Source organism: Sminthopsis crassicaudata, chromosome 2 (assembly GCF_048593235.1).
Source record: "Sminthopsis crassicaudata isolate SCR6 chromosome 2, ASM4859323v1, whole genome shotgun sequence".
Classification (NCBI taxonomy): Eukaryota; Metazoa; Chordata; class Mammalia; order Dasyuromorphia; family Dasyuridae; genus Sminthopsis; species Sminthopsis crassicaudata.
The window spans coordinates 462,824,920-462,897,008 of record NC_133618.1 but is presented as its reverse complement, the minus strand read 5'-3'; the positions used below and the strand labels follow the sequence as shown (position 1 = coordinate 462,897,008).

The 72,089-nt window shown below is 34.4% G+C and overlaps 1 protein-coding gene across 3 annotated transcripts; it reads left to right on the top strand.

Moving 5' to 3' along the window:
- The first annotated feature begins 31,640 nt into the window (after positions 1-31,640).
- On the top strand, positions 31,641-47,695 carry LOC141557391 (N-acetyllactosaminide alpha-1,3-galactosyltransferase-like). Of its 3 annotated transcripts, none has more exons than XM_074292954.1 (5): positions 31,641-31,956; positions 34,288-34,376; positions 38,691-38,756; positions 42,980-43,117; positions 46,777-47,695. In XM_074292954.1, exons 2-5 carry the CDS (start codon positions 34,297-34,299, stop codon positions 47,456-47,458), a joined length of 966 nt encoding a protein of 321 aa, XP_074149055.1. In that variant the 5' UTR covers positions 31,641-31,956; positions 34,288-34,296; the 3' UTR covers positions 47,459-47,695. The 3 variants fall into 3 exon arrangements, with proteins under 3 accessions (XP_074149055.1, XP_074149056.1, XP_074149057.1); XM_074292955.1 differs by lacking the exon at positions 31,641-31,956 and adding an exon at positions 33,529-33,725; XM_074292956.1 differs by lacking the exon at positions 31,641-31,956 and adding an exon at positions 35,472-35,594 and having other exon boundaries at positions 34,291-34,376.
- The last annotated feature ends 24,394 nt before the right edge of the window (positions 47,696-72,089 follow it).

The following is a 72,089-nucleotide window of genomic DNA, read 5'->3' as shown; positions in this document are numbered from 1 at the left end:
TTTTAATTTTTTATTTTATTTTATAATTATAACATTTTTTGACAGTACATATGCATGGGTAATTTTTTACAACATTATCCCTTGCACTTACTTCTATTCAGATTTTTTCCCTTTCTCCCCCAACCCCCTCCCCCAGATGGCAAGCAGTCTTATATATGTTAAATATATTACAGTATAATTTAGATACAATATATGTGTGTAGAACCGAATTTTTTGTTGCACAGGAAGAATTGGATTCAGAAGGTAAAAATAACAGTTTACATTCATTTCCCAGTCCTTTTCTGGATGTAGCTGGTTCTGTCCATCATTAATCAATTGGAATTGGATTAGCTCTTCTCTATGTTGAAGAAATCCACTTCCATCAGCATACATCCTCGTACAGTATCATTGTTGAAGTGTATAATGATCTTCTGGTTCTGCTCGTTTCACTCAGCATCAGTTGATGTAAGTCTCTCCAAGCCTCTCTGTATTTCTCCTGTTGGTCATTTCTTATAGAACAGTAATATTCCATAACATTCATATACCATAGTTTACCCAACCATTCTCCAATTGATGGACATCCATTCATCTTCCAGCTTCTAGCCACTATGAAAAGGGCTGCCACAAACATTTTGGCACATACAGGACCCTTTCCCTTCTCTAGTAGTTCCTTGGGGTATAAGCCCAGTAGTAGTATGGCTGGGTCAAAGGGTATGCACATTTTGATAACTTTTTGGGCATAATTCCAGATTGCTCTCCAGAATGGTTGGATTCTTTCACAACTCCACCAACAATGCATCAGTGTCCCAGTTTTCCCACAGCCCCTCCAACATTCATCGTTATTTGTTCCTGTCATTTTAGCCAATCTGACAGGTGTGTAATGATACCTCAGAGTTGTCTTAATTTGCATTTCTCTGATCAATAGTGATTTGGAACACTCTTTCATATGAGTGGAAATAGTTTTAATTTCATCATCTGAAAATTGTCTGTTCATATCCTTTGACCATTTATCAATTGGAGAATGGCTTGATTTCTTATAAATTAAAGTCAATTCTCTGTATATTTTGGAGATGAGGCCTTTATCAGAACCTTTAACTGTAAAAATTTTTTCCCAATTTGTTACTTCCCTTCTAATCTTGTTTGCATTAGTTTTGTTTGTGCAGAAACTTTTTAATTTGGTGTAATCAAAATGTTCTATTTTGTGATCAATAATGGTCTCTAGTTCTCCCTTGGACACAAACTCCTTCCTCCTCCACAAGTCTGAGAGGTAAACCATCCCATGTTCCTCCAATTTATTTATGATTTCGTTCTTTATGCCTAAATCTTGGACCCATTTTGATCTAATCTTAGTATGTGGTGTTAAATGTGGGTCCATGCCTAGTTTCTGCCATACTAATTTCCAGTTTTCCCAGCAGTTTTTGTCAAATAATGAATTCTTATCCCAAAATTGGGGATCTTTGGGTTTGTCAAAGATTAGATTGCTATTTTTATTCACTATCTTGTCCTGTGAACCTAACCTATGCCACTGATCAACTAGTCTATTTCTTAGCCAATACCAAATGGTTTTGGTGACTGTTGCTTTATAATATAGCTTTAAATCAGGTACACTTAGACCACCTTCCTCTGACTTTTTTTTCATTAGTTCCCTTGCAATTCTCGGCCTTTTATTCTTCCATATGAATTTTGTTGTTATTTTTTCTAGGTCATTAAAATAGTTTCTTGGGAGTCTGATTGGTATAGCACTAAATAAATAGATTAGTTTGGGGAGTATTGTCATCTTTATTATATTCGCTCGGCCTATCCAAGAACATTGAATGTCTTTCCAGGTTGTTTTTTTTTTAAGCTCAAATAATATAAAGAATATGAAATACTTTGAAAACTTTAAAGAAACATATGCATTATAGTCATGGTTGTTGTTATTGTTATCGCCTTCTTGCCCATTTCTGTCTTCAACGAGATTTCATAGCAATCTACTGTTTGGCTCTCAAGCAGTATATAGGGCTAGTTTTCTCATCTTTTGGGATTCATAAAGTGACAATATTATCACTTATTAATACTTCTTGCACTTAGAATGTCCCAAGCCTATCTTAAATTTTTTTCTGCTTTATACCTGTGCTCCAAAACTTGATCTTCTAATCAGAGAGGTTGTTCAGTTGTTGTAGGAATGATTCTTTCTGGATTCAAACAAATCTTTCACTCTCATTGGCTCATGGTGACTCTGTAGCTCTTGATCTCTTTCTTTCTCCAGTATTCTGAGTTGATATATTAACATTAACACCACTTCCTAAGTCTTTCAGATTTTTAGAGTCATTTCTATTTGTCGTTCTGTCTTTTTTTTTTTTAACTTGAGAGATCAACTTTTCTTCTCCTAACTCTTCACATACTCTTCATATTGGTCCATAGTATTACTAAAAGCTTTGTCTATCTTAAATTACCCCTGTCCTTCCTTCTTTCCTTTCCTCCTTTCCTCTCACCATTCCTCCTTTCTTTCTTCCCTCTCTCCCTCTCTGTCCCTCCCACTAAGGAGACAGCAAGCACAATGGAAAAAACATTAATTCTATTATCAGATGACTGCTGTTAGATCCTTCCTCTGAAACTTTGACTTTGGGCGTGTTCCTTTACTTTCCTGAAGTTCAGTTTCCTCATCTGTAGGATGAGGATTTGGCCAAATGGCTTCTGAGGTTCTTCCAAGCTCTGGATATATGAGCTATGAGTAAATATGTTTTTTTCTGAACAAATTTGTTAAGCTGATGTTGAATAAACAGAAGAAAAACTTGATGCCCTAGATAACAGATTGTTAAGCACACCTTTGCTGTTTCTCACTAAGATAGAATAACTTGGCAAGAACATGGGGCTGGCTCAGCACAACCTTTCACTACCAATAAAATATGGCTCAAAGAATTTATTGTACATGGACTTCAGTAGTACAATCTTGTTAATATCTTACTGATAATATCTGTGAATATAAAATTGCCTATTTGTTATTTATGTCCAAGGTATGGATATAAAACCTTGAAGAAACTGATCAAACTGCTGATAAGTGTTTTATGGGGAACCAGAAGTTATATTTTATATCATGCCAGATAGATTCATGAAGATTTCTCCAATTGTGTTAGGTAGATCCTGTTTGAATATTCAAAGTCTTTGAAATCACCAGGAGGATGAGGTGGGATGATAACATGCGAGGGATAAAAATTATTAGGGAATATATTGTAAATCATATCCAGGATGCAGTTGACTTTCTTTTTTGCATGAATGTAGATCAAATATTTAAGAATGAATTTTGATTGGAAACTATGGGTGAGTTGGTTGTATAGTTCCAGGTTAAATAGTATTCATAAAATTTTAAAGATTTTAATCATGAGAGGCAACCTTATTCAGCAGCATACCTCTCTTTAACTAGAGGGATTTCTATTACATTATTGCAATTAGGGGGGGCACATTGCTGCAAGTACTAAAACTCACCCAGGAATGCAAGTGGACTTCAGAACACTTAAGAACAAAGAGAATGAAATTGAAATTGAGGGGCATGATGAGAGTTACATAAACATTTCTTTTTTAAACAAACTTAAGTAAAATCTTATCACCATAATACCACTGGAACTACAACAGTGGGAGACAATTCACATGCTAAATTAATCAAGATGAGTTGGCAGTCACACAACAATAACATGATTAAGAATAATCCTTGATTTATGATTGTACCATTAAATCTAACCATTTCCTAAGGAAAGAAACAATTAAGAATTTTTAAAATAAAAAACCTAGTCAAAAAAAAAAGTCTTCTTAAATAGTATATGCACACATTCTTTTTGCTCTCTGAAATAGCAAACTTTCTAACATGGATAAAGTGGGATAACAAATAAATCTATGGTAACTGAATGTAAATGCACATTAACTTTATGTCTAAAGAATACAAACCAATTTAATCAACAGTTGTTAATCACTGAGAAACACATTTGCAAAAGAAAGGCAGTTGTACTATACAGAAAGAGACATAACTGTCAGACTAAGTCAGTGTGGAAACAAGTTTTCCTTAATTGTTCTTCTAAAAGAGGATTATGTAGGAAATGGATTTATGTGGAGAATTATTGAGAAGTGAAAAAGATAGTTTGATTTTTTTAAAAGCATTACTGAGATTTTTTGAAGGCTAATACAAATAAAAATAATTTAATGAAGACAGAGATCATGGTTTGATTTCCTACAATTGTTTAAAGTACAACCCTAGGTTTATATAACTTTGTCTTATGTCAGATGAATGCTTAGTTTGTATATGATGTGACATCATCTAAGTTTATAATGGTTACTTATCTGTTCATGGCTGATGGATTGTAATTATTTGAGGACCTAGAATCTCAGAGTTGAAAGAGGTCATAAATATTAGAACATAAAAATCTTTTTTTATTTCTAATTCTTTATGATGCTATTGGTAGTACCATATGGGAGTCAAACAGGGATTTTGGGAGATGGTGGTGGTAAAGGAACAAAGTTCTGGTCCAGAAGGATTTGAAGGTGAATTCTGTCAAACATTTAAAGAGCAATTAATGGATACTAACACTAATTCTCAACAATAATTCTAATACCTTAACCAAGAAAATAAAACAAAGAAAAAGAACTATAGGCCAGTAGCTAAAATAATTGACTCTTTTTAGTACTCAATGTTGAAAACCTATTTAGTGAGAAACAATTAGACTTCTAAGTGAATATTTAATTTTTTCTATTCATTTCAGGTTTTCTCTATCCTGTACTTATAAGAGTAATATTCCTTTCCTTTTTAGTGGTTATTTTCAACATTTTGATTAAATTTTTTCCACTCAATAAGTATGTTTTTTTTTTTTACTTCTCCCATAAAAAAGAAATTCTTATAACAAATACAATAAAGCAAAATCAATTTCCACCTTTGCTGATTTTCTTAAAATTATGTCTCAGTCTGTACCCTGTGTACATGAATTCTCTGCCAAGAGTGAGTAGCATATTTCATCATTGGTCTCTGGAATTATAGTTGGTTGTTCCATTGATCAGAATTCTTAAATTTTTCCAAAGTTATTTATCTCTACCATGCTGTTGTTAGTGTGCAAATTATTTTTCTGATGGTTCAGTTCATTTTTCTTTGCATCAGTTTATATCAGTTTATACAACTTCCTAGTTTTTCTGAAACAATCCCTCCATAATTACTTATGATATGAAAGTATTTAATTTTCTTCAAATTTCAGACTTTTTGGAATTATTCTCCAATTAATGGATACTTCTTTGGCTTCTAGTTCTTAAGCAATGCCAAAAGAGCTCATGTAAATATTTTTGTGAACATGTCCTTTTCTTCTTTGATTTTTTAGGGTATTATACACAGCTGAGTAACTTTCAGGATATAATTTCAAATTGCTTTCAATTTGCCTGTGCCAATTCATAGTTCAACTAAGTGCATTAATGTGCTTATTTTCCTGTATCTTTTCACTTTGTCACTTTCCTTTTGTATTTGATATAGTTTTATCCTTATAAAATCCTGAATAATGAGGCTTTGTGGTAAGTGATCTATGTATTTTAAGAAAGCAGAGATTAGAAGCAAGAAAACTGGTTATAGAGCTATAATTAGATCAGTTAAGAGGAGATGAGGGCCCTAGGATGGTAGAAGTGAAAGAAAAGAAAGAATGCTAGAAATATTAATAGAATAATATAAAAGACAATGTAACTAGATTTAGGGCAGAGAATAGTTGGGGAAATGAGAAAAGGCAATTGGGATAAGTAAAGGGAGTAATCCAGAATAATTTCAAGGGTTCAAGTCTAAATTATTGAGAGAATGACAGTACTCTGGATAGAAATAGGAATATCAGGAGGAGGAGTTATCTTTAGGACAAAAGATACTCAAGTGGCAGACTTGTTTCTAACTGTATGACTCTGGGCAGGATACCTCATTTCTCTGGGCCTTAGTTCTCTAATCTATATGTAAGGGTGGGAAGAAGAAGAGTTTTGGTTTTCTCACTTCCCTCCTTTCTTCACTTACCTCTTTTCTCTTTCATTTTTTCTCAGTCTACTATCTCAATAAGTTAGAAGAGAGCCATATCACTGTATGAGTAAAAATTGGCCATACTGTTGCAAAAATTTAAAAATTTAAGTCTTTGGTAGTTTGGTTAAGATGGAGAGAAAACCAGAAGTCAAGGAAAAACTTAGATGTTCTCCTCTTGGGTATAGAAGAGGAGATTTTTTTTCTCTACTCCCCATGTTAGTCATATCTTCTAGAAAGAGAAGCATTTGATCATAAGGTGATACCTTACCCAGCATTTAACCAATTCCAAAAAGTTTGGAGCACAGTGAAGAAAGGAAAAATGCTTACTTCAGATAGATACAGATACAGTCCTTTGAGATAGGAAGCAGCTGCCAGGAGAAGGAATTCTTGTAGCAGGGAAAAAAAAACAAAAAAACAAAAAAAACAACAACCCAGTGACAAAAGGCTGGAGAGATAATAAACCCTAGCAATAAGAAGTTGCAGCACTCTGAAAGGAAAGGATATGAATATCCTGCATTTCCAAAATTGTGAATTCTCTTGGCCACATATATGCCGCCTATCACTCTACTCCAAGCTTGTGAACATTTTTCCCATTGACAGTGTGTATTTGTGGAAGTATACCCCAGGTTTATTGTGGAAAGCAGGGAAAGGGATGTAGTTACTGTTGTTACTGGGTCATTTTTTTTGTCATGCCCTTGCTTTGAATTAGTTGTGTATAATCCCTGTCTCAAGGCCCATTAGTATGGGACTCTCTCCTTACTGGTCCCAGTAAGAGATGAACCCTCTATTATTGCATGACAGGAAGGTAGAGCCTGTTGAAAGGCAGCTTCAGTTCTCAGCCGTTCTCCCTTTGGGAGTCACCATTTGGATGCTCTTGGCTTCCATCTTTAAGAGAGATGGAAGAGGCTAACCTCATTTCAGATTGCTACGGGAAAAGCCTGGGAAGACACAAGAGTAGTGTCCAGTCTCCATCATGTCCTTATTTCCAGCTGCTATTCTAAAGACTTTGGGGGATTTCCTTTTGGGTGAGATCCAGGACCCTCTCCTTTGATGAGCTGAGCTACCCTATTCCCAATAGGAGATCTCATTCATTTTGTTTTCTGCATTGTCTGGTATACTCTTATGTATACCTTCGATGGTTTCTGTTTTGCTAAGATTTGGGTAAATAGATTTTTTTGTTATCCACTATGTGGGCTCATTGTGGTACTTGATGGGAAAGAGGCCATCTTAGCTATAGAGCTTGGAGTCTAGTTTTTCCCTTCAAAATGACAAAACAAACAAAAGTTGGCTGGAAATCCATCATATCCCCTAGATTGACAATATTTAGGAGAACAGCTAGATATACTTCTAGTCCAATACTCTCTCTTCCTAAAGGTGGCTTCTAGACTCAATCTCTTACTTCACCTCCTGGAAGAAATGAGTCTGCCTTAAAGAAGGGATGTGGAGAGGAAGTTAGAGATGGCTATTCTGTCTCCCTTTGAAGTACACACAAAGGCAGGCTTCTTACAATACGTGGAACCTTGCAATATAAGTGGGGTCCACACTCCCACTCCTTCCTTAAATGTGTTTATTGCTTATGAGAAATGCACCAATGGGAGCTATAATATTAGCTGTTATCACTACAGACTATATCTTGAACACAAGATAGATGTTCTTCTTTCATGGAATGCAACATAAATACAAGTTGGGTGTAGTATTCCTTGAGAGATTCCATGCAAAAATAGGGGATGGTAAACCAGGTGATTTGTAAAGTCCCTTCTAGCTCTATTACTTTAGAATTAAAAAATAGAAGGGTGAAGCCTGGAAAGATTTACCCAAACTGGTGCTAAATGAAGTGAGCAGAACCAAGAGAACACTATACATAGCAACAACAAGATTATGTGATGATCAGTTCTAATGGATGTGGCTCTTTTCAACAATGAGGTAATTCAAGTCAATAGTTTTGTGATGGAGAAAGCCATCTGCACCCAGAGAGAGGCTATGGGGACTGAGTGTAGATCACAGTATAGTATTTTCACCTGTATGTTGTTGTTTGCTTGTTTTTTTAAGCTAGTTTTTTCTTTCACATTTTGATCTGATTTTTCTTGCACAGCATGATAAATATGTTTGTATTTAGGAAATTTGAACCTATATTGAATTGCTTATTGTCTATGGGAAGGGTGGAGGGAAAGGAGGGAGAAAAAATTTGGAACACAAAGTTTTGCAAAAGTGAATGTTGAAAACTATCTTTGCATGTATTTGGAAAAATAAAAAGTTATTATTAAAAAAAAGAAAAAAAAAGGTGATATCATTTATGGTTTGAATGGCTAATTTCTAGACACTAAAAGGGGATCAATATCTGCTACCTCTTCCACAACATTCATTAACAAATGCTTTTCAAGTCAATGACAATGTGGTTTAGTCTACAGCCACATTGGAAATGAGAAGATATTCTAGCACATCACTTAGGTATCCTAGCACAAGCAAAGAACAGAAGTTCCTGCTGGTCTCCTAAAGTGCTTTCAGAGGAGAACATGGGCATTTTGTCCAAGTTAATTGTCAACGTAGTCATGTAAACATTGATAGCTACAGATATCGGAAGATAGCAATTATTCACCACAATATCTTAATCCTTCCATTTTTCAAGTCTTGAAACTATGCTGTTAATGTGTATCTTTGATGTGTTACTAGTTTCCCCATTCCAAGACAATAGATCTTAAAGCTGTAATGAGCTAAGATAGGGACAAACAAATTAAGGATTAGAATCCTTGGTTTTTATATTTTACTCAATATCTTGAGCTAGGATCTCTAATATTCCCCTATCTTTACATAATGAAAATGAGTTCATAATGCAGATAGTTACAATCTATACTAATGATCTCTAAGTTTTTTGGTTGTGAATCTTCAATGAATAAAATATTGCAATCATGTACCTAAATATATATATATATATATATATATATATATATATATATATATATATATATATATATCAATTTACATATATAAATATTGATGAAAAAGGATGAGATGACAATGAAATAAATGTTTTAAGTACTTCATCTTATTAATGGTACAAAATCCGTTTTCCTCTTAGTAGAATCATTCATATTCCTAGTGAGAATAATATGATTTAAAATGCTTCATAATATTTGAAAATTTTGGTGTTTTGTATAATTCAGGTTTGTTTTTTTTTTTTGGTTTTTTTTTCAGTAAGAGGGCAACTCTTTATGACTCCTTTTGGGTTTTTTTTGGGGGGAGGGGGGGCAAAGATACTAAATTTCCTATGCCATTTCCTCTCTGATTCATTTTATAGAGGAGAAAAATTGAGGCAAACAGGGTTAAGTGACTTGTCCAGAGTCATATAGCAAATGTCTGAGGCCAGATTTGAACTCAGGAAGAGTAGTTTTTCTGTCTCCATGCCCAGCACTTTATTGACTGTACCACCTAGATGTCTAATACTTTGTGATACAATGATGCAAAGTTCTGGTTCTAAGTTGTTTTTAACTGTTTTAACTGTTCTAGCTTGGTTTTAACAGCTATAATTGCTTTAAAAAAAAAAGATACCTCAAGATAAGTCCACTCGATTGAAAGAAGCCAATCATTTGCTGTACTTACTAAATCACAACATCCCTTTTTCAATGCCATCTGTCAATTAGACAAAGATTTTTATTGGAATTTTATAATTCAGTTTGTTCTTTTCTGCTGCAACTCCTCTGTTCTAACAAATTAATCAAAAAGAATTGTGTTTTTAACAAATTGATTTAAATCCACCGAAACTCTTCATTTAGAAGATTTTTAAACAAGTTAAAAGTTTTCATTTCCAAATTTTTTAAGTGACCATAAAAGAGAATGTTTTGTTTAGTTTTTTTTTTTTTTTTTTAAATAAATGACATTAATCTTGGAAACAAGAGCCTATCTACGTATGGGCCTCGCTCTCTTTCCCCTATCATTCCTTTCTTTTCTCTTGTCTCTGCCTGTCTGTTTGTCTCTCTCTCTCTCCCTTCAAATCTCCCTCAGGGAGGCAGCACTATCATTGGATGAGCAAAAATATTTTGCTACTTATGATGGCTTTATACTATCATTAGTTAATGTCTTAAATAAGGATGTGCTGGAGTGCTAAATTTCCAGTGTGAACATTTATATCTAAGAAATTAGCCAATGTTTCAAATCAGGGCTTGATTTATCATTTTGACTATTACATAGATGAAAAATGGTTAAAAAAAAAAAAAGGTTACTAAGGCAAACTACTTAAAAGTTTTTCAGAAGCACATTTACTTTGGTAGGAGAACCAATTGTTAAACATTTACCAACATACCTCTGTTCTCAAGTCATAGCATAAACTTAGGGGGAAGGTCATTGTTAACAAGGGTAGCCCAGCAAAAAGACAGGCCAGAATAAATCCATATCTTAAATAATTTTGATCATTTCAATTTTTAATTTTGTCCAGATTCTTGCCATCTCTGAGTAGACCATCACTGCTTTTACCTTATAATGTTACTTATGAAGAATTTCTACTGGAAACATGAATAGAGTAAATATGCTGCCATCTCTGATAACAATTATAATTGCATCAAGGAGGTTAGGGTTGGTTAAGAAGTACTATAAATCTATTTTTAAAAACCTTGCAGGAAGCTTTCTAAACTTAACAAGACTCTCTTTATGCAAACTATTCCATTGGAAGTACAGTTCTCCCTTCCACATTGGGGGTGGGGAGTAGAAGTAGGAAGTGTTGTGGATGCAGTGCACCTGCAATATGGAAAATTCATGTAAAATTTTCTGATCCTCCCTTTGTAACAGACAAGAAGTCTGAATTATTATGGTATATTAAAAGATAAAGTAGATTAATATTATACAATACTACACAGATATTTTATGCATTTTTGAATATCTAAACTTTTTCTGTGTCACTTGCTGGTCTTTGCATGTTATCTATAGCTTCTGCAAAACTCTCCCAAAATTCATTTCCATTTAATTTTTTATGCTGACCAATGATATATAGAAACCATGATGGGGAAAGATGTTAAGCAGTAAAGAAAAAGACCAGGAAAACTGTAAAATTATCAGTTAATGGATCTGCTAAGAGGCCAGGGTCCTACATCCTTATGAGGATTCTTGCCTTTATTTTGTATCCTTGCTTAAATAAACCTTAGCATTTGACGGCAAAAACCCAAGTCACCTCTTTACTCAGCATTCCAAAAAGAACCCAGCACAATTGATGGCAGTTGTAGGACACTGAGATAATAATAACTGGGTTTGGGAAAGGGAAATAAACCAAAAGTGAAGGATTCCCAGTATCCACATGTCTAATCACAAGTCCTAAGATGACCTATAATTTAATTCATTAGGTAGAAAAAATCAATAAAGGTTAATAAATTATATTACACATTGTGTATTTATAATATGCTATATTTATAGTCTGTCTATAGTCTGCATACACCTATAGCCTGTATACATATAGTCTAGTATGTTATATTATGAATGTTGTATTTATAATAAAAGGTAAATATGCAATATAAAAATTTTATGGCAGTATCGAAATTAAAATGAGACCTTGGAAATGAAACAAGAAGTGATAAATTCCTTCCTCTCTCCATATGGAACTAGCAGGTACATTCTGAAGAGGCACAGAAGGAAATGGAAAAACTGCAAGCAGCAAATCCAAACCATTTGCAAAGAACCTTAGAGAAAAAAATAAATTTGCCTCTCTGAAAAGTCTGTTTAAAATAGAAAGTCTTTCGGCGCCAAATGTGCAAAGAAGCTAGAACTTAACAAACCTCCCTGTGACATTACTTGTCTCCCATCTCAGAAAAGAGAATTTGAAGACTTGGTGCATATATATACAGACAGAGAGAGAGAGAGAGAGAGAGAGAGAGAGAGAGAGAGAGAGAGAGAGAGAGAGAGAGAGAGAGAGAGATTCCCCTTCCCTCCCCCAAAAAAGGTTCATTTTGCATTGAATCTGTTTGGCAATTTAAATAGATAAGTGAATGTCAGCCATTTTTCTTGTCTTTGCATATATGACTACATAAAATGCATTTTTCAGTTTCTAATGACAGTAAATTTTAAAAGAAGCTGCAGTTATCTGTGATAAAACATCTCCAAACTATCTGATTGGAACTAGACTTTGAGTTCAAAAGAATTTTTCTTGGTAAGATGGCTCAAAAAAACCAACAAAAACTAGAAAAATACAATGAGTAAAAGACTCTCTTCCCTTTTTCTCCCAACATTTGTTGCATTAGAGAGACAGAAATGAACAGAGAAACAGAATTTATGATGAATTTGATAGGGTTTAGTGAAAATTATTTTAATGAGGATAAGATTTCATAGTAAAGTTTCTTCAGAGAGTTAATGATGACCTTCACTATGGATTATGAAATAGGTAATTTAGATTTTAAGGCATTTAGATATTTCAGCACGCATTTTCTTGAGTATGCTCTTTCCTTTTATCTCTGAGCACTACAAGCCACTATTATCATAAGAATAGAGACTATAATAGAGGGTAAGAATGCTCTTATATTTGATAATAGCTTTACTTATCTTGTAATGGACATGCAATTGTGTCTGGAATGCATTTTCTTTAATGAAGGCTAAGTTCTAGAATAGAATAGATATTATACATACATACAGATAGATAGATATGTGTGTATGTGTACATGTTTATATATATAATACAAAATATAACATAGGAAAGATATATACATATGTTATCTACTATATTTTATTTCACAGAAGATGTAGGTGTAGATTTTTGTAGCTGCGGAAATTATTCCATTTTCTTTAATTCTGATTGAACTAGTCTATATTTTAATGAAGATTATTTTTTCTGTAAAATTGCTCTCCTTTTAAAAAAAGGATCAGTGATATTATAAATTGTTACCAAAGTTAAATGACCCTGAATTTATGAAACATTTGATGTATGTATTTTTAAATTATATTTCAGCGTACCAGTAAAGATGGTAGAACAACAAAAAGTAGTATATCCTAGGTCTCTCACATCCAAGAAAACTGAGGAAGAATACTAAACCAAGTAGTGAATGAGAATCCAAGAATAAACCCCAATGGGTAAAGTTTCCAACCCATGATTGTGAATCCAGCTTATAGGTAAGTAAGCAGGAGTGTTCCTACAGGTTGGCACTCTGACCCTGCAAAATAGGATCAGTGGTTTACAAACCAGGGTTGCGTCTGCAGCTCTGTCACTCTGTCCCCACTGGTGGAGTAATTGGTGGATTCAGCTCTCATAGGCAAAAGAGGTAGGCCTGTCTATAGCTTTGTGCCTATGACTGCAGAGTAGGTTCTTATACTCACTTGGGGCATAGTTACCAGGGCAGGGCTTGTGGGCAAGGCCAACAGCTCTGCACTCTGATGCCAGAACAGGTCTATGGATTTAGTCCAAAAGTGAGTGACCAAGGCATAAGACTGCTTTGTATTGCCCAGACCAAACCAGGGTCCAGAGTTTGCAAAACAAACCAGAAGGGAATTAATTGAAACATTAAAACATAGTTCAAATCATTCCTAGGGTTACTAAAAAGCTTCCTAATTTGAGCCACTCTCTGTGACATTTGAAGTAACAGAGCATTCAATACCTGGAGAATGTAGTCACTGAAGCCTAGATAATAGAGATCAGGACTATACAAAGGTATAGTATCCCTCTAAAAATGCAGAGAGTTTGGCCCTAATACAAAATCTTCATCTATACAGGAAGTAAGACTGAAAAAATGAGTTTAAAAATTTATTGATGATGAAGCTCAATTATGGAAGCAAGATGCCTAAGACACAGCTCCAGGAAAGGAATAAAACTTGAAAATATTTATAAGTAAAATTTCAAAGGAAAATAGTTTGCTATAACATCAAATAAAATTCTTGGGGAAAATGGAACAAGAAATTTTTTTAAAGAAGGATTTTAAATAGTATGATAAATGAATAAAAGATCAAGAGGGAAGAACTGGAAAAGAAATGAGATACCTGGAGGAAACAGAAGAAAAATCAGTAGCTCAGAACAAGAAGAATACAGCCTTGACCAAATAGCAGACTCCTGATAATTAGGATGCATTTAACAAAAGTTAATGACTCTAAAAGACAAATAAATATATTTAAACAGTCAAACAACTGAGAAAATAGAAGGTATCTTATTAAAACAACAACAACAACAACAACGATTGAATGGCAAGTAAATCAAGAAGAGATAATCAAAAAATCACTTTATTTCTAGAACACAAGGACCTCCAAAAGAGCCTGGATTTTAGATTTCAAGAAACCATGAATGAAAACTGCTCAAATCTAATAGAACCACAGAGCAAAGTGAAAATAGAAAGAAACCACTATTCCTCTCTTGAAAGAAATCCCCAAATTAACACTCTTGGAAACAACATAGCCAAAATTCAAATCCAGGCAACATGGCCAAAGTTTCCAGGTCAAAGAAAAAAAAAAATTCCACAATAACCAAAAAGAATTTAAGTACTAAGGAGCTGCAGTCAAGATCACACAAGATTTGGCCACTGTCATTATAAAGGAATAGTATTTAGAATATGACATTTCAAAAGGCAAAAGATACAGACCTACAATAAAAAATAGTTTACCCAGCAAAATCATATATAATCTTCTTGGGGGAGGAGAGAGGACTTGGGAATGGACCTTTAATGAAAGGTGACCTATATTGGTTGTATTAACTTCTAAAGAGCAGCTGCAGTCTTGCTTTTGTGTCCCCAATGCTTACCACAGTGCTTTGCACATAAAGTATAAAAGCACATAATAAATACCTTTTCTTCATTGTTAGTCTTCTTAAAACACAATTATAAATCAAATTTCTAATACCTTTTAATATTGTTCTTCTTAACATTAATGTGATCATTGCATAAATTATTCTCTAGACTCTGTTTCAACTGATTTAATCTAGCATATGCCTTATACACACATAGCTATTTCTAAATTGTTTTATCCCTGTAGAATACAGACTTCTTGAGAGCAGAGACCATGTTTTTGCCTTTTTTTGTATCTTCAGCACTTGACATAGTGCCTAGCACATAGTAAACACTTATATGTTTGTTCACTGATTTTTCTTTCCAAGTTTTCCCAAATTCTTCATTTTTTTTTTTTTTTTTTTGAGGCTGGGGTTAAGTGACTTGCCCAGGGTCACACAACTAGGAAGTGTTAAGTGTCTGAGACCAGATTTGAACTCAGGTTCTCCTGAATTCAGGGCTAGTGCAAATTCTTCATATTCATCATTTTTTACTATGTCCTATTCATTTTCATAAATTCTCCACAAAGCATCCATACAATGAAACATTCCTCTGGTTCTTTTTTAGTTTGTGGATACAATTGTAGTACTTGGGCCAAACTTATCTTTCATTCTTATTAAATGACTAGTCCATCTCCTTTCTGAGTCCGGCATATCTTTGATGACCTCGGCCACTATGCTACATCCAGAACTAAAGTTAAGAATTTCTGCATTAAGTACAACAGCCTTATAGCTGATTCTGGAGCATATAGCACAAGCTGTGCCTTCAGTTGAGAGATGGAAAAAAACACTGCTCCATGCACAGGGAGACAGGGACTCAATTATACCATGGGGAAGAATAGGAGATTGATAGAGTAAGGGAAGAGCCATCCTACTGTTTTTTTTTTCCTAATTTAACTAATTATTCTTACCCAGTGATGCTAAATTCTATTCCTTCTGCATTACCAAGCATTGCAATAGCTGCCATCAGCCTTTTTTATTTGGCTACTTGGGACAAAGTCCCAATCCTGCATCCTAGTTACAACTTTGGTTGCATTCCAGGACTTAGAGGTGAAAGAGATTTTAGAGATCATCTAGTCTATCCTTTTTTTCTTGGTTTATCTAATGTCTTAGTTATCTCTTAGTTTCCTAAGTTAATTATATTTCAGCCCATTCTGGTATACAGATTCCCCTACAAGATCTTGGATAATTGGTCATTCCATTGGAGATTTTCAGTAAAGAGAAGCCCATTATTTTCTAAATTTCAGTCCATTCTACTGGTATACCACTCTAATTGTAAAGAAGTTTCTATCAAACTGACATCGACCTCTGTAACTTTCACCTATTGCCATCAACTTAGCCCAAGCAGAAAAATTCTAAATTCTCTTCCATATGTGAGCCATTGAATTGTATCTAGGCAGCAATTATGTGTCCTTTATCCTCCCACCAAGTCTTCTCCTTGATAGGTATGCCTAAGGTCATGAAGACAGGAAAAAGCAGAAGAAAAATCTGAATCCCTGGGCTTCTAACTCCAAATCCATTGTTCTTTCCATTACACACCACATGTACAAAATGTTTGTGGCAGCCCTTTTTGTGGCAAGAAACTAGAAACTGAGTAGCTGTCCATCAGGTAGAGACTGGCTGAATAAATTATGGTATTTGAATGTTATGGAATACTATTGTTCTATAAGAAATGATCAGCAGGATGATTTCAGAAAGACTTACATGAACTGATGCTGACTGAAGTGACTGGAACCAAGAGAACATTGTACACAGCAATAAAATCAATTCTGATGGATATGACTCTTTTTAACACTGAAGTGATCCAGACTAGTTCCAATAATCTTGTGATAAAAGGAACCATCTGCACCTAGAAAGAGGACTATGGGGAGTAAGTGTGGATCACAACACAATATTTTCACTTTTGTTATTGTTTGCTTGCATTTTGTTTTCTCATTTTTTGCCTTTTTTATCTGATTTTTTTCTTGTGCAGCATGATAATTGTAAATATATATATGTGTGTGTGTGTATATATATATATATAAAGAATTGCACATGTTTAACATATATTGGATTACTTGCTGTCTAGGGGAAGGGATAAAAGGAAGGAAGGGAGAAAAAAAATTTTGGAACACAAGGATTTGCAAGAGTTAATGTTGAAAATTATCTATGCATGTGTTTTGAAAATAAAAAGCTTTTTAGAAATTTTTTTTAAAGATCTAGAGTCAAGAAGACTGAGTTCTAGGTGGAGTTCCAAGGGTGAGGAGGGAAACTGGAGGTAAGGAAACATAACTTGGTGTGAGGTAGAAAAGAGTTTGAGATTTTTACCAGATATTTAGTTATCCTCTAGAGATTGAGAAATGAAGTTTCAGTTCATTGACACATAGCTTGACTCAAATCTGATTGCCCACATCTTAAGTCTTTTCCTAGAAGCAGCTTGTGCTTTCTGTCCTTGGCTGTACCTAATATATCTGCATGCTGCCTGACAGAGACCTCTACACCTCCCATTGACTCAATCCTCTCATCAAGTTTTGCATCTATACTTCTCAGCACTTTTGTCTAAAATAAAGTACAAGACATGCACAAAGAAGTGCCTATTTCAAAGCCAAACAAAAACTTCAGATGTTCTAGAGGCTGCTCAATTTTTATTCTTTTATTCTTTCTGTATCTTTCTTCCCCTTTCCTGACTACATTCACTAGGATCTTGGCCTTTTACAAACCCTATGGCAACTGACCCAGACAAATTTTTTGGATTTGGCCTGCTCTCCAAAATTGGATCTTGCTTCCAGTGCCCAAGGTGAGGATGGCCTTTCTCTCTGCTTGGGGTTTTCCTAAATACTGTCATGTGTCAATACTACTCTAGGCTGGACAATAATATTGATTTGGCAGCTAAGATAATTAGACCAGATATGCTAATTTCACACTTTTCCCTGCTCAGGTATCTCGTATGTAGAAAAAAATTTCCTAAATATTTCGTCAATTTTTAAAGTAATTGTCAACTTTTAAAGTAGAGTAAATAATGGTCAGTTGTTGATATATGCTAGAATAAGATCATATTAAAGGCCTTTATTCCAACAGGACTAAAAACATATGTCTGTATTCTATCTGTAATGGCTTTTCTCCCCCTTTTGCTTATTTTTAAGAATCAGCATAAGGTAATGGAAAGAAGACTAGTTCTGGAGCAATAAAACCTAGATTTGAATCTCATTTCTGTTCCTTAGGCAAATGACACCACATTCTGAGCCCCAGTCTGCCCACTCATAAAAGAAGATAACAATATATTCATTAAGATGCCTCAGGAGCTTGTTTCCAGCATAAAACAAGATAATGAACTTAAAATACTTTGTAAAACTTAAGAATCTTACACAAGCTCCCTTTATTCCTGTATTCGCTAGTGTTTTATTAGGAATAGGTGCTGTATTTTGTCAAGCTTTTTCTTCATATATTGAGATTATCATATGATTTCTGTTGGATTTGTTATTGATATGGTCGATTATGTAATAGTTTTCCTGGTATTGAACCAGCCCTGCATTCCTGTTATAAATCTAACTTGATCATAGTATATTATCCTGCTAATAAGTTGCTGTAGTCTCTGCTAATTTTTTATTTACCATTTTTGCATTAATGTTCATTAGGGAGATTGGGCTGTAATTTTCTTTCTCTGTTTTTGACTCTTCCTGGTTTGGTTATCAGTACATATTTGTGTCATAGAAGAAATTTATCAATACTCCTTCGTTACCTATTTTTCCAAATAGTACTGGAATTAATTGTTTTTTAAATGTTTGATAGAATTCACTTGTGAAACCACCTGGTCCTGGAGATTTTTCCTTAGGGAGTTCATTAATGACTTCTTCAATTTATTTTTCTAAAATGGCACTACCAAAATAATTTATTTCTTCTGTTAACTTGTGCAATTTATATTTTTGTAAACTTACATCCATTTTGGTTAGATTATCAGACTTGCTGCCATACAGTGGGGCAAGATAACTTGAAGAGCTACTCAAGATAATATCTGATTGAACAGAGTTTTGCTTAAGGATTTTATAAGCCACACTCTTGATGTTTCCACCAAATCTCACCTTACCATTGGGTTTTAGTCCTAGGACAAATGGTGCCATCCCACTAGAAAGGCTCTTAATATTATAGAAGCCTCTTTCATTGATGTTACTTTTCTAAAACATTTAGGCATATTATCTATTTATTTAATGTTTTCCCTAGTTACATTCAAAACAAAAAATAAGTTATATTTGTTTCTAAAATTTTTGAGTTCTAAGTTTTCTCCCTAACTCCATCCACAATTAGAAACCACTTGTGAAGTTATACTAAGCATTTTCATAAAAGTCAAGTTGTAAAAAAAAAAATGTTGATCTCCACTCTAATGAAAGCAAAAGAAATATTAGGTTAAAAAAAGAGAGAGATAGAGAAAGAGAAACTTCTTCAGTCTATGTTCAGATACAGTCAGTTCCTTCTCTGGATATGGATAGGATTTTTCATCATAAGTCCTTCATAGCAGTTATGATGATTGTACTGCTGAGAATAGCAAACAGCATTCACAGCTGGTCATCCTGGAACATTGCTATTACTTTGTTTACAACACATTTCACTTTGCTTGAGTTAATGGAGGATTTTTGGATTTTTTTTCTTTCTGAGAGCATTCTGCTTATCATTTTCCATTGAATAATAATATTTTGGGAGCAGAGCCAAGATGGCAGAGAGGAGGCATGTCTTCCTGCTGTCCCTCAGATCAACACCAGATCAAGCCTCTGAATTGGTTTTGAAGTGACAGAACCCACAGATATTTGGAGTGTAACAAATTTCTAGTAAAAGATGTTTGTTTGTAAAACTTCAGAAAAGGTCTGTTTTAATTGAGCACAAGGTGGGGAGGGTGAAGGCAGCCAAGCCCAGACTCAGTGCAGAGATCCAGAGTGGTGTAGAGTCTGTGTGCCAAGGAATTTATCAGGAGGAATCTACAGCAGTGTTAGCTATTCTGTCCTGGTTGCAAGCTGGTGGATCAACAAATTAGCTGTGTGACATCTCACACAAAGACAAGAGTCAAATAGCCTCTGAATCCCAGAATAATGCAGACCTTGGCCATGCCTACCCAGCACCAGAAGTCAGCAGCATGACCCAGCACAGCCACTGTCACCTGTAGAGGAAGCTTGGACAAACTCTCCTTTGATCTAAAAGGAAACCTCAACCTTTTTTTAAAAAAAATGAGCAAAAAAAGCAAAAAGGACTCTGATTATAGATAGTTTTTATGAAGAAAGAAGAATAGACCTCAAATCCTGAGGACACTAAAAGCAGATCATCTCCAAATGAAGCCCCAAAGGGTGATATGAGTTGGTCCCCATTTCATAAGTTTCTCTTGGAAGAAGTCAAAAAGGATCTTAAAAGAGTGTTAAAAGAAAAATAGGGAAAGGAAATTAAAAACATTGCAGGAGAATTTGGAAAAGGAAACACAGAAATTATCTGAAGAAAACTCCTTACAAAATAGATTTGGTGAAATGGAAAAAGCATATAACTCCTTACAAAATAGATCTGACAAAATGAAAAAAGAAAACAACTCCTTGTGAAATGGAAAAAAAAATCCATTGAACAAAACAATTCATTTAAAAATTCAATTAGCCAAATACAAAAGGAGCTAAAGTGAAGGAAATAGTTCACTAAAAATTAGAATTGAACAAATAGAAATGAATGACTCAATGAGACATCAAGAATCAGTCAAAGAAAGCCAAAAAAAAAAAAAAAAGAAGAAAGAAAGAAAAAGAAAAAGTAGAAGAAAATGTAAAATACCTCACTGACCTGGAAAATAGATCTTGGAGAGACAATCTAAGGATTACTGGACTTCCTAAAAATCATGATGAAAAAAGAGCCTAGACATCATCTTTTAGGAAATCATCAAAGAAAACTTCCCTGATGTCCTAAAATCAAAGAGTAAAATAGCCACTGAAAGAATTCACTGATCATCTCCTGAAAGAGAACCCAAAATGAAAACTCCAAGGAATATTTTAGCTAAATTTCAGAATTATTGGATCAAGAAGAAAATATTGCAAGCAGTCAGAAAGAAATAATTCAAATATCGAGGAGTCATAATCAGGATTATCCAAGACCTAGAAGCTTCCCCTGTAAAGGACTGAAGGGCCTGGAATCTGATATTCCGAAAGGTAAAGGAACTTTCATTGTAGCCAAGAATCAACTAGCGAGGAAAACTGAGCATTATCTTTCAGGGAATAAGCTGGACATTCGATGATACAAGTGAATTTCATTTATTTCTTATTAAAAGACCAGAGCTAAACAGAAAATTTGATCTCCAAACACAAAACTCGAGAGAAGCATAAAAAGGTAAAAAGGAAAGAACTCTTGAGAACAGTAATATTCCATCATAAATCCATGCATTTAGGTATGTTATCACATCTTAATCTTCATAAAGTCTGAGCCAGTCAGAGCTATCTTCTCAAGGAATCTGATGCTTAAAGGAGTTCTACTCCAGATCATTTTACCTTGGAAATCAACAAAAGCAACTTATTGATGGAAAAACATTTTGGTTGATCAAGTATAAAAAACCATCTTTTGGAATACATTTCCTTACAATGATTAATCTTGCTCCAGTGGCATTTCTTATAAATAAAATATCTGGACCATCATAGATTTAAAGCTGGAAGGGATCTTAGAAGCCATCTAGTCCAACCATAAAATATCTTGATAAGTTCAGGACCTTCACTGAACTCGACTAATACTCCCCACAAGGATAATTACCACTGCTGGTCCTACTACAATGGCATGACCATAAATGAAATGTCTGATAATATGTTTGGGACCCAGAGATCACAGTGGGGGAATGGAGACAGCCTGTAACCCTTTGCCATATGATTGATTCAGAGAACACAAATAAGAATATTTCTATAAAGTGGTACATGAAATATGTGAGCTGAGAGTGAAGCAAAAGCAGAGGAAATGACACTTTTTTTCTGTGGACAATAAGGAATTTCTTTTTTTGGTCAGAAATAGTGTAATATGGTATCCAGAGCACTGGACCTAAAGTCAAGAGTTTGTTGTTAATTATTTCAATCACATCTGACTCTTCATAACCTCATTTGGGGTTTTCTTGGCAAAGATACTGGAGTTGTTTGTTATTTCTTCTCCAGCTTATTTTTTATAGATGAGGAATTGAGGCAAACAAGATTAAGTGGCTTTCCCAGAATCATATGTTTAGTGTCTGAAGTCAAATTTAAACCCAGGAAGATGATTCCAGATTCTAACTCAGCACTCTAACCACTGCACCTCCAGAGTTAAAAGATCTAGGCTCAAACCTACACTATTAATTGGCTGGGTGACCTCAGCCAAGACATTTTTATTTTTCAAAGACTTAGCTTCCATACTTACCACATGAGAATAACATAACCAAAGAAGGTAGGTAAATCTCTTTCCCTAGAATATTATCCTGAACAAGATATAAATTACCTAAACAAAATCTGAATTTTCCTTTTCCTGAGTATATGGTTTTTGTTTAGGCAGCAGCAGTGGGCATTATTGAGCTGATAATATGTTAATGAGCTGGCCTTTGTTCTTGGCCTTTAAAGGAGAATTCTCACCAAGAAATGAATACTGAAGGGATAGATACCTGTGCCAGTGAAGAGCATAAAAACCCTCCTTTAATCATTTCTTGCAGAATTATAGTATCCCATCATATTCATATAACATAAATTGTTCAATTATTACCCAATCTCCTCAGTTTTCAATTTGCCACTGTAGAATTGCTGTAAATATTTTTTATATATAGGTCCTTTTCCTTTCTTTGATTTTTTTCAGGAGAACCCTTCAGTTTTAAATAAAATTTGGCAGGACCCCTGTAATAAAATCATTTAAAAGTATTGTTATTAATAAATTAAGGTTCATCAAAAAAAAAAAAAAAAAACACCTTGCAGTGTTTTATGATTTCTTCTGGCACCATTTGAGAAACATTGCTCAAAAAAAAGATGAAAAAAAAAAAAAGGCTTAATGAACTGCAGACAAGGCAATGATGAGCTTTGCATTAATGTAGAAAGAAACCCAAAGAGAACCTAGTTCAACCATTTCATTTTTAAAATGATGGAAAAAAGGACCCAGAAAATCTAAGGAAAGGTCATATATCTACTTATTTGCAAAGTCTCAGTATGAGAGTCTAGCTTTCCTAGTCAGCTTGTTATATTTCTGATTTTCTTTATGAGGTTATAATGGTATTAAGTGGAGAAACATATGAGTACCAATTAACTTCCCTAAAAAAGCACTGTGGCAAAATGGGTAAAAGGTCAGTCAGGAGGAATGAAATGCAGGTCCAACTTCTAACTGTATCACTGTTCAGTGGTTTCAGTCATGTCTTGATTCTTTGTGACTCTGTTTGGAATTTTCTTGGCAGAGATGCTGAATTGCTTTGTTATTTCTTTCTTCAGGTCATTTTACAGATGAGGAAACTGAAACAAATGGGCTCAAATAACTTGCCTGGAATCACACAGCTAGTAAGTGTTTGAGACCATTTTTGAATTCATGTCTTCCTAACTCCAGGTTTGATGCTTATCTACTACATTCCCTAACTGTATCACTATAGACAATTAACTTCTCAGTACCCACATTATTTTTAATATTACAACAACACCTTTTATTCAATGATCCTATGAACTATAGGGTTCTTGTTTGCTCCCTTAAATACTCTAAGGAGTTCCCCTTTGAATAGAAACTCCCTAAACCAGTCCTTTTCTGTCTTCCTTACATTCCTAAGACCTGTACATACCCTATACTGACCCCAGGACATTGTTGTCTTAATAGTAAGAGCAGAGGCAATCCTCACATTGTCACAAATAAATGCAAGGAAGAGATAAAGCTAATTCTGAGGATACAGAGTTTAGTAGCTAATTCCGAGGATACAGAGTTTAGTAGCTAATTCCAAGTAATATCTATGAGCTGCCTTCCATCTGTCTTCAGTAACAAATTTGAATTGACAAGGTAGAGAAAACCAGAGTATTATCAAGAATTAATTTTTTCACAACAAGATACTAAAAAGAAATATAACACTGAATTGTTTTTGAACATTTAGAAAAGGAACTGACGATCACTAACAGCCAATCTATATTGGCTTCATCAGTAACAGGTCATGTAACTTCATTTCTTTTTTTTGACAAGGCTCACTAGATGGATATATAAGAGGAATGCTGTATATATATATATATGTATATGTTTATATACATATATATACATACCTACATATATACATATATACTTATAGAGATAAAAAAAATTCGTTAAAGCATTGACAAATTATCTGCTGTTATCCCTGTGGTCTAGATAGAGCAATGTGGATCAGATAGGAATAAATGGGTTCAAATCTGGTCAAATGAGAAAGGACATCAATAACCAAAAAAAAAAAGACCCATATACACGCAAATGTCTATAGAAGCAAAGTACTTTTTATAGTAGCAAAGAACTTGATCCTTAAGCTACAAATTTAAGAATGACTAAGTAAGTTGTGGTACATGTGACAGACAATTACTCTGCCATAGGAAATGAGGAATATGATGGATGCAAAGAAGCAGGGGAAGATGTATATGAACTGATTCAAAATGAAGCAAGCAGAATAAGGAAAATAATATATATTAATAACTACAACAATGCAAATGCAAATAGTAAGAGCAACAAAATCTAAAATGAATGCTGCAAAATTATGACCTATCAGTCCCCAAGAGGACATATAAAAGGCTACTTCTTGGTTCTTTGAAGAGGTTTAAGATTATTTATATGAAACACAACATATATCAGACCTCTTCAATATGTTGGTTAGTTTTGTTAAACTATTTTTCCCCTCTTTTTTATTCTTTGTTACAAAGGATAGCTCTCTGGGAGAAAAAGATGGGAAGTATACACTAAAAAGTGTAGGCAACATAATGACAAAATATATGAACAAAAGCATTTTTAAAATAAGTATGAATAAGTTTATTCCCACTTGGAAATAGTGTTCTTAGCAAATGAACCAGGAATCTGATTTTTGGACCTAGATATGTTAAACATTTTTATTAATGACATGAGCAAATGCATAAATAGAATATAAAATTTACAGATTTCACAGAGCTAAAAATGGTTGCTGAGAAATTGGAAGACACCATCCAGAAAAGATCTCAAAAACCTGGAGAATATAAATTACTGAAGAAAAAAATCCCTTCTTGATAAAAATTTCTAGGAAAACTGAAAAACAGTGGAAGATAAATTAGGCTTAGATACCCTTTTATACTATATACAACATGCTCAAAATGAAAACCTATTTTTGAATATTAAGAATCACATTAAAAAATTTGAGCAGAATGAAACCAGGTTATTTTACAATGATTACTAAGGGGAAAGCTCCTAACTAAGCAAATAGACAATTTTAATATATAAAATAAAGAAAATTTTGCAATAATAAAATGAATTAGAGTAAAAGTGATAGTTTTGGGAAAACGTTACCTATAAAAGTCTGATAGCCAAAACACACATGGAAATTACTTACATATATAATGCCAAGACCCTTGTCACAATAGAAAAGTCTCAAAGGATATGAACAAGTGTAAAATGAAAAAATGAAAGTTTTCAACAACTCTATGAAATAATACTCTAAATCATTAATAATAAGAGAAATACAAATTAAAATTGTGAATATCAATATCACAGCTATCAATATAGCAAAGATAACCCCCCAAAAATGAAAACTGAACAGATCTAGAAGGAGAGTCACACTAATTCATTGTTAGTAGATTATGAATTGGTTGAACCATTCTAGGAAACAATTTAGAATTGTATCACAAGTCACTAAGTTGTGCATTGCCTTTGACAGAGCAATACCACTAATAAGCAAAGAGGATAAAGAGAGAAGGAAAAGGTTCTATATTTCTAAAAGTATTTATAATAGCATTTCTTGTTTTAGTGAAGAACTAGAAACAGGACTTTCAATATAATGATATTTGAATGTAATGGAATAACACTGTAAAGTAATATATGATGAATTAAAATAATTCAAAGAAACTTTTGAAGATTTATCTAAACTGATTCAGGATGAACTAAGCGGATCTATGAAGACAGTATATAAAATTATCAAAATAACATAAGAACAGTGATGAAGTTCCTCTTATGGGGCAGGCATTTTACTGGATACTTAGGCCTATATTTATTTAATGTTTTATACTTTAAAAAGTTTACATCCATTTTCTGATTTGATTGTCACAATAGCCTTATAAAGTAGATAGGGAAAAATAAGTTTACAATCATGACATCAGAAGACTAATAATGATGTCTCACACTTCTTGGCAGAGAAGTCATGGACTACAGATGTAGCATGAAGTTTTCACTTTCAGATATGGCCTGTGCCTTGATTTGATTTCCTCGGTTATATTAATTTGTTCAAAAGAGGGTTTTTTATTGGGGGAAATAGTGAATAGTAATAGATATATAATAAGAAGTATAAGTGAGAAGGCTGGTGATCAAAAAGATAGAAAAGTCAATAACTTTATTCTCCAATGGGGCCTGACTTTCTCCAAAACCACTTTTTTCTCTTCTTCATACTTAGTTTCCTTTCAATACAGACAAAGAAATCATGACTGTACAATACTATGATTTCTGATCCATTTTAGTCCAACAATGCATCTCCTACCTTCATTAATGTATTCTTTCTACCCTGTGAAATTTCAAAATTATCAATAAATTCTCTTTTAAATACAAAAAATGTTAAGGAAAACCTTTTCCATGACACTGGCCTCACTGTTGGTGAGGATATGTCTCTTTCATAACCCAATTGATATTGTTCTCAGAAGACTGTTAAACACAACTCTCTGGTGAGTCCCACTAACTCTATCAGCTAAGTATATAAATACCTACACATTTATACAAACACCATTCCAGAGGTGAATTACATGTATGTATGTATTATACACGTTTATTTAAACATTTATACAAATTGTATATCTGTGTTTACATATATTTTGTCTATGTGTGCATATCCTAACTCCAAAGTCAATGAGTACTTTTTTCCATTTAGCTAAGGCTCTAAGAAGATAAGCAATATATATAAAGAGAGAAGCAGAAGACTGAACTCTGAATTAAGGATAAAAACAATAGGTCAGTTTGTCTGAAATATAGCATGGAGGAAAGGAAATAATGTCAAAAAAAAAAAAAAGGCCTGGAAATATAGATTGGACCCTAGTTATGAAAGGCTTTGGGTTTTTTGTTTGTTTTTAATAGTATTTTATTTTTCCAAATATATGTAAAGATAGTTTTCAACATTCATTTTTATAAAACTGCATTCCAAATTTTTCTCCCTCCTCCTTTCTTTTCCCCCCTTCCCAAGACAGCAAGAAATCTGATATAGTTTAAATATGTGCAATTATAAAAGGCTTTGGATACCAAGTGGAGAGGTTTAAATTTTATCCTTGAGGCAATAATCACTAAATGTCATTGAACAGGGGAACAAATGACTTGTACTTTAAGAAGATTATTTTAACTGTGTATAAAATGGATTGAAAAGGAAAGCATAAACTAAGGGTCCAACTAGAATGTTTTTGCAATAGTGTTGGCTAAACATAATGAAAGCTTGGAACATGAGTAGTGGCCATGTCAATCAATGAATTAAATCAATCAACAAGCCTTGATTAAATAAATATTAAATATTATATGCCAAAAATTATGTTAAGTTCTGGGGAGACAAACACAAAGAATGAAATAAGCTCTGCTTTCAAGGAGATTGTGCCAGAAACACATACTAATAGAAATATATAAAGATTGAAAGGGTGAAAGTGCAACCCTTCCTCATCTATAATGCTTCTAATTCCTAGATTTTTAAAAAATCAAATCAATTTAGGCATCACATGAGGCTTCCACTGACCTACTTTCCCTCTCCAGGTTGCATTTTCTTTGTATTACTTTGAAATTACTTGGTATTTTCTTTGTTTTTTACAACTACATGCAAAGTAAGTTGTTCCTCCAAAAAGAATATACTTCTTTTTGGACAGTTTGTTTTTGTCTCCATGTCCCCTGTGCTTAGAATAATGCCATATGTAGTCAATGCTTAATCAGTGTTTATAATTGACCAATAGAAATAAAGATGGTTGAAAGGCATGTGGATCATCTAGCTGGACAGCAATGGGTAATATGGAACTGGATGGAGTTCATGAGAGAGACTAGAATTTGGATAATTATTTGCTTTCAGACCCTAAGTCCATTAGCTTCACCCTAACTGTTTTTCTTTTCCTAATGCAGAAACTATTGTGATATCCAAATATCACACATCTCCCAGGATACTCCTGTCATGGCTTCTCAAATGCTAGAAATGCCCCCTCTCCCAATAAAGTAATTTTCAGCACAGGGCTCAGAACATCTCAAGCTGCCTGAATATAAGTTAGAGGTATCTCAACACTGTATGAATCCTCTATCAATCTTCCTAAAAGTTTTTTTTTTTTTCCTGCAGAAACACCCTTAATTAACAGAGATCCAAGTTTGAAGGCTCAAAATGCAACCTCAAATTATACAGCCCAATTTTCTCCCACTGAGTCACATTTCCTAAGCTTGCACACCATTGTCACACATAATCATCACCAATTACTCTAAGTCCCAACATAATTTGCTCTCATCTTTATTCTTTCTGCAGTTTTCTAGACACTTCATACCCACTCACTCCACACTTAACAAATATATGAGCCAATTTCCATCTACTTCCTCCACTGATCACCAGCACGGGGCATATGTCTTAATACCATCTTATAACTTGGGGTTTAATTGTGCACTACAACAAGATTATGTGATGATTAACTGTGATGGTCTTGGCTCTTTTCAACAATGAAATGATTCAAGGCAATTTCATTAGACTTATGATAAAAAGAATCATCTGCATCCAGAGAGAGAATTATGGAGACTGGATGTGGATCAAAGCATTGTATTTTCACTGTTGTTTTTTGTTGCTTGTTTTTTTTCTCATGTTTTGTTTTTTCATTTTCTTTTTGATCTGATTTTTCTTGTGCAGCATGATGACTATAGAAATATATTTAGAAGAATTACACATGTTTAACCTATATTGGATTGCTTGCTGCCTGTGGGAGGGGCCAAGGAGGAAGAGAGAAATTTTTGGAATACAAGGTTTTGCGAAAGTGAATGTTGAAAACTATCTTTGCGTGTATTTGAAAAAATAAAACCTATTTTAAAAAATAATTTGGGCTTATGTAGAGGCCAAACTCTGGAAAAGTATACTTGAAACTTGAAAAAGGATACTTACAAAAACAGAAAAAAGAAAATAAAAAGGATACTTACAAGGTGTTAACTCAGTGGAATTGATGAGATGATGTTCTCTATTTCACATATATACTTAGCACTTAGTATGGTTCGCTAGTTCACATGTATTTAGTATGCTGTAATGATGTAATTGTACTAAGGTATTTAAGGGCTGAGAGGACTGGAAATGAGATATTCCATCTTTGACCATCCTCCTGGTGGCTCTCCTATCTCCTGAACTCCTCCATTCAGACCAAGACTGGGTCAGACTGTGACAAACACAGACTGTGAAGGAGGCAATAAAAACTTTGGACTCTATTCCTGTCCAGCCTTGTGATAACTATCCTGCTGAGACCAAGGCCTGTCTGACCATTGGAGGACCCTCAGAAAGCTAGCCCAAACATTACAGGCTTTGAGTAAGTCAATCAGTCAATAGACATTTGTTAAATACCTACTATGTGCTAGGCACTGCGCTAAACTCTGTTAATTGTCCTTCATTCTCAGAAGATCAATGACATTAGAAATGTGATGTCTTGACTTGCAAGTGAACTGGATTTAAGTGAGGCAGGGCTGTGCAAAGTCATCAGTATCACTTCCAGAGACATCTGAGTCCAGTGGCAAGATATAAATTAGGATGAATGGAGATGACTTCAGGTGCAGTGGGAGACTTTACCTTTTTTTGCACTGAGGATGCAAAAAAAAGAAAAGAGACTATTCCTATCCTCAAGGAGCTCACAATCTAATAAGATAGATAACAAGCAAACAAATGTGGATCAAAAAGCTATAGGCAGGATAAATAGGAAATAATTAAAAGCAATGAGGCATTAGAGTTAAAAGGTTTGGGGAAAGGTTTCCTACATAAGATAAGATTTGATGGAAGCCAGTAGATAGAAATGATATAGATCATTGCAAGTGTGTAGAATGATCAGGAAGCCATTGTCACTGGATTAAAGAGTGCATGGTAGGACTGGAAAGTTGAAAGTCTATGCTGTGAAGGGCCTTGAACACCATACAGAGGATTTTATTTTTAACATGGGGAATCAATAGGGAGCCACTAGAGTTTACTGAATATAGGTGGTGACATGGTCAGACTTGTCCTTTAAGAAAATCACTTTTAATGGCTGAATGGAGGTTAAATTGTAGTGGGGAGATACTTGAGGCAGGTAGACCTATCAGTAGGTTATTACAATAGTCCAAGTATGAGGTAATATACAAACATGGAGCAAAGGGTAGGAGGAATGATCCTCTTTTATAAATGTTAACTATTATTATCATATGAATCTAACGATGTGTCAGGCAATCTGCTAAATTCTTTATAATTTAACCTCATGAACTTCATTCTTATCTCACAAAAGAAGTTTGAAAACACATGCTTCTTTGCTTCTTGTTTATTGATTTTTTTTTCTTTTCTGAGGCTGGAGTTAAATGACTTGCCCAGGGTCACACAGCTAGGAAGTGTTAAGTGTCTGAGACCAGATTTGAACTCCGCTCCTCCTGAATTCAAGGCTGGTGCTCTATCCACTGCACCACCTAGCTGCCCTGTAATTTATTGATTTTTGTCAGGTTCATGGTAAAAAAAGAAAATTTTTTTAAATATGAAAGACTTAAAAATCTTAAATATTTAATGATAAATCTTAACTCCAGAAGCATTATGTTTTTCTGTACTCTGCATATGGGAATGTTTGTATTCATTAATGTTATGTTCATAGGTTGTTGTGTTTTTTTTAAAGAAAAGCAAGAAAAAAATTAAGAAATTGGCAAAAGTGGGATTTTTGCAGCAAAGATATAAGATGAAATTGAGAATAATTCAAACCATTTTTGAGGAATTTCGCACAATCAAGTTATTTCCCTGGTATGACCCTAAAAAATCAATATGTTGTCTTGGCCGTAATTTTTGGTCATGGCTAACAAGAGAGATAACTTTGTTATAGTATACTATATTGAGTAATCTGGCATAGTCTATATTTCCTTTCATCTTTTAAGTATTCGAGTCCATTCCAGGCCATCAGACATAGCTTCTAGCAAAAGTTTTCTGAGAATAATTTCCAGATGTGCTATATATTTCAGCCAAGATAACATGATTACCGACCATTGGAGAAGCATATTTCTCCCAGAAAAAGCATTCTCTATGAATTATGAGATATCTCATAGGATCATCAAAACTTCAAATCAAAGGGGGTCTCAGGAATCATATATATACTCTAATCTCCAAAGAAAGGATAAATCACCTCAACAAGTGGTCAACCATTGTCATTTCAAACACCTACTTTTAGCAACAAGAAATTCACCACAGTCTACTTTGGGATTCCTATGAATCCAATTGGGCCTCCAAAAAAATCTCAGGAATAGAAGAGCCAAGAAAAACAGAAACTCCAGAATAAAAACATTTGACTCAATGCTTCTTAAAAAGAGTCTGTTTGGGCATCTGCATGACTGATCATCAATCATAGGTAAGTTTGACAAGATTAAGTGTTTTGAAGGCCTTTTTCCTGACAAGAACAATAAAAGATTGACTGATTCTGGCAACTCTATATATACACTGATAAAATGCTCTATTCATTCAATGCTTTTTGCCTTCACAAAATGTCATCTTATCATTGCTTAGAATTTCTACAATAGACATTATCCATTGGGCATGTAACATTGTAATAACATCTATTTTCATAGATGCTATATTCTTGGACCAAGTCTTCTCTCTAGTTGTTCTCCATGGCCAATCAGAATTATCTTCTGAAGGAATCTAATTCTAAATGGGGTTCTAATTTGTAGCATTCCATCTTGGAAGTCAACAATAGAAACTAACTGATGGAAAAGGTTTTGACCAATCAGGTACCAGGGAATATCCTTGTGGTAAAAACTTCCTTATAAAGGTTCATTTATCATCGATACATTTCTTATAACTCAAACTTCCAGGGGTAACATATCTTACTATGCTTATAGTTAGTAATACAGTAATATCAACATACATGAACTGGAACCAAGAGGGTGTTTACTCCCATTTGCCCTTCTCCAAGGACATGAACATGAAGTAAGTAGGAAGAAGGCAGAAGTATTGTCTAGTGGAACAAGCAATGGCTTTGTAGTCAAATATTGTCTCTGCTTCCTACCTTTGTGATTACAATTTCCTCCTCTGAAAAATGAAGAGATTAAACTAGATTATTTTTTAAGTTATTTTGATCTCTAAATCTATATCATAACAGCAGTTCTCAAATATTTTTATCTCAGAGCCCCTTTACACTGCTCAAAATGATTAAGGACCACCCACTTTTCAAAGCTTTGTTTATATGGGCTGAATTGAAAAATTCTTAAATACAAAAAACTCCCTTAAGGGGTCTAAGAAAATCTCAAGCATCCTATAGTTTGAGAATCACTGCTCTCTATATATTTCCTGTCTAAAGGGCCAGAGATTCAGGTAAAGGGTAGGATAGATTGCTAAACCCTTTGTCATGAATAAAATAACTGAAGATAAAGGTTCTCATATTTGAAGATTCTTTTTTTTTTTTTATATATATATATATATATTTTATAATATTATCCCTTGTATTCATTTTTCCAAATTACCCCCCCTCCCTTTATTCCCTCCCCCCGACGACAGGCAATACCATACATTTTACATGTGTTACAATATAGTCTAAGTACAATACATGTGTGTGAATATCATTTTCTTGTTGCACAATAAACATTAGAATCCGAAGGTACATGCAACCTGGGCAGACAGATATTAGTGCTAACAATTTACATTCCCCTCCCAGTGTTTCTTCTCTGGGTGTATCTACCTCTGTCCATCATTGATCAACTGGAAGTGAGTTGGATCTTCTTTATGTTGAAGATTTCCACTTCCATCAGAATACATCCTCATACAGTATTGTTGTTGAAGTGTACAGTGATCTTCTGGTTCTGCTCATTTCACTCAGCATCAGTTGATTTAAGTCTCTCCAACCCTCTCTGTATTCCTCCTGCTGGTCATTTCTTACCGAGCAATAATATTCCATAACTTATATTTGAAGATTCTTAATGAAAGTCAAAATCAGCAACTTTCTGAGAAGTAAATTGCTACATTTAGCCAGGAATTGCCATTTGAAACAGAATCAGAGAGACTTTTGTCATGTGACATTATCTCTCAACTCTTAAGTCTTCTGCATGGACAGAGAAAGAATCATACATATAACCAGGAAATCTAGGACCAAAGAAACCCAAATAAAGTTGGGGCCATATGCTCATCAATTGGCCCAGGGGGGTGATCAAGATTATTAACATCAAGGAATTTTTGCTACAATTCATTTTTTTTTAAATGGCAAGATTGACTGTAATTGTTGTTGTTCAGTCATGTCTGATCCTCTGTTACCCTATTTGGAATTTTCTTGGCAAAGATACACAGAGTGGTTTGTTATTTCTTTCTCCAACTCATTTTACAAAGGAGGAAACTGAGGCAAACAGGATAAAATAACTTAACCAGGGTCATACAGCTATTAAGTGTCTAAGACCAAATTTGGACTCAAGAAGATGAATCTCTAGCCACTGTGCTACCTAGCTGCCCTTCTATTGGCTGACTTCATAGTAAGAGGTATCATCATCAATTGAGGAAGATATACCCCAACTATATTGCCACAGCAACAGCCCTTCTGCTATGCCTCTATCTTTTTTGTGCTCTTGGTATCAGTATCCTTGGAATGTTATTTTTAGGAGGCCTTATAAGAAAGTTCACCAAAGGCTCAGAGCCTTAGCCACAACATTGAAAACATCCCTAATTTCTCTCCAAATACATGACCTGGGATCTTCCATTCTGACTAAGGAAAGGTAAAGAAATTCACAGTTAAAATATGAAACTTTTCCCCTTTGGGTCCCTTGACAAGCCCAGATATTTCTGTGAGTTGGTCCTAGGAGAGGCAGAACCATCATGACAGAAACTAGGACATTTTAAGGTGCTTTCCAACAGAGAGAATTCTGCTAAAGATAAAATTACTACTTTTCAGAGCGAGGGGAAAGAAACAGTTTCCCAAATGGACAAATCATGAAGCTAATTAGGCCATTCCTGCAAGAAAGTGTTTAGACACAGAGGAGACATTCAACCTGCAGAGGCCTTGTCAAGTTGGCAGACAACCCTCCATAATGTAAAAAGAGAAATATGGTTATGAGTATACCTGAGCTTGTGGGAGGCAGGGGAGAAGGAAGAATAAAGTCTAAACTAATAGGTTGCTTATGGATTATCTGGGATGAGCTCATCTCACAAGAATATTGTATTATTCAATGGTCATAAATAGTTTCTTTTTTTTCTAGGAGTTGGGGAGACAAGCTGGACTGTGTTTCACTACAATTTTCATTGTAATCTACTCTTCCTGTGTTTGTTTCTTCCTCCCAGGAGAGAACAATGATCTCCAAAGATAAAATCCTTCTCTTCCTGCTGTTTTTGCTAACTTTGGGGCTCATTATTCAGGAATTTGTCAATAGGTAATAATAAAATACTAACTGCAAGTTTTGTTTTACTTTTGATGACTGAATTCAACCATTCACAATGTTGTAGTATATTTTTTAAATGGACAGAAATTCAGGTTAAATGAATAGAGCATTCTTTCTTTCCCATATCTCTGATACTAAAGAGCTTAAAGTAGCAACCATCAAATAAATATTGTGAAGGGTCTACTTTTGCACTAGATACATATACTAAAAACTGAGGATACAAAAACAGAATGAGAAAAAGACAGGGGCATGGGAGGGGGGCAGTTGCTTAACATCTGATATTTTGAGGAGAATGGAAAGAGCTTTGAAACTAAGGGGCTCCAATAAAGTTGCTACAGCAGAGCCATGGAGAAAGAATGCATTCCAGACATTGGGAGTAACTTATTCAAAGTCACAGCCATAAGAAAGAGAATGCTGTTTGGCTGAAATTTAAGTGTGAAGGAGAGTAGTGTTTAGTAAACATGGAAAAGTAGGTTGGAGTCAGATTGTAAAGGACTTTAAAAGATATTTGTATTTTATTTTAGAAATAATAGGGAGGTACCTAGAGATCCTTGAGTAAGGAAGAATGGGAAAAGATGGGGGTGGGGAAGAGAAGTAGAGAGGAAAGGAGGGAGAAAAGGAGGAGAAGAGGGAGAAGAAATGGGAGAGGGAGAAGAAAAGAGGAAAAAGGAGAGAGTGTATTTTAGCATCTGTGTAGAGAATGAATTGGAGAGAGAAAAGATAGCAATATATATGTTGGATCCAAATGAGAAGCAACTTCAACAGTCTTAAGTATAAAACTTTTTACCTCTTCTTCTGAATCTCAGAAAATGGAAAAAAATTCATATTGTTTTCTTTTTTTAGCTTTTCTTGTTGGAAAAAAAATTTTAGTTAAATTGTAATAGTTACCTTATTGAGGTAACTTATCATTTTTAAATGAATCAGTTCTAGGACTTTGGTAACAAAGCAGCAGTATCAGATTTTAAAAAGAAAGAAAGTATACCTGTAGGTAATAATAGATAGACTAGGAAAACCAGAACTAATATTATTTATGTTGCATTGAATTTTTAATTTTGCTACACATTTTCCAATTACACTTTAATCTAGTTGGGGTCACAGTAGGAGTTTGGCTTCCAGAGTGTGATACCATATGTTCAAGCATAGCCATAATTTCCTGTCCACAGCAGCTGGATCCAAGAAGAGGACATTTTCACATGGTGGTCCCATCTTGTAAGCATGATGAGCAAGTTTCTGTTTGGCTTGTGCCTCAGAGGTGGTCTCTGGCTATTAACACTAAGCTTTTAAAATTCCCTCTTTAGAAATTGTTATTCAGCCACTTTGGAAGTCCCCGATGGTTGAATCAATCAGCGCATTTTTCACCTGCATTCACACATGCACAGCACAGCAATGACAGTGTTTACTTTGCATGTGCTCACAGAAATAACAAGTCACTTTCTTGGGAGACAAAAGATCTGGGTTCAAATTCTGGTTCTTTCACTCACTAAATTTGTGACTTTGAACAAGTCACTTAATCACTTTAGATTTCCATTTCCTTATGTATTATATTTATCCTTTCCATTTTGAGGAGATTAAGGATATAGTGTTATCCCCCATCTAGAAAGTCCACATAAAAATTTTAGGTCCTCCCTTCAGACAAGAGAAAAATTATTTTAGTATAAAATATGTTTATATCACATAATACTACACATATATTTTCTGTGTTTCTGAATTTCTAAACTTTCTCTATTATCTACTGGATTTAACATGTTATCTGTAACTTTTACAAGCCCTTCCTCCCCTAAAAAAAATTCCATTTATTTTTTCCTGCCACAAAACTACATCGACACTGTGACGGGGAAAGTCACAATATGGAGGGGATATCTTCCCAGAAGTTGCTTCCCTGTCTATAACAGTCTATATCTATAGCATCTGTAGTTAAGGGTTGTCTTTATCTTTGCTGGGCTAAATAATGCAGGCTACTCTATTGGTGTCATGGACCCTGAGGAAGCTGCCAACCAAAGTTGTTCTGGCAGAAAATAACCCTGGCCTCCCAGTTTTAGAAGGGGCATCTGGAACCAGCTGTGGCAAATAGACTATCTAGAAATGAGTTCAAAGATTCCACTTAGGAAAAAAGAGCCTGAAAGCTGGAGACTAACAGGCTCCTTTCTATGAAGTACCAATGAAAGGCCAAGGGAAGCATCAGAGACTTATAAAATTTCAGAGCTATAAGAAACCTCTGAGGTCTAGCCCAACCCATTCCTGAACAGTAATCTTTTTACAACATCCCTCTTAAATGGATAATTAGCATTTATTTGATGCTCTTCAGAGATAGAGAACTTAGCATTTCCTGAGAAAGCTCAGGCTATTTTTGAACAACTCTCAGCGTGAGGGAATTTTTCCTGTCTCCTCACAATTTCCCCACAGTGTTTCTAGTTGTACCCTGGAGAGCTAAACAGAGCAAGTCTAAGCCCTTTTCCATATGACAATGCTTGAAATAATTTGGGGGACTTAACAGAGGATCAAAAACCTTCAGGGACTCAGGAAAGACAAGAGGCAGTGAATATGGTAAAGTGCTCAGTGATTCAGAGAATAAGAACTGACTTGGGATTTAAGGCAAATGGACTTGGCTAGTCACAAACTTTATAGTGACACAATGGAGAGGACTTTGGGCTGAGAATCAGGAAGACTGGAGTTCCAATATGGCCCCGGACACTTAACTAGCTATATGACTCTGGGCAACTCATTTAACCCTACTAACCTCAGTTTCCTCATCTCTAAAATGAACTGGAGAAGGAAATAGTAAACCACTCCAGTACCTTTGCCAAGAAAACTCCAAATGGGGTCACAAAGAGTCAGACATGAATGAAAGGATTGAGTAATAGAATCAGTCTCGCTTCTATTAAAAATGGTCCAAAGTTCCATCTTCCTAGTGAATACTCAGTTTAGAATCATCTTAAATAAATGCCTTTACCTCATCTTTGTATAAATCCTCTTAGTCTAAGCTCTATAAAATAAATGATCACTAAGGTCCCTTTTCCAGGCTAACTCCTATGTTCCTAAGTGGATAGTGAATAGGTCATTGTTCATTATCAGGACACATTCAACCCTGGTCAAACCAAAATGTTCTTAGCATTTGGTCCATATGGGATTGGGTATAGGAGAGATTCTATTTAGCCTACTATTTTCCAGTTGGATTTCCCTAACATTCAAAGCATCCTACCATCTAAAAGCAGTCTACTTTTCTTATCTTAACACAACTTATCTATAATTCATTCTTTTCTTATTCCCTCAGTGTTTACATTAAACTCCATTCAAACTTGACTGTGTACTCTTTTCTCCTTGACAGCATGGTGAAATAAAAAGATTACTTACTGGTTAAAAGTCATACAAATTGGGCTTGAATGCTTGGGCAAGTCCCTTAACATTCCTGGAGCCCCAATTTTTTCATCTATAAAAGGGGTGTTCGTTGGGTTTAGAGCTTTTCCAACTCTTAAATTTATGATCCTATGAAATTATTTAACTTCTATGGACCTCAGTTTCCTTATCTGTTAAAAATAATGAGGCAGTTAAACTAAAGGGTCATCTCTAAATCTTTTCCTGTGACTTCTTTTGTTTTCCTAACCCCTTGATTTTAGTTAGTCTCAATCCTTTTACCTGGATTTCTCTCCCCTCCTTCAAAAGTACTTAATATCTTAGAGACAATCTACAGTCCATAGTCTATAATCTGTAAACCCTTTTCCATATGACAACACTTGAAATTAATTTGGGGGATTAAACAGAGAATCAAAAGCCTTCAGAGACTCAGAAGAGACAAGCAGAAGGGAATATGGTACAAAAAGTGTACTTATTTTACAGATGAGAAAGCAAATTCAAAGATTAATTATCCTTCAAGACTTAAGTCTAATATTACCTACTTCCTTGATCCCCTATATTTGAAAATGTTCTTTCTTCCTTTCCATGAACTTCACAAAAAGTCTAATGTATTACCTACTTCCTTGATCCCCTATATTTGAAAATGCTCTTTCTTCTTTTCCACGAACTTCACAAAACAATCTCTTTTTATCTCTTACATACACATTCTCTTTTCTATTATACTTGGCATTTGTGTCAGAGTTCCTACAAGGTAGGAACTCCCACGAATCCAAGGCCCACGCCTCATTTATCTTAGTATTTCTACTGCCTAGTGCAGTGCTCTGGATCAAATTGAAAATGTCCGTGTGCCTCACAATGAATTGTTTGATCTGACAGATATTTACAAATGTAATGTAACCAAATGATAGCCAGTGGTTCCATAATCACCATCTTTACTTTTCCATTTGCACTCAGGGTGGATCAGCTGAAAACATCTCATCAATCCCATACTCTTCAGCTGTCAGACTGGTTTAGCCCCAGGTAAGAACAAAACCTCTGCCCTACATGAAGTCAATTCTCAGGGCAGCATCCAGCAAGTGGTGTCAGGTGGCAGCAGCAACACAGGAGAATAATTGAGATGGGAAAGGGATGTTTATTTAGAGAGGCTTATTCACCACTCAGTGGACTCAACTGCTAATGGCTTATGCCAGTCTGTCTTGTATTCCTGAATTCTTGTTGCTATTCAGTCCTTTCTTTTGTGCCCGATTTTTTATAATCTCATTTGAAGTTTTCTTGACAAAGATGCTAAATTGTCATTTCCTTCTCCAGCTCATTTTTACAGATGAGGAAACTAAGGCAAACAGAGTCTTGTTCAGAGTTATATTAGCTAAGTCAATCTCTGAGACTGGATATGAATTTAGGTCTCACTCCAAGCCTTTGTATTCTTGATATGCAGGGTAAAAAGGAGGGATTAGTTTTGGGGTGGGGCTAATCAGAGCACAATGCCTTTTATGTGACAGGCACATAAATCTTGAATTAAATTTGATTATAACAAAAGAACTGAGTGGACCTAATTTATTGGCTGACATTCAAGAGAAAATTGGGACAGGTTATAAGGCCAGGAAATGACATAATAGTTGTCTTGTGCATTATTCTTTACAAAGTGTTTTCTATATGAAATACTGGGAATGACACCCAGGTGACTGATTTTGTCAGTAGAAATATCCCTGAACTTGAAGTCAGAAAACCTGAGTTCAAATGTGGTTCTTCCATTTATTATTTGTGTTACCTTGAGTTATGTAACTAATCTGGCCTTCAGCTGCTTCATTGACAAGATGCAAAGCTTGGACTAAATGATGTAGAGAATATCCTTTTCACTTTGCAATCCATGAGCCTATGATCTCATATGATCTTTATTAAAAAAAAAAAAAAAAAAAAAAAACTAATGAAATAGGTAGGACAGATATCCATTCAATACTTAGATGGATCTGTGATCTTTTCTAAGATAGTTATGTACTCTATCATGACCATCCAAGGGTAGGAGATATTGATCAGTGTATTTAATCAAAACACCTCTATACCCCAACTGTGGCCAAAAGAGAACTTTGAATGGTTCAAAGAATGCCTAATGGCATCTCCAGATCAGTTGACCAAAGTGTCTGCATCAGGAGTCAAGAAGTCATGATTTCATTCATGATTTCACAAAGAAACCAGCAGAGAAACCACAGGATGCGTAAGGGGAACTTCTTGTACACCTCCAAATGGGAAAAATGGATTTCTAACTGATGAGGGGCTGTGAGTTTCCTCTTTAGCACACATTTTCTCTAAGCTTGAGGACAATTTCCCCTAGACTTTGCATTTTGGAAGATTGTATATTATGGAAGATTGTGTCACAGACTTTTGATAGGGTCGATGTCTTGTACTAGCTATTTTTACTGTTTCGCCCCAGTAAAGGCAATATTCCCTTCTAAAAGTCCTTTGAGGCTGCCTTACTGTCCTGATTCCTAACTGATAATCTTAGGGTAGGGGACAGTGGGGATCTCAAGTTAATAGTATTAGAAAATCATCTCCAACAAATCAGGAGTATCCCTAGAATACTGAGAGGGAGGTATAGTCTTTCTCTGATCCAAGACTTGTCCATGAGAATAAGAGTAGAGATTAGGAGATTCGTTTATACAGGCTATGTATACTTTCTCATCCTGTGTGAATCTTGTTAATATTTTCATGTATACTTCTAGAGAATAATTCCAATGTACTCTTACCCCCACTTACTGATATTGTTGATATTGATTGTAACAATACATCTTTGTACCCCAATAGACTCTCACCTTGTTGCTGAGAAGGTGATATGTTCTATTATCTATTTTTAGCATCTATGTTTTTCAGTTACCCAGAATATGACTATATTTTAGTGAAGTTTTCATTTAAAAGGTTTTGCTTATTTTGGATCTATTTTATTTTACCAGTTTGTGCATATTTTCAATGTTTCTCTGAATTCCAAAGATATTTTTCATTTTTTTATTATTCAATGATAATGTTTAATTATATTCATTTATACCAGATTTTTTTGGCTTTTCCAAATTTCTGGGCTTCCATTTTTGTTTCTAATTCTTGGCTACATAAAGAGTAGAGTGTGTGTGTGTGTGTGTGTGTGTGTGTGTGTGTATTTACTTTCCTATCTGTCTTTGGATTCCTTAGGGAATAATCCCAATAAAAGGTAAAGCTTTTGGGAGAGATGCCTAATATGAAGAAATGCTTACTTATCCAGGCAAGGAGTAAGTAAAGTGATACAATGTAGTAGAAAAAATACCAAATGTGGAGGACAAGGGTTTGAGTAGAGGTTCTACCATTTACTACCTGTATGACCTCTTTGTTCTCCTCTCTGACCCTGTTTCTTCATCTTTAAAAGGAGAGAGCAACATGTATAGTCTTTCCTATGGTCCAATGACAGACTCAAATTCTACTTTTGCTACTTAATGCATGTATGATCTTAAACAAATTATTCAACCTCCTCATTTATAGCATGAGGGGTTGAATTAGATAGTAACTATGGCATCTTCCAGCTCTAATTCTAAGTCATTCAAAAATGAAAATAAAAAGAATCTCAAAAGTCTGCCATCATACTCGCTAACAAAAATCTGCAGCTGGTTTCACCACCATCTTCTTCCTATAGGACCATGAGCATTTCCAGTGGGTCCTTGGATTCTCTCTCTCCATTTCAAATACATGAGTCTTCAAACAAAAGAATCCTATACTTATGAATACACACCCAGAGAATCACTTATACACAGAGAATCTGAGGATAATAAAATTGTTCTAAAGAGATATCAGAGGTTATACAATTTCCTGCTATAGCCATTCAGGCCTGGGAAGGTTAATAAAGGTGATGTTCCCCCTGTTGTCCTAGAAAACAATGTAATTCCCTGAAAACACCTGTCACAATAAAAATTGGGGTTAACTGTATAAATATACTGGCCAAATTTGGCCCCAAAGGACAAAGAAAAAAATATACCTCCCTCTCTTCATTGACAGAGAAAAAGGACTCTGGTATGGAACATTGTCTATATAAAAGAAGTCTTAGTAGATGTATTATTTAGTTTTAAAAACTATTTCTTCTCTTCATTTCTTTTTTATTCTTTGTTTCAAAGAATGGCTCTCAAGAGGAAAGGATACATGAAAGTGATACAAAAATAAAAGATGTCATTTTTTTCAGTGATAGAATTAAAATTGGTTCAGTTTTCCTTTCCTTTTTTTCTCCAAACAATTTTTGGCAATAGGGGTAAGGATGGAGATAGGAATAATATTAGGGATAAGGGCTAGGGAGTAGACTTGTGATTTCACTAGTATATAGAACCCCCAGATGAAAAAATTTCTTCCAACATTGTAGATCAGCACCTCCACTCTGCAACTTACAATCTTAGAGAGTTGCTTCTGTTGCCTTTGGTGCAATGTGATATAAATATCTTATTTTTCATGCTACTGAGACAGTCAAAACAGTATAAATAGCCCTGAAATCTAAGACCCTACTTTCAAATCCCAGCTCTGTGAATTTGGGAAAGTCATCTCTCTGTACTTAACTTCCTCCATCCATAAAATAAAGAGGTTGGGTTAGATGAATTGTTAAGTTTTTCTGTCTCTAAATGCTATTTTTGCATCCTCTTCAACAATAAAACAAAGCAGGGTTCTTAAGTCTTAAACTTTACTCACCAGAATCAACAGTTGCCCAAGGGGATCACTATCAGGGCCATAAGATAGGCTAGGGAGATAAGAAGAACTAGACCAGAGGAAAGACAAGAGGGGAAAAAAAGAAAAGCAGAAGGGGTGGGAAAAAGACTATCCAAAGGTTTCTTAACTTTGACAATCTGTTGAAGCTTCTACACCCTTTCTGAGAATGTTTTAATATAACAAAAAGGCCATAGATTTACAAAATAAATAAATAAATAAAAATAAAAATAAAAAGTAGTTATATTAAACTGGTTTTCCAAATACAAAAACAAATTTCACAGATCCCAGGTTAAGAGTATCGTGAATGATGGTAAAATGCTAACAATTGGATGCCATTCACTGCTTCCATGCTAAAGATGTCAATTCCTGACTTGCAATGCTAATGCTCTGAGAAATGCCAAAACTAAGGAAACCCTGAAAGTTGGACCCAGGAAGCATAATCCCATGCCATTCTTCTTATTCATTTGCTTAGAAAACATTTGATGTTGTCTTAGTAAAAGAGAAATTAGTTCAATTTGCTTTGTTGTTATATCCAACAGAGGCCGTCCAGAGGTTCAAACAGTGACTGACTGGCTTGCTCCTATTGTGTGGGAAGGAACTTACCATAAGTCAGTTTTAGATGATTATTACAAAAAGAAGAACATTACTGTGGGTTTGATGGTATTTGCTGTTGGAAGGTACGTATTCCTAGTAATTATTTTTCATTTCTGCTTTCTAATTTTAGAAATATACATGGGAGGAGGGACTGCACATGAATTTAATAAAACCCACCAAAGCATTCATATTTAATGAAACATTATTTATACTTGTTATTTTTAGGAATCCGAGAAGGTAAGACCCTTTCCTCAAGAATATTCTAGTCTATCTATCCCTTATAACAATTAATAGTGTAGGATTTCAGCTGAAAATATGGTACCACTTTAAAAGAAGGAAGCCATTTTTAAGTTTGGCTCAAAGCATCCAAAAAACAAATTGTTTGATAGCTCCTGTCTTTTAAATCCCTCTCCTTAGAAAAACCTTGGTTATTCCCAAGGAATTGCATTGATGAGGACTAAGATCTCTGTGGAAGAGACTTTATCCCATTTAAAACTCATAGACATAAAAGAGGCATATCTAAGCATTCTGAGATGTAGGGGAAACGATAACAAGTCATTTTTAATACAAGAATTTTGTCTCAAGTCCTTTAAAGGTTAAATGTTTTAGTCCCACCATGACTCCATGTTCATAGCAATGGCTTCTTCATTACAGACTTCCATAAAGGAGAAGCTTGAGATTAGATGATGCTTGAAGAGGCTGCTATCACCATGGTTATAAATGATTGTTCCAGGGAACTTACTGCAGGCTTTTTGAAGGGAAGAAAATTAACTCCTCATATGAGTCAGATGTTTGTTAATATACTTATTTATATCATTCTCTTTCTTGCAGATTATGAACCCCATAAGAGCAGGGACAATATTTTGCTTCATTTTGGATCTCCCTTGACATAGTTCTCTGCACACAATTGATGGCCATCAAATGTTGATGTTGTTAAAGATGCTCAAAATAGACAAGAAGAATGTTTGCCATATCAATGTTTTCCTCTCTTTTAAATTCTATTCATTGCAATTGCTTATGGGAAGAAAAATATATTGCAAAGGAAAGTTCAGGCCTCCTCAATTCTATGTGCAAATTAATTTTTAACACCAATTGGAGACCTTCCTGTTCATCCCTGTTTACTTTCATCTTCATGTTGCTATTATTTTATTTTAGCTTTGATTCTGTTTTCCATTATGGAGTCACAATGACAGAGTTGGAAGAGATTTCCAAGGACATCAGATCTCACCCCACCTAAAAAAGAATCATCTCTATCAATCAATCAACATTTATTAATGCCTATTATATGCAAGACATGGATGGAGATGGAGATACACAAAAGAAGCAAAAGTACTTTCTCTCAAGGAACTTTTCATCTAAATCATGTACAAACAAGCTATAGATATGTTGTTGCCATTTTTCAGTCATTTCTGACTCTCTGTGACCCCATTTGGGATTTTTTTTGGCAAAGATATTGGAGTAGTTGCCATTTCTGTCTCCAGTTCATTTTACAGATGAGGAAACTGAGGCAAACAGGATTAAGTGACTTGCCCAGGGTTACACAGCTAGTAAGTGTCTGAGGCCAGATTTAAACTCAGGAAGATGAATTTTTCTGACTTTAGATACAGAACTCTATCCATTGTGCCACCTAACTGCCCCAGATAAGATAAATAAGAAACAATTAATAGAAGGAAAGCACTGGACTAAAGAGGGGTTGATAAATGGTCATAAAAACTTTGCTCAAAGACCCCAAATGAAAGAGTACACTGTTTCCTGAGCTTGCCCATTGCACTTTTGGATCCTTGTAATTATTGGGAAACTTTGGTTTTTTATTTGCTTGTTTGTTTTATTTACATCAAACCTAGGTTTGTCTTTCTACAGTTTTATCCCATTGCTCCCAATTCTGCTGAGCATAACAAGACAAATCCCTCCCTTCTACTTACTTGAAAGCAGTTATCATGCCTTTTCTAAGGCTAAACAACTGCATTTTCTTCAACTGATCCCCACATGGAATTATCTTGAGGTCCTTTACCATCCTGGTCATCCTTCTCTGGACACTCTCCAGCTTATCATTGTTCTTCCTAAAATATGATTTCCAGAACTGAGCACCATAGTCCAGCTATGGTTAGACCAAGATAGAATACAGTGAGACACTCCATTATTACTGGATGCTCTTTTAAAAATGAATTACACTTAATTTACTTTGGAGTCGCAGGATAGATAGAGAGTTGGTCTCAGAATCAACTGTTCCTACCTCTCAGGGTTGTGTTGAGCATAGAATAAGATAATATTTTCAAATCACTTTGTAAACCTTAAAATATATAAATGCTAGCTATTATTACCAAACCTCTAGGCAGGTACAAGTTTCCACAAGAAAAAAAGAGACAGACAGACAGACAGAAACGGACAGTCAGAGACAGACAGAGAGAAACAGAGAGAGAGATAGAGACAGAGACAGAGAAAGACAGAGACAGAGAGCAGTTGTTAAGTACTTATTATGTATTAGATACAGTGCTAAGCTCTGGGTATAGAAAGGCAAAAACAATCACTGCCCTCAAGGAGCAGACATTCTAATGGGACAAGACAACATAAAGATATTCAAAAAGGTAAAGGTTCACTTTTTAGACCAAGGGACATGGGCACAGTTGAAAATTACTGTATAAAAATGAAAATAGCATCCAGAACACAGACAACACATTTTGGACAAAACCAGAAAGTGGTATAGATGCCCTGTAACGATAAGGTAAAAGCAAACCCATCAAACCCAAGGACCAAAAAGAAAATTTACAATTTTTCTTACACACTCTCTCTGTCTCTCTCTCTCTCTCTCTCTCTCTCTCTCTCTCTCTCTCTCTCTCTCTCACACACACACACACACACACACATATACACACACACACACACACACCCTTTACCTATAACTTGTAGTGATAAGTCAAGTCCAGGGAGGACTCCATGGGACAACTATAGCACTAGATGTCCATTACAAGTAGAGCTCACTTTCACCTCTGATTTTATTTATTGCCTCTATATTCTATTTTCACCTCTGACATACCATCCTCTTAAAAAATTAATGGATATCTTTTATTACATTACCATAGATTTACTCATTATTCTTCCCCTTTCTCCATCTAGAGAATCATCTTATATGACAAATAGTATTTCTAAAGACAAAATAAAAGAACAAAAAAAAAAATTTAAGAGGAAAAAATAAGTACAAACAATCAATAAATTGAACAAGATTAAAAACATTGCCCATTGTGGTGTACTTGTGAACTTTCCATATCTATGTATGGGTTGGGAGTATTTTCTCAGTTCTCTTCATTCAAATCTTTCTTGACCTTTATAATTTTGCATATTCCCTTTTGTTGTTCTTTCCATTTACAATGTTGTAGTCAATGTAATTATTTTCTTGCCTCTGCTTACCTCATTCTGCATTAATTCATGTAGATCTTCCATGTTTCTCTGACCAAGAAGAACATTCTTTATTATATTCATCATTTTTGCATAATATTAATATTCCATTATATTTTATCCCACAGTTTGTTTAGCCATTCTCTGATCAATGTGCATTTACATTGTTTCCAATTCTTTGCTATCACAAAAAGTAGCTATTTAATTCATTTATTTTTTACATTTAATACATAATTGTAACTAAAGCACAAATAATTTTTACTCCATAATAAGCAAATACATAAGCCTCATATTTTATATAAACCCTTCATTTCTATTAAAATAATTGCTTTTCTCATTTGTTACCCAGGTATCTTGATAACTATTTGGAGAAATTCCTTTCCTCTGCAGAGAAGTACTTCATGGCTGGTCATAAGTCAATTTTTTATATCATGGTGGATGACTCCTCCAAGTTGCTTTGGATAGAGATGGCTCCTTTTCATACAATGAAAGTATTTGGAATCCAGCAGAAGAAAAGGTGGCAAAGCATTAAGATGATACGTATGAAGATTATTGAGGATCACATTGTAAATCATATCCAGCATGAAGTTGACTTCCTCTTCTGTATGGATGTGGATCAGGCATTTGAAAATTACTTTGGTGTGGAAACCCTGGGTGAATCTGTGGCCCAGCTCCATGCTTGGTTTTATAAAAAGAATGCCAATGACTTCAATTATGAAAGGCGGCCTTCCTCTAAAGCATTCATACCTTTTAATATGGGAGATTTCTATTACCAGGTAGCCATCTTTGGTGGAACACCACTTCAGGTTTTGAAGCTCACCCAAGCTTGTAACAAGGGAATGCTTCAGGATAAGAAAAATGGGATTGAGTCTTTGTGGCATGAAGAAAGACATTTGAACAAATACTTTTTTCTCAACAAACCTACTAAAGTATTATCCCCAGAATATTGCTGGGATTTTTCATTAAAAGATAATTCTGATATTAATACTGTCAAAATATCTTGGCAAAACAAATTATTTGATTTTACTTAAAGTAGCATAAAGTTTTTATGAAGACATCTGGGAGGTGGATTCAACTCTTAAATTTTTTAATTAGAAAGTTTATCTTTCCAGCCAGTAGTAAAAAAGACACCTATTTAAAAACATTTTTGAGAAAAAAAAAACTAAGAAAAAGCCATTTTCCCAAAAAGCAAACTTTCCAAGTCTTTTCTTGCTTGTAATTTTGAACCTTGTAATATTAATGAGGAATAAAGAACAATTCTAAAGTAACTAGAATAAGTGGTAATTTTATACCCATTTGGAGAAATAGGAAGATAAGTTGGGCTTTAAGAAAACAAATGGCCACACACCTCTCAGATTGGCTAAAATGACAGGAAAAGATAATGATGAATGTTGGAGGGAATGCAGGAAAACTGGGACACTGATGCATTGTTGGTGGAGTTGTGAATGAACCCAGCCACTCTGGAGAGCAATTTGGAATTATGCCCAAAAAGTTTACAAACTGTTCATACCCTTTGATCCATCAGTGTTAACTACTGGGCTTATATCCCAAAGTAAAGAAGGGAAAGGGACCTGTATGTGCCAAAATGTTTGTGGCAGCTCTTTTTGTAGCGGCTAGAATCTGGAAATTGAATGGATGCCCATCAATTGGAGAATGGTTGGGTAAATTGTGGTATATGAATGTTTTGGAATATTATTGTTTTGTAAGAAATGACCACCAGGATGAATACAAAGAGGCTTGGAAAGACTTACATGAACTGATGCTGAGTGAAATGAGCAGAACCAGGAGATCATTATACACTTCAACAATATTGTATGAGGATGTATTCTGATGGAAGTGGATATGTTCGACAAAGAGAAGATCCAATTCAGTTCCAATTGATCAATGATGAACAGAATCATCTATACCCAGAGAAGGAGCACTGGGAAATGCATGTGGACTACTTGCATTTTTGTTTTTCTTCCCACATTATTTTTACCTTCTGAATTCAATAATTCTTGTGCAACAAGAGAACTGTATGGATCTGCATACATATATTGTATCTAGGATATACTTTAACATGTTTAACAAGCATAAGACTGCCTACCATCTAGGGGAGAGGGTGGAGGGAGGGAAGAGAAAAGTTGGAACAGAAGTGAGTGCAAGGGACAATATTGTAAAAAATTACCCATGCATATGTTCTGTCAATAAAAAAGCTATAATTTAAAAAAAGAAAAAACATGACCATAGGGCAATTAAGTGACCCAGTGGAAAATGGAAAGAATGCCCATCAATTGGGGAATAGTTGAACAAATTGAGAGAGATGAATATAATAGAATACCATTGCTCTATAAGAAGTGATGAGCAGATAGATTTCAGAAAAAACCTGGAAAAACTTATATGAACTGATGCTGAGTTATGAGCAGAAGAACACTGTACACAGTAACAGCAGCATTGTACAGATGATTGACTTTGATAAACATTACTCTTCTCAGCAATACAATGATCTAAGACAATTTTAAAAGACTAATGATGAAAACTGCTATGCACATCCAGAGAAAGAATTATAGAGACTGAATGAAGATCAAAGCATACATTATTTTCATTTTTTTTTAATTTGTTTTTTATGGTTTTTTTTATTCTTTCACAACATTACTAAGGTAGAAATATATTTAATATGATTATACATTTATAACACAATCAGATTGATTACTGTTTTGGAAGGAGTTAGGGAGGAAGGGAAAAAATGGAATTCAAAGTCTTATAAAATGTCAAAAACTAATATAAAGGAAGGAAGGAAGAATGGAAGGAGGAAAGGAAGAAAGGAGGGAAGGAAAGAAGGAAGGGAAGGAGGAAGGGAGGGAAAAGGAAAGAGAGGGAAGGGAGAAAGGAGGAAAGGGAGAAGGGAGGACAGCTAAAAAGGGGGAAAAATCAAATACCAGGAAGTCATAGAATTATTCAAGACTTAGCATCTTCCAAGTTAAAGGATCAAAGGACCTGGAATATAATATTCCAGAAGATAAAGAAGCTTAGATTATAACCAAGAATCAACTACCTAGGAAAAACTAAGTACCATCTTTCAAGGGAAAAGATGAATATTCAATGAAATAGGAGACTTTCAAACTTTCCTGATGAAAAAACCAAAGCTGAACAGAAAATTCACTCTTCAAATACAAAACAAAAAAAGCATAAAATGGTAAACAAGAAAGGAAGGAAAATCAAAGATGTTATTCAATAAAATCAAACTGCTTTGTATTGGTCAACCTGCCATCTGGGGTGGAGGGGGGGGGAAGGAGAGGAAAAATTGGAACAAAAGGTTTGGCAATTGTCAATGCTGTAAAATTACCCATGCATATATCTGGTAAATAAAAACTATAATTAATAAAAAAATTAAATTAAACTGTTTGCATCCTTACATAGGAAGAAAATAATTTTTACTTAATATGTAGCAAGAATATATATTATAGAGAGTTATGTTGACTTTGATGCAATTATATATAAAAAAAAGTTAACAGTGAAAAAAAAGAATTGTAATAGAAAAGAGGCAGAATAGGGTAAATGACATCACATAATGAGGCACAAAAGACCTATTATAGTAGAGGGAACAGGGGAGAGAGTAAGCAGTCTTTGAAGCTTATTCTCATCAGATTTGACTCAAAGAGTGAATAACAAATACACTTAACTGTGTATAGAAACTTAGTTTATCCTTTAGGGAAATGGTGATGGGGGTGGGGGGGTGGAGAAGGGAAAGAAACAGAATGGGGAGAAGCTGACAAAGTAGGGCAAAAGTAGGAGGGAAAAGTAAAAGGGAATGATACAGTGGATAGAAGAGAGGGCAAACTGAGGGGGTTGGGGATCAGAAGCAAAACACTGGTAAGGAGAGACAGGGTAAAGGGAGAGAGAAAAACAGGGGAAAATAGGATGAAGGGAAATACATTGTTAATGATGTGAATGTGAATGGAATAAACTCTCCCATAAAATAGAAGCAAATAGAGTGAATTGAAAGCCAGAATCCTAAAATATGTTGTTTACAAGAAGAAACATTTAAAGCAGAAAGATACACACAGAATTAAGGTAAAAGGCTGGAACAGAACATATTATACTTCAGGTGAAATCTAAAGAGAAAAAAAACAGAGAGAGCAATCCTGATCTCAGATAAAGCAAAAGCAAAAGGAGATCTAATTAAAAGAGATAAGAAAGTAATCTACATCTTGCTAAAGAATATCATAAACAATGAATATCAATTATAAACATATATGCACCAAGAGGTATAAAATTCATATTCCTAGAAAAGTTAAGTGAGTTACAAGAAGATACAGACAGCAAAAATATATCAATGGAGCATCTCAACTTCCTTCTCTCAGAACTAGATAAATCCTATAACTCCAAGCACAAAATAAGCAAGAAAGGAGATAAATAAAATTTCAGAAAACTTAAATATGATAGACTTCTGGAGAAAAATTAAATGTGAATAGGAAGAAATATATGTTTTTCTCAGCAGTACATGGAACCTACACAAAAAATGACCATATGTTGGGCATTAAACTCTCCCAATCAAATATAAAAAGACATATAAGTGAATTCTTTTCAGATCATGATGCAACACAAATTACATGTAATAAAGGAGCATGGAAAGATAGACCATAACCTAATTAGAAACAAAATAATCTAATCCTATAGAATGAGCGAGTCAAACAACAAATTATAGAAACTATAATTTCATCCAAGAAAATGACAGTATTGAGACAACATACAAAAAACTATGGGATACAGTCAAAGCAAACCTTTTCTTTCTAAATGCTTACATGAATAAAATAGAGAAGAGAAAAATGAATTGGACATGTAATTTTAAAAGCTAAAAAAACAATAAAATAAAAATCCTTAATTAAATACCAAGTTAGAAAATCTGAAAATCAAAGAAGATATTAGTAATGGTAGACAACATAAAAATTTTTGGAGGTCTATCTGCCAAGGCAAACCCAGGAATTATATGAAAATAATTAAAAAATATTTTTCATACAAATAAAGTCAAATCTAAACAATTGGAAAAATATCAACTGCTGATGGGCAGACTAAATTAATACAATAACAAATGTCAATTCTACTTAAATTAATCCACTTATTCAGTGCCATACCAATCACACTGCCAAATATTTTATAGAGCTAGATAATAACAAAATTCATCTGGAAGAACAAAAAGCCAAAAATATCAAGGGAATTAGTGGGAGAAAATGTAAAGGAAAGTAACCTAGCTGTACTAGACCCAAAACTATATTACAAAGCAGCAGTCATCAAAACCATTTGGTACTAGCTAAGAAAAAGAGTGGTAGATCAATGGAATAGATTAGCTACACATGATGTAATAGTCAATGATTATAGTAATCTAGCATTTTATAAACCCAAATACTCCTGTGCTAACTCTGCCATCTCTGATAGCACAGACAGTTAGTTTGACACCCTAGAGGAAACAAAGTCCAAATCTTTGCCTCTTTGCATGGCTACATGGTAGCTTCTCTGTCAGACTGCCAGATGGGTCCTGAGGAGCATATGCAGGGAGATGCACTTATGTCACAGGTTCCCTTGTGTCTGGGATTGCCAAGCAGCCAACCCAAGTTGTGGATAGTCTTTCAGACTGAGGATGTTAAAGGAAGAGTGCAGGGCTGGCACTCTGGATCCTCTCTACTGCTTGTGTTTCACAGAGGTCCTCCAGAGCTCTTATAATCAGAGAAGAAAACAATAGGAACAACCTGATTATCACAGGGAGAGAAAGTTGGAGCAACTTGTTCTAAGTAAACTCAAGTTTAAATCATTAGATTTAACTTTAGATAATCATTAGATTATCACTTTTACTAAGAGGGGAAAGTGAGAGGAATTGAAGTGAGGAATAGTGTGAGGAGATCCTAGGCTCTCTCTGGCTTTGGGAAACCATAGATGAGGTCCCTGGCTGCCTGGCAAGTTGAGGGTTTTTTGTTTTTGTTTTTGAAAAAGTGTCTCTGCCAATCAGGTCTAGTTTTGTGAAAAATATTTACTTAATCTGAATTGCACAATTTCTTCTTATTTATTTAGAAAAAAAAGAATACAAAGTCATTCCTCAATTGATCAGTAGTCAAAGGATATGAACAGGCAGTTTTCAGATGAAGAGACTAAAGCTATCTATAATTATATGAAAAAATGCTCAAAATCATTATTATAAAAATGCACATTAAAATATTTTTAAGGTACCACTTCACACCTCCCCAGATCGACTAATATGACAGAAGAAGAAAATGACAAGTGTTGGAAGGGATATGGGAAAACTGAGACACTAATACATTGTTGATGAAATTGTAAACTGATCCAACCATTCTGAAGAACAATTTGGAACTATGTCCAATGGGCTATAAAACTGTGTATACCTTTTGACCCAGTAATATCAATACTGGGTCTATATTCAAACAAGTCATAAAAATGGGAATATGACCCACATGAACAAAATATTTGTAGCAGTTCTTTTTGTGGTGGCCAGGAAATGGAAATTGAGAGAATGCTCATTAATTGGGGAATGGCTGAAAGAGTTATGCTATATAAATGCAATAGAATACTATTGAGCTGTAAGAAATGATAAAGAGATAAATTTAAAAAAAACAACAACATCTGGAAAAACTTACATGAACGGATGCTAAGTAAAGTGAGCAGAACTAGGAGAACTGGGTGCCCAGTAAAAGCAAGATTGTATAATAATCAACTATGATGTATAGCTCTTCTCAACAATACAGTGAACCAAGACAATACCAATGGACTTATGATGGAAAATAACATTCACATCTAGAAAAAGAACTAAAGAGACTTAATGCAGATCAAAGTATGCTATTTTCACTTTTTTGTTGGCTTTTATCTTCCTTGTGTTTTTTCCCTTTTGTTTTGATTTTTCTCATATATATGATTAATATGGAAATATATTCAACATGATTGTATATTTATAATCTATATTAGATTGCTTTCAGTCTTGGGGAGGGGAAAAGGAAGAGAGAGGGTGAAAATTTTGGAACTAAAAATCTTATAAAAGTGAATATATATATATATAATTGGAAAAAATACTATAAAAATCAAATTAGGCAAAGAAAAAAGAAACAGATCAAGGGGACATAGTATACATACAATCTACAACAGCAAATAAATATAGTAATCTTGTATTTGACAAGTGTAAAGACTTAAGTTTTGAGATTAAGAATTCATTATTTGATCCTCCTGACTCCAGGGCCAATACTCTATCCACTACGCCACCTAATGGCCCCAAGAATTCATTACTTAGGGAAAAAATTATTGAGAAAACTAGGAAACAGTATAATAGAAATTGGGCATAGACAAATATCTTACACTATTTACCAAGATAAGATCAAAATGGATACATGACCTAGATATAAAGAGAAATAGTACAAGAAAATTTGAATATAGAACATATTACTTATGGATAGGCATACAATTTATAAATCAACAAAAGACAGAGAGCAGAATGAGAATAATTTTGATTATATTAAGTTAAAAACAGGTTTTGTACAAATAAAATAAATGTTGCCAAGATCAGAAAGAAAGCAAAAAATATGGAAGGAATTTATTGAGTTTCCTCAGGTCTCATATCTCAAATATATAAAAAACTCTGCCAAATCTATAAGAATGACTCATTCCCCAATTGATAGACGGTCAAAAGATATGGACAGGTAATTTTCCAATAAGAAAATCAAAACAATATATAGTTATGTAAAAATTCTCTAAATAATTGTTGATTAGAGAAATACAAATTAAAACAACTTTGAGATATCATTATACCTTTCAGACAAAAATAATTGAAGGGGAATGTGACAAATGTTGGGGAAGAAGTGGAAAAATTGGGACACCAATTCATTATTGATAGAACTGTGAAGTGATCCAATAATTTTAGAGAACAATCCAGAATTATACCTAAAGAGTTATTAACTGCCTTACTTTTGACTCAGCAGTATAACTATTAGATCTATTTCCAAAGAGAATTGGGAAAAAAGAAAAAGAACTTACATGTTTTAAAATATTTATAGCAGTTGTCTTTGAGGTGGAAAAAAATTGGAAATTGAGGGGATGCCCATCAGTTGGGTAATAACTGAAAAAGTTGTAATATATAATCATTATAGACTACTAATGTTCCATGACAAATGATGAGCTTGTTGTTTTTAGAAACCATGGATAGACTTACACAAAATAATGAAAAGTGAAATGAGCAGAACCAAGAAAACACTGCATACAATAACATCAATATTGTTTTAAGAACAACTTTGAGCAACTAAGTCAATTTGATTTTTATAAATACCCAAATTAAACATATAGGACAAGTGAAGGAAGATGCTATCTGTATCCAAAGAACTGATAAATAAACATATGTATAGAATGATTTTATATACTTATGCATATGTGTGTCTAATGGTAACCATCTTGGGGGGGGCAAGGAAGGGAAGAAAAAAGGAGAAAAGAAATTTACATAATAACTTTATTATATATTTAAAAGGAATGGCAAGTTGTATATAATAGATTTGCAGTTTCAGGTGCCATAATCCTTTTAAAATTGTACTATGTTACAGAAAGGCTTGTTTCATATATGAAAAATATTTTTTAAAAAGAAATGTAATGATGTTACTTCATTATATGTGTACATATATATATATATACATATGATATATATGTATGTATTTGTGTGTGTATGAAAAGGAAATTCAGAAAAATCCTGGAAAGACTTTATGAACTGAGACAGCTTAAAATGATCAGAACCAGAATAATTTATATAATGACCACAATATTGTAAAGGAAAACAACTTTGAAAGACTTAAGGATTTTGATTAATACAAAAACTAATCAAGACTTCAAAAGACAAATAAATAATCATGCTTTTTGAGAGGGAGGTGATGGAACATCTGGCATACATTTTTTAACAACAGCCAATGTATGGAATTGTTTTTCCTGACTATGCTTATTTGTTACAGGGGAGATTTTTATTTATTTGTTCATTCATTAGTCTACTTGATCACTTATTAATTTAACCATTTGTATTTACTTGTGTATTCATTAATTATTTATATGCTTATTTGTTTGTTTTGGTAGGATTGGAAAGGATACTTATTATGAGAAATAGGAGGTTGGTTATATTGTTGCCAAAAAAAAAGAAGGAAAAAAAGCCCTTCGAACAATTTTTTTAAATACACATAAAGGAGTATATAAAGAAATTCAGAAAGGAATCCAGATTAGCAATTCCCTATTGGAAGTACTGTGTTGAATGAAAATGTACTTAAAAAAAAAATAAGCTGTACATAAGAGACTATAAAAGATGATTCTTTTTCTATTCATCTTTGTACATGTAAATATCCACATTTGTATTTATAAAAACATTTTAAAGGAAATTATTTTATGATTGTAAGTTGTTAAGAATAAAGTTGATAGGGGAAAGAAATATCAATAAAACATTGAAAATTATACAGAAGATGTTCAAAAGGTTCACAAACAAAATGATATCACTATATTGTTAATATGCACTTTCTAAAAATCTAAACTATTCGTGATAGAAGTTCATAGTTTCATATACAATCTTCTATGTTTTTCTTGACATATTAAAATATTTGTGATTTGTAGAATTGTCAAGTTCATAATATAAAAGAAAATTAAAGCAAAATAAAACAAAACGAAAAAATAGTGGTCAATTTGAAGTCTTTCAATTACTGTTGAAATAATGATTTGTGTCTAGAATTTCTTTTATTCTTCTAGAAGCACCAGCACTTATCTCTCTTCCTTTTTCCCCACTGAGATCAATAATACCTACTGTAGTAAATACCTTAACAGATAGAAAACATTTATATTTATATCCAGGAACCTTCCCTTCTATAGTAGAAAATGAGTTGAATAACCAAGAACATTCTGTTTTCAGAATGAGCAGGATATAGGGAATGGTGTAAGAAGAAGACTTTTGAAGATGTTATATCTTGATATTTTGCCACTACTCTGATTCATTAAAATGCTAAGAAATTAAATAAATGTTTGGAAAAGTGTACTTATTCAATAATAAGATAAATTTATAAATAGTGCTTTCAAATACACGAATTTATTTGACCATTATAACAATACCATGAGCATTTGGCAGAGTACATCTTTTTGATGGAGAAAATAAGACTGAGAGAAATGATCAAGATTTTGGAGCTAATTAGTGATAAGCCTGGATATAGCAACTATTACACAACAGGAACTTCACTTTCTGACCATGAATCTTTTTTTGATTCCCTTCACAGCAGAATTATTCTAGCCCCCTTGCCAGGATTCTTAATATCCGCTTTTTATCACTCACTTTGCTTCCCAAGATTCATTGTGGGGGTTGTGGGCTAGGCAGTTGGTAGGACTATTTGGAGGGTTAGAAGGCTACTGATTGTGCAATTTTTTGGAAGGGGAATAGTTAGGGAGATACAATTATAATAATCTCCTTGCTGCTGGAAGCACTAAAAGTGACACTTCAAGAATATGGATGCTTGGGCCATTGAGGTGAATAATCCAAAATGGTCATAGTGGGAGTTGAAAAAGACTGAAAGTTGCCAAAGGAAAAGCAAGCAATTGTTAGACCTGAGATAGAGTGTGGAGGGGATTTATTTTTTAATACTATTTTAATTCCCCCCCAATTATATGTGAAAAAAATTTTGATTACCAAATTCTATTCTTCCTTTTCTTTTCTCCCCCCTCCCTGAGACAATAAGCAATCTGATATAGGTTATACATGTCTAATCAAGTAAACCATATTTTCATATTACTCAATTTGTGAAAGGAAACTCAAATCAAAAGAAAAGGAAAAAAAGTGAAAAATAGTATGCTTTTGTCTGTATTCAGACACCATCAGTTCTTTCTCTGAAGACAGCATTTTTCATCATGAGTTCTTGAGATTGTCATGGATCATTGTGTTGCTGAGAATAGCTAAGTCACATACAGATGTTCATCATACAATATTGCTGTTACTGTATGCATACATACAGTATGTATGTTCTCCTGATTGTGCTCACTTTACTCTGTGTCAATTTATGTAAGTACAGGTTTTTCTGAAATATCTTGTTTGTTATTTCTTATAGCATAATGACATTCTATTACAATCATATACTACAACTTGTTTGGTAATTCCCCAATTGATGAACATCCCCTTAATTTCCAATTCTTGGCCACTACAAAAGAGCTGCTAATTTTATTTTCACAGATAGCTTCTTTTCCCTTTTTCTCTCTCTTTGAGATATAAACATAGTCATGGTATTTATGGATCAAAAGGTATGCACAGTTTTATAGCCCCTTTGGCACAGTGGAAAGGGATTTCTGAACTTTAAGATATCCAATCTATTATGCCTTTAGACATTCTTCTTATATATTGGGCTATGCAGCTAGGAACCATGATATTTAAGATTATTTTTTGATTTCTTATGATCCTATGATATACACATGGGATAGGAAAGATATATGGAGTTGGAAATGAATGTCAATGTGAATGGGAATTTTTTTCCTGCCCTGGAGTAGTTTGGATCATTAGACTGAGTGGAATGTTACATTTCCTTTATATTTTATTATGCAAACAATTACCTTGTTTCTTATTATGACTATGACTCAAAGGCAGCTGAATTAATAGCAAGATCTGAGAAAGAAAAAAAGATAGAGACAAATATTTGACCCCTAGAAGACCTAGGACAAAGTATTGATAAAGCAGTAGGAGAAGGGTTTGAGTGGTCAATTATTTTGTGTCTTGGGGATTCCTGATAATTTATAAGAACTTGGCTCTAAAATTACATGTGCACACTCACATTTTGGGGGATTTTTCCTTGAGCATCAAATGTTAATCGGATCATCAGTCTGAAAGTCTTAACACTCCTACTGAATCTTGTTATTAGCCATTGAACCTACATGGAAAGTCATTTAACTTCTGTTTGCTTAGCTGCAAAATAGGGATAGTTATTTGCATACTACCTGCCTTTCAGGGTAGGGGTGAGGAGGTTCTTTGACAAACTTTAAAGTGCTATATTAAGATATTTTTAGGTAGCTAGATGACAATAGGTACAGCACTGACCCCTAGAGGCAAGAAGCCCCAATACCTACTAGCTCTGTGACTCTGGGCAAGTCATTTAACTCCTGTCTTCTTCAGTTTCCGCAACTGTAAAATAAGAATAACAACAGCACCTAACTCAATTGTTGTAAGGATCAAACAAATAATATCTGGAAAGTGCTAATAAGCACAGTACTTGGCACACTTTTTTATTGTTGTTCAATTGTGTCTGTGTGATGCCCTGTGTGTCCAAAACCACAGTAAAAACAAGGGATGGGACAAGGACAACCTGTGATACACAGGGAGTGAAGCCACTAGCAAAATCTGACTAAAACTGTAACAGAACCTGTGAAAGTGAAGTTGAAAGCCTGAAATTCCCACCAGAGAGTTGGTCACGAATGGTTATAAATTTGGGTCACAATTCTCCTTTTCTATTCATTCAAGGATGACTTATGACAGGATCACCTGCATCGTGAAGAACTATAAAAACAGGCCAAGAAATGGCCCTAAGAGACAAAACCTTTATTCCTCAGAGAGCACCCTGCTATTTAGATGAGAAAAAGGGAAGAAGTCATATACTGTTTATATTGTTTTTCAATCGTGTCTTATTCCCCATGAATTTATTTTGCAGGTTTTCTTCCAAGGTTACTGGAATATGTTAGGCTAACTGTATTAGGCCATTTCCTTGTCCAACTCATTTTACAAATGAGGAAATTGAGACAAATACAGGTTTACCCAAGCTTACATAGCTAGAAAGGGTCAGGGTGGGTTTGAACTCATGAAGATGAGTTTTCCTGATTCCAAGCTCAATATTCTACCTAATATCTATTCATTATATTTCTTTGGACAGAGAAGTCACTTATAAGGGTATGACTACCCACATAGACAGAGGGAGAAGAAGGTGGAAAGGAGGGAGGGGAAAGGAAAGGAGGAGGAGGAGAAAGTAACACTGTCCAGCTGGAGCTAACTAATTGGGCCCAGTGGGCCAGCTACTTCTACTCATTGATTTGGATAGAGTACTAAGGGATTAAGTGAATTATCCAGGGTCACCTGGTTAGAGTGTGTGTCAGAGCTGGGAATCTTCCCAAGTTAAGACTCCCTATTCAATCCTCCTTGCTGACTCCCAAAAATTAATTTCTGCATTACCTGAAATGAACTGAAGAACTCCACAGAATGTTCATTCAATGTTCATAAAGGAGTCCTTAGGAAGTAGAAAGAGAGGTTTTCGTATATCTTATTTTGGATTCAATTGCTTTCTCTCTCTTTTTTCCCCTCCAAAAAAGGAATATTCTCTTGTTATTCATGAGAACAGATCTCAAAATTTGAAAAAATTTTTGCAAGAAATGTATTAGGTCATTTGGAAAGGAAAGCAAGCCCGAAAAAAGGTATGACTCCCTTTCTCCAGGCTCTGAAAGGTTTACATTATATAGGATTTGGACAAGAGTGGCTGTCCAAAAATCATATACAGTTAAGCAATTTCTTCAAGAGGAAGACTTGAAAGCCAGGTAGAGGAAAATAGATATGAATAATGTAAACATTCAATAAATTTTGGGCAAAGTCAAAACACAAGCTTGAGTGGACCTCAAATAAGAATTCTTGAGGTGGATCTATGATCTAAGAGAATTCAAAATACCTTGTAGATGTTCTAGAGTTACAGAGGTCACATGAAATTCTAAATGCAGACAATGTTAAAAAGATTCTATTCCTGGTATTGATTTTACTAACTACATTGATAATGATTAGTGAATATTCTTACATATAACTGAGAAACTATGATGACTTTAGCTCTCATGACTGATTTTTAAAAGTTATTTTATGGACTTAAAGAAATTTATAGATATACATATTAATTTCTTGGTAGGAAATAGGGCAGGGGATGGGACTAAATCTGTCTTACTGGTACAAGAAATATTTGGCAAGAAAACTCCCTGTCTTCTTTCTCAGATATTCACTAGCTGCAATTCTGGGCAAGTCATTTAACATCCCTGTTTCTCATTTTCATCAGCTGTAAAATGAGGACTTGGATTCCATGACCTCTAAGGTTCCTTCCAATTCTAAATTTCTGATGTGAATACATCTATGCCTGCTCTGAAACTTAGTCTTAGTGGCTTGGGAAAATAAGACATTCAACAACTTGCCCAATGTGTCAGAAGTGGGAGTTAAATCAAGATCTTGCTGATGATTCTGAGATGTTTCCTCTCCTCTCTCTCTCTTGCTTTCCATATAATGATAAAATGAGGAGCTACCTCTTGCTTGTACCCCAGACCTACCTTTGTCTCTAACTTGGACAGAAGTCAAAGTAGTATTTTATAACAATATACGTGAATTGAAAATTAAATGGCAATTTAAAAATTGTTAATATTTTAATAGTTTTTTTTTTCCCCAAATAGTAGCTTTCAACATTCACATTTGCAAGGCCATGTGTTCCAAATTTTTCTTTCTCTCTTCCCTCTTTCCCAAAACAGCAAGGAATCTGATATAGGTTAAACATGTTCAATTATTCTAAACATATTTCCATATTCATTGTGCTGCTCAAGAAATGTCAGCTCAAAAGGGGATAAAACAAACAAGCAAACGAACAAACAACAAGAGAAAAAATGAAAATACTATCCTTTGATCCACATTCAGTTTCCATAGTTCTCTCTCTCAATGGGAACGGCTCTTTCCATCCCAATTCTATTGGCAGTGCCACGAATCACTTCATTGTTGAAAAGAATGGCATTTAAAAAAAAAATTTATCCCTTCTTCTTCTACCTTTTTCTCTTTTTTTTTTGGAAACATTTACATGGCTGGAAAAATCTGCTCTCTTGAGGAAGACACCCTCTCCTTTGAGAATCTGTGTCAAGGCTCTACTCAAAAGTTTTGTTTTCTGTAAATGGTAAGAAAATCTTTGCTTGTTGTTGTGAATCTTACGTTCCAGATTATGCTGAATGCATTTATTTTCAGCTTGTGCCTCAAAGATTGGTTTGAAAACCATCCAGATTTAGAGCTGAAAGAGAATTTCTAATTCAATCCCCTCATTTTGGGGCAGAGTTGGCCCAGTGGATAGAGCACTGGACTAGGAATCAGGAAAACCTGAGTTTGAATCCTACATCTGATACTTAGTGGCTTTGTGACTGGTCAAATCACTGACCCTCTCTGTTCATCAGTTTTCTCATTTATAAAATGAGAAAGTTGGACTACCTCACCTTTAAAATCCTTTCCAGTTCTAAATATATGATCCTATAATTTTGTAGATGAAAAAACTGGAAGCCTAGCAAGATGGAAGAATTTACCCAACATCATTTACCCAACATTATCCAGTACTCTGCCTCATAAGTGACAGAGCCTATACTCCAAAGCATGTTCCTTCCATTGCATCACAATCATGGACAACCAAGAAACAAGACCAAATCAAAGACTGCTCAAATTCAAGTCTTGTCAAAGTCAAGATTTTAAGAGACTTGTAAAAGATCTTTCCTTTGGATTTTTGGGGGGTTGTTTTGTTTTCTTGAGGTCTGCATTTACTTTAAGCTCAGCTGTGTGGCAGAGGGTATGACTATGGTGCTTGAGAGTATAGACCATATAATAGGCACTTAATAAATGCTCAATAAATGAATGACACAACATCTACAGTGGTGTCAGTCTTTCATTTACCTCAGTGTAAATGACAGCATCCTAAAATATATTCTCTAAGAATTTAGCAATTCCTCCCACTCTGTTCAAAATTCTGACCTGATATAAGTACGTCACTGCCATAACCAAGTCAAATGACCAATATGGGGTTTAGTGCCCTTGAGATTATTTGGCAGGATCTTCTAATTTGCTATAATTTTTTGCTTTTTTTTTTTGTCTTAATCAGACTCAATGATAATTAACAGCAACAATTCAGAAGATTACTAAAATGTCCAATTTTCCATTATTTAAAATCATTGGATGATATTTTTAAATATGTGTGCATATTTATATACACATATATGCATATATACATACATATTTAATGTATATGGGTATAAATATGTGCATATCTATCTCTTCAGAGAGATGTCAGATATTTGTAAATGGGAAAGAAGATGAACTAACCAACTTTTGAGATGAGGGATCACACATCCTGTGTTTCCCAATGACACCCACTCACTATGAGAATTCTAGAGGAAAGTCCCCAACATACTATAGAGGAAGATTTATGAGATGAAAGGACATGGACAAAAGTTGCCAAGGATGAGAAGATATTTGGTGAATTGTATAGTGTGCCTCTGGAGAGAGTTACATTGGTGATATTATAGAATTACTGAAGCATCAGCAAAGTTAATCAAAAAGAAGAAAAGGGAAAACAAAATTACACCAGAAAAATGATGAGGGGGAAATCACAACAACTAGAAAAGGAGTAAAGAAAATTAGTGGAGACTAACAGAGCTGTATGTAAACAAAGCCAACAATAGGAAGGAAATAGATATATATATATATAAAAATATGAAAGATACCCTAAGTAAATAAATGATTGGGGGGCAAAACTAACTAGGCCATCACTGAGTTGTCATTTGATAGAATTCTCTTTTGACAATATCTAGCACAGTGCACAGTAGTGCTAGATATTGTCAAAAGAGAATTCTATCAAATATGAAAAGAACATTTCAAAAATAAAATCTATACTAGACACTTTTTCATAAAATAACTATGGTCCTTATCCATAAATCATGGGTTTCTAAGTCAAAGAAAGAGAACAAATTAATACAGTTGATGCAAAAATATTAAATGAAATAGGACACTTTAAGAAAAATTGTTTCTTATGGGATCTTATAGTATGGTGGATAAAATGCTGGACTTATAGATTTCATATCTTATGTCCTTAATTACCAAGTATTTATTGAGCCATTACTTACTCTATGACAAGCACAGGTGACAGGGACACAACTACGAAGAATAAAGCAATCTACTTGCAAGAAGTTTGCATTCTAATGGAAGAAATAACCAATAATTATAAAAATATGTACAGCATTAATATAAAATTAATAAATGGAAAAATGGATATAAATGACTTAAATGTAGGGTGATGTGAGAGAGAGCACACTAGCAATTGTAGGGATTGGTTAAAAAAAAAAAAAAAAAAAAACTTCCCACAGAGGAGATTGTCGGAATTGTATCTTAAAAAATATGTAATAAGTACAAATCACTGAATCTCGATTTTCTTGTTTTTAAAACATCAGAAAAATACCAATGCTATATACTTCCCATGATTATTATGAAACTCACATGAAACAATGTATGATGGAAGCAGGTAGCTGGTACAGTGACAGGCCTGTTGTCAAGTGGACCTGAATTCCAGTCAGGTCTAAAACATTTAGACACTGACACTGTCCAATTAACCTCTTTCTCACTCAATTTCCTCAACTACAAAATGAGAAAAATAGCACCTACCTCCCAGAATTATTATGAGAATCAAATGAGATAATATTTAATGCACTTCACACAGAGCCTGACATATAGTACCTGCTTAATAAACATTTGCTTCCTTCCTTAAGAGCTTTGCCAATGTTTAAAATGTTAATATAAATACCATTTTTTATTTGTCCTAGGAATTAAAAACAATTAATGTGATAAATCATATCAACACTAAGGGAATAATAGCATTATCATGATGATGGATGGAGAAAAATACAATACCTATTTACATTAAAAATACTAAAGAGGATGGGAATGAAAAGCTTTTTCCTTTATACAGTAAATAGGATTGACCTGAACACAAGAGACAGAATTGTCAGTATCAGAGAAATATTGGACACTTTTTGATCAAGAAATAAACTAAAACAATGCTGCCTAGTCCCATCATTGTGTTTTAACATAGAGAAATGCTAGTGACACAAGAAAAAGAAAATAAACATTAATGAAGAAAAAACCTAAAATATATTTATTTATTTAGAAAGCCATAAAAAATCAATAAAAATTTTAAATACCTTTAGCCAAATAGCAAGCAAACTCAGAAATATTGTTAGCATTGTTATACGTCACTAACAAGAACCAGAAAAAAAAAAATTACAGAGAGATGTTGTTTAGAATGAAAACAACAAGATGCACTATTCAGCAAATAACCTTCCAAAACCCAAAGGATTTATATTAAGAAATTATAAAACAATTTCTCCAGATGTAATTCAGTTCAAAATTCAACAAACATTTGCTATGCATCAATTGAGTACAAGGGACTATGAGTAGGTGTTTGGAATATAATGACAAAAACAAGACAGTTCCTGCCCTCCAGGAACTAATATTCTCTCCCAACATATACATAAATCAAGACAAAGTAAGGATGCAGATTATATTAGAAATCAATAAAAGCATGTTTATGTACTAGGGGTGGGCTTAAAGCCAGCTCCTAGATCAACCAGTTTCAGTTTTGATAATGGGACAAAATGAGATAGTCATAAATTTTTAATCATTTAACAAAAGGAGGTTTATTGTGTCTTAATACAGTAAGAATATGTAAAAATATACAATAGCATTGGCTTCAATAGGGAGCTTCCCTCATCTCTATGTGATCAATGAGGAAGAATATGGTACCTTGTGTGACCAAGTAAAGGGCTCCCAATTCCCTGAGTGACATCTCTTATGCTCTTTGGTACCCCTAGAAGGAATAGAAGGAGGGGGGGGGAATGAATATTTATATAGTGCCCACTCTGTGTCAGGGAGTATGCTAAGTATTATAAATAAGCCTATTTATATAGGAGCATATATAAGCTATTTCAAAGTATAACATTATACATATTTGATCCTTAAACCTTTTGATGTAGGTGCTGTTATTATTCCCATTTTATAGCTGGGAATGCTGGGCACTTAACCGGGAGTGGAATTGAGTTATTGAGTCACTTTATGAATCCACACTAAATTCATTCCCAAAGACTTGATGAAGAAATAAATGGTATAAAGAATAACAGATAAGCCACTTGAATTGTGTTCAGGTTAAGTGCATTGCCCAGGGTCACATAAGCCAGTGAGTGTCTGAGGCGAAATCTGAACTCAGGTCCATCCCAGAGAGAGATCAATCAAAGCATCTTTGTTGCTTTTTAGGGAAAACCAATATCTGTTGTGGGGACACAGAGAAATGGTTCCTCTCACAATAGGAGGGGAATCTTCATGGAGGAGAAAGGACTTAAATGGAGCCTCAAAGGTAGGTAAGTTTTTAGAAGAGCAGAGTCCATTTCAGGCATTTTAGCAATGTCGGGCTCACCAAGCTGTTCATTATTAATCCTGCCCATAACCCCACACACATAGTGGACACTTAGATCATGTGTGCATTCATGAGCATTAATCACACCACTAAGGGCACTAATTGAAATCCATTCAATCCCATTACCTCTGGGATTCTTGTTCTTTCATTAATCAGTCAATTAACAAGAATTCCTTATTTCTTATAAAAACAAGGAGAAGAGAACAATGAAATCCTTCCTGGCCTTCCTTTATAGAGGATTCAGACTCTTCCAGTTCACTTCATTGGCCAATCAACTGCTCTGCTTAGTTGTCATTCTAGAAACATCATACACCTCCATCTCCAACCCCACCCCCCCTTCCTGCCATCAGCTGGTGTCGCCCTTCCCCCAATTTGTAGCCCCTTCATTAGACAGTAAACTCACTGAGGGCAGGAACTGCCTTTCTTTTACTTTTCTCCAGATGTAATTTCAGACGTCCAGAACAAAGATGACTTTATTCCCACATGGATGTAGATCAAGTCTTTGGAGATGAACTTGGGCTGGAATAATTGAGTGACTCAATAACTTGGTTTCACTCATGGTATCATAAGAGGAATATAAATAATTTCATTTATGAAAGGGGGTTTCTGTCTACAGCATACACCCCTTTGATGTGGGAGGTTTCTATTACTAAGCAGCTATTTTTTGGTGGGATTCCCCATGAGGTTTTGAAACTTCTGAAGGAGTGCTTTCTAAAAATTCTTCAGGACAAGGGAAGTAACATTGAAGCTGTATGGTATGAAGAAAGCTACTTAGATAAGTATTTCCTACTCAACAAACATAGTAAGACCTTATTCCCAGAATACTGTTGATTAAAAAATTCTTTTGATATTTAAGTTGTCAAAATAGCTTGGCAAAAAAAAAAAAGTTATATTAAATGCTCAGATGTATGATGGAGTCCTTAAATTGCTAAAACGAAGAGAGTACTTTATTTTGGCTAATAGCTGAGGAAAATAGACCTTTCAAAAACTGGTAACACTAGGAGGAGGGGGATATCCACCAAAGTTCAAACTCAGTCCTTCTGTGATCTTGGAATTTGTCATTTGAAAAAATGATGAATAGAGAACAAATCCAAAATAACTGAGTAGTCACATTTTTACCCCCGTTTAGATGGAAAGAACTGGTCATATTTAGCCTAAAGAAAAGACTTAAAGGGTATAGATAGCAGTCTTCATATGTAGAAGAAGGGTTTCTGACTTACTATTTTGCCCCCAGAAAGCAAAGTCAAATTTAGACTCAATAAAGGAAAATTTTTAAAAATTAAAAATAAGGGAAAATTTACTAACAATAAGAGTTAATTGCAAGAGGAATGTGCTGCCTCTGGGGACAGTGGGTGGTCATTGGTAGTCTTCAAGCAGAAAATGGCCAACCACTTAGTGAAATTATTAAACAAGGGATTCTTTTGTAACTAGATAATGTCTAGGAAGTCAATTTCTGAGATCCCTTCTAGTTAGTTTTTATATTCTATTTTTAAATCTATATGCAATTTTTCATGTCTATAAGGAAGTCAGCAACATGAGAGTGGCTGTAGGAGTGGAGGTCAAAGATCAACTCCATTTCTTCCCTTAATTTTGCTAAAATAAGATCATGAATAATTTGGGAAGATTTGACACTACACTACTGGGTTTCTTCTGAGATAAGCTGCGACTGCTATTTGCTGTTGGATTTAACTGAATTAGTGCCATCCTGAAAAATTGTGTTTGCATGTTGAAGTTATCTATCTTCTACCTCAAAGGTAGTGTTTTCTACTCTTTGGCAAAACTGTACATAGCTAGGAGCTCTTTCTGTTGTTTTGTTAACTAGGTTTCTAGCTACACTCATTCAGTACAGCAAGAGTCTCTCAGAAGTTTGGGGTTTTTTTGGTTTTGGGGTTTGACACCACATAGCATGTTGACATGACTCCACACAGCAGTAACTCGTCTAAGTCTACTTGATAGTTTGGTCTCTATGAGTAAATCCCTTTCAAGTTCTATCAAGTCCCTGGCAGCCAACACAAAGGTCAGACAAATTGTTCTGGAGTTTTACCTAGCCACAGTGGAATGTTGCTTTGTCTTTTTCTTCAGAAACCTAAAGTCTTGATGTCTAATGACAAAATGACTTAAATAGTACTTTAGAGTTCTCAAAATGCATGCATACACACTAATTTTGTCCTCACAAAAACCCTGTGAAAATGACAGAATAGATAATATCATCTATTTTGTGGTGGTGGTTGTTCAGTCATGTCTGACTCTTCTGGCTCCATCTGGGGTTTTCTTGACAAATATAATGTAGTTTGACATGTCCCTTCCTAGCTATTTTACAGAGGAGAGAACTGAGGCAAACAGTTAAGTGACAGCTAATAGGTGTCTGAGGCCAGATTTGAACTCAGGAAAATGAACCTTCCTGACTCCAGTCTCATCCACTATCCACTGTATCACCTAGCTGCCTTTATGTCTATATCCATATCTATATAATTATAATAATTTTACTAATATAAAGGACATGTGCCACACAATTTACAAATCATAATAAAATATAAATATTATTTATTGTAAATACCATATAACCAACTGATACAAATGCATTTGCTGATTTTTTGCCCATGCTAACCTACTGTTGCAATTCAACCATGATTTGCATCCCAATCTGCTAATTCTTCTTCCAGTAAATTCACTATCATTAAATCTGATATGTGATCTATTATTAAACTACTTTTCACCTTCCTACAACGCATATTCATTAAACTAAAAACATTTTCAACTGCAGGATTATTGATAATAGTCCCAACTATGTTTTTGGGTTTTGTATAGCTGCAAGGATGAAAATATTGATGGGATTCTACATTATTATCTATCAAATGCTACAAATTGTTCAAATCAATATCACGTTTTAAAATTTTGCTTAGACAATATAATTTTACCAGCTATCAATGATGAAGTTAATGCTTCATAAGAGCAAGTAGATATTTCTAATAAATCAAAGTAACATAAAATGCTTTCATCATTGTTTCTGTCTGATAAAAGACATCAGTTCATGGCTGAATTATATTTCCTAGTAACATTCCTAGGAAGAGGATTAAATTCATTATTTTTATTAAATGAAAAGTCTTTAAACTTAGCTGACTCAATCAAATCTTCAACTTGAGATCATATTTTCCAGGATAAATCTATAAATTTTCCAAAGCTCTTATGGTATATTTGATTTTTTTGTACTTTCTGAAAATTAGTTAATCTTGACTACAGTGCAATTAAAAGCACAAAAAAAATTCTTCAAGAATATCAATCATGAAAGCAAGGTCTTGCAACAAAGTAATATTACTTCATCTCTTTGCCACATTAGGATAAGGAGACATGAAAAATGAACATATAGTAATGTGCATGTGCATGCCATACAGCAGTAGCAGTTTGTAAAATGTGACCCCTTTTGATCCCAGTGCTCTACTAATTTTAATTCTATGAAGTTCTTTAGCAATTAATTTAGTTTTATTAAATTAATGAGAAATAGAATAAATTTTATGTAGAAATATTTTAAATGATTAACATTTTATTTCAGATATTGAACAGTCAAGTGATAATTTCAATCAATGATTTAACAGTGATGATTTTAGGAAAATGTTTTAACAATCTCAAAGCTACTTCAGACTTCCTTTCCAGAATTATACAAAAATCCTCAAACAAAATACAATTAAATTCACTTTTAAATATTCATTATTAAAGCCACAATAATTTAAAATAGACAATAATGTATTGAAAATATAATTTGCTATTGTTGACACCAATTCTTGACACCAAATAACATTACTGGTACAGAAACTAATGGAGCTGCTTATAGGCTATGTTTAATAAGAAGCTCACAAAATCCTGAAAATTAAACCAGTTCAAGCCAGTACTAATCATAGCTGGCACACTGTTGGGCCTCTAGGAAAAGAATGATAATTGTCTATTGAGGATTATCTTAGGCTCCAAGTATTTCTTGTTAAAGGATACAATCTATTTATGGGCAGGAGTGCCTGCATCATGGCTCTTTTTATCAAGGTGAAGAGTTCCTTCTCTCCAGCATAAGTCCAAACTCCTAGACAGCAGATGGATTTTTATATAATCCACTTTAACTGTATATATCTATGTATACATGTACGTGCATATGTGTGCACACAATTGTGCAGGGCACTTTTATTTACACATTACATGTTTGACCATGCATGTATATGCATATATTTGTATGTATACTACATGGTTATCTAATATATCATGTGTGTATAAAGCCACATATATACATACTCATATATGTAATTTTAATAGTACTTTTTCCAATTATATGTAAAGACAATTTTAATATTCTAAAAAATTTTATTTTCTCCCTTCTTCCCTCACCTCCCTCCTCCCTAAGACAGTAAAAAATTTGATATAGGTTATATATGTGCAATCATTAAATAATTTTTTAAATCAAATTTCTCAATTATTTCAGTCATGTCTGATTCTTTGTGAGCCATTTGGAGTTTTCTTGGCAAAAATAGCAGAGTGGTTTGACATTTCATTCTCTAGTTCATTTTCAAATGAGAAATCTAAGTTAAATGACTTGAGCAGTGTCACACAGCTAGTAAATGTCTGAGGCAAGATTTGAGCTCAGAAAGATGAGGTTTCCTGACCTCAAGCCAGACACTATATCCACTGTCTAGCTGCTCCCAAAATCAACTTCAGATTAAGATTCTACATCGTAGCAGAAATAGTTGTACATAGGAATAAGCTCTGGGTGTACTATATTGCAACATGTGGCCTATTATGTACAAAGACAAATAATAAGGGGGCAGCTAGGTGGCACAGTGGTTAGAGCACCAACCCTGAAGTCAGGAAGACCTGAGTTCAAATCTCGTCTCAGACACTTAACACTTCCTGGCTGTGTGACCCCAGGCAAGTCACTTAACCCCAATTGCCTCAGGAAAAAAAAAAAAAAAAGTAATAAAATAAAAAAGAAAGAAAAAAGATAAATAATAAGTTCTGATCTCACCGTCTCAAGAAGCTCACTATCTAGCAGAAAGCAAGAGAGGCTATAAATTTCAGAAATTTGTTCTTAGCCAGCTCTGCTACTTTTTGGAGCTCTGGGTGATAACAATAGGAAATTGCTTAGAGCAGCTGAAAACACCCAGACTGAGGAAGTCTTTCTAAAAAGGCCCATTTCGGCTATCCCATTTTGTCACAATATGTTAGAACTAGCTCAGTCAATAGATCTCATTCACAGCTTTCTCAATGGGAGAACAGTTCCGTTTGAGAGCAGCTAAACTGAACAGAAGTGTAGAATTTCTGGCATTATGTTTCATACTGGTCTCTTCTTTTTAGGTCTCAGCATCAGATGCTTTCACACAAGCCATCTGAAAGGAATCCAAATCACCCATAAGCCAGTCTATTGCCATTATCAGCTGTCACACTTAAAAATAGAGAATAGTTATAATCCATAAAGGATACAAAATAAAATAAAATAAAAGCTGAATAATTATAATAACTAAGTTAGAGCTCAAAGAGATAATTAGAAAAAAATCTTTGCAAGGCAGGAGATAGTGACTATGGAACATTGCATATATGGCCAAACTGTCACTGTGTTGGTTATCATTTTTTCAGTTCTCTGATTTGTCATGACCCCATTTGGGGTTTTCTAGGCAAAGATACTGGACTGATTTGCCATTTCCTTCTGCAGCTCATTTTACAAATGGGGAAACTGAGGTAAACAGAGGTAAATCACTTGCCTGGGGTCACACAGCTATCTGAAGCTGAATTTGAACTCAGGGCACCTGGCTTCAGGGCCAGCATTTCATCCACTGCATATTTAGCTGCCTCCAATTGACTCCATAAATAGGAGTGGGCCATATCTTTAAAACTTCTAGACCAGAACAATGTCTTTTTCCTGTGTTCATGTCTGAAGAATGAGAACTATACAAAGGCACTCTAAACTGAACAGGAAAGAAGGGATACCTTCCTCTTTCTCTTTTAACCCCATGGCTCTGAGAAATGGGCCTAAGGTCTCCCCTTACACTATTTCATCTGTCTTCAATTTGGGTACAAGCAGTAATCCCCAGACCCAGAATCAAATCAGAGTGACCTTGCAGGCATCTACGTGAGATGTTGAAGCCTTCAGCCCCTGCAAAGAGACCTGAGAAGAGTTCCGACCTGAACCCAAGCAGGACTTAGGACTTTTATTTATCTATGGGATTCCATATCAGTCAGTTTTATTCTATTCTTTCCAGTCCCAAGGTAATTCTCCTTGCTGGGAGGGGAAGGAGAGGAGAAACAGAAGCAAAATAAGAATTAAGCTTCTCTGTTTTCTCTCCATTATCAGTTATCATGATCCCATTCATTCCAAACAATAGTGCAACCCCTTTGTAGCTATTTTTCTCTCCTTAGCTTAAGCCTGAATCTTGAGTTTAAACCCTTCTCTGCT

Excerpts from the sequence above, each read along its gene's own strand:
- LOC141557391 (XM_074292954.1), top strand. The coding sequence starts at position 34,297 with ATGATCTCCAAAGATAAAATCCTTCTCTTCCTGCTGTTTTTGCTAACT. Across the intron at positions 34,377-38,690 it reads ATTCAGGAATTTGTCAATAG|GGTGGATCAGCTGAAAACAT; the intron begins GTAATAATAAAA and ends ATTTGCACTCAG. Across the intron at positions 43,118-46,776 it reads ATGGTATTTGCTGTTGGAAG|GTATCTTGATAACTATTTGG; the intron begins GTACGTATTCCT and ends TTTGTTACCCAG.